This window comes from Prunus persica, chromosome G2 (genome assembly GCF_000346465.2).
Source record: "Prunus persica cultivar Lovell chromosome G2, Prunus_persica_NCBIv2, whole genome shotgun sequence".
Lineage (NCBI taxonomy): Eukaryota > Viridiplantae > Streptophyta > Magnoliopsida > Rosales > Rosaceae > Prunus > Prunus persica.
Window position 1 is genome coordinate 968091 of NC_034010.1, and position 63244 is coordinate 1031334.

The 63244-nt window shown below is 37.6% G+C and overlaps 5 protein-coding genes, 1 long non-coding RNA gene and 1 pseudogene across 9 annotated transcripts; 2 read left to right on the forward strand and 5 right to left on the reverse strand.

The window, feature by feature from the left end:
* On the forward strand, positions 2250–3952 carry LOC18786056 (anthocyanin 5-aromatic acyltransferase). Its single transcript, XM_007219438.2, has one exon. The coding sequence runs from the start codon at positions 2379–2381 to the stop codon at positions 3816–3818; it is 1440 nt and encodes a 479-aa protein (XP_007219500.1). The 5' UTR covers positions 2250–2378; the 3' UTR covers positions 3819–3952.
* Positions 5107–10660, reverse strand: LOC109947694 (putative disease resistance protein RGA3). Of its 3 annotated transcripts, none has more exons than XM_020558480.1 (4): positions 7162–10660; positions 6965–7070; positions 6775–6851; positions 5107–5460 (listed from the first exon to the last, which is right to left on the reverse strand). In XM_020558480.1, the coding sequence occupies exons 1-2, from the start codon at positions 10474–10476 to the stop codon at positions 7065–7067; spliced, it is 3321 nt and encodes a 1106-aa protein (XP_020414069.1). In that variant the 5' UTR covers positions 10477–10660; the 3' UTR covers positions 5107–5460; positions 6775–6851; positions 6965–7064. The 3 variants fall into 3 exon arrangements, with proteins under 3 accessions (XP_020414069.1, XP_020414067.1, XP_020414068.1); XM_020558478.1 differs by having other exon boundaries at positions 6961–7070; positions 7162–10659; XM_020558479.1 differs by lacking the exon at positions 5107–5460 and adding an exon at positions 6201–6693 and having other exon boundaries at positions 6961–7070; positions 7162–10659.
* LOC109947678 (cellulose synthase A catalytic subunit 3 [UDP-forming]-like) lies at positions 26987–34544 on the reverse strand. 2 transcript variants are annotated; one of them, XM_020558398.1, is made up of 6 exons: positions 30828–32382; positions 30631–30736; positions 30257–30521; positions 29453–29655; positions 28515–28865; positions 26987–27899 (listed from the first exon to the last, which is right to left on the reverse strand). In XM_020558398.1, the coding sequence occupies exons 2-6, from the start codon at positions 30724–30726 to the stop codon at positions 27315–27317; spliced, it is 1500 nt and encodes a 499-aa protein (XP_020413987.1). In that variant the 5' UTR covers positions 30727–30736; positions 30828–32382; the 3' UTR covers positions 26987–27314. The 2 variants fall into 2 exon arrangements, 1 of the variants encoding a protein (XP_020413987.1); XR_002270471.1 differs by lacking the exons at positions 26987–27899; positions 28515–28865 and having other exon boundaries at positions 29533–29655; positions 30627–30736; positions 30828–34544.
* LOC109947100 lies at positions 34356–36598 on the forward strand (annotated as a pseudogene).
* Positions 37881–38753, reverse strand: LOC109947679. Its single transcript, XR_002270472.1, has 2 exons — positions 38489–38753; positions 37881–38234 (listed from the first exon to the last, which is right to left on the reverse strand). It is a non-coding gene; the product is annotated as an uncharacterized LOC109947679 (long non-coding RNA).
* LOC109947677 (putative disease resistance protein RGA3) lies at positions 44476–49862 on the reverse strand. The gene is made up of 6 exons (XM_020558397.1): positions 46979–49862; positions 46807–46887; positions 46617–46693; positions 45567–45855; positions 45108–45486; positions 44476–44878 (listed from the first exon to the last, which is right to left on the reverse strand). Exon 1 carries the CDS (start codon positions 49629–49631, stop codon positions 46983–46985), a length of 2649 nt encoding a protein of 882 aa, XP_020413986.1. The 5' UTR covers positions 49632–49862; the 3' UTR covers positions 44476–44878; positions 45108–45486; positions 45567–45855; positions 46617–46693; positions 46807–46887; positions 46979–46982.
* On the reverse strand, positions 55025–55527 carry LOC109947103 (putative fucosyltransferase-like protein). The gene is made up of 2 exons (XM_020556553.1): positions 55148–55527; positions 55025–55076 (listed from the first exon to the last, which is right to left on the reverse strand). The coding sequence occupies exons 1-2, from the start codon at positions 55525–55527 to the stop codon at positions 55025–55027; spliced, it is 432 nt and encodes a 143-aa protein (XP_020412142.1).

A 63244-nucleotide genomic window follows, 5' to 3' on the forward strand; every position in this document is an offset into this window, starting at 1 on the left:
TTGATGCAGACTTTGAAATATCTAGATCTTCTAGTTCTAGGTGTATGTAGGTACTAAATTATTAATTTCCTGTACACAACTTTGTCCAAATGTATGCACATGCAGTTCTGAAACCTCTAACAAAGGTGAAAACAAAGAAAATGGTTTCATTTCGGAAAATCTCTTCAAAACCAAACATATATGATGCGATCCACGAGACTGGCTTCATAATTTTTGAGAGGAAAAAAAAAAACCAAGATTCTATCTTCATAAGCTAATAAGTTATACTAGGGGTGGGTGCGGTCCGATTTTTCCCTTGAATTGGAATCGAAACCAAAAATTACACACAGGCAAAACAAAAAAAACAGAAAAAACCCTTGGAAAGTGAGCACATTTTTTCAAATATAACAGTTGCTTCCTTATTTGTTTTTGTTAAAAAAACCTATAATATGTCTATAAATATCTTCAAATTTCATAAATTTTTTTCATTCACTTCATTCAACATTTCTTACAAATTTTATCACATTCTCTACTTATTCACAACATTCCACACTTAAATTTTTTTAATCAAATATTTTCCATACTTATTTTTTTGTCAAATATTTTCCACACTTGTCAGAAAAATTGTTAAATACAAATGCACTATGCTTCAAAAGCAATAATGCAAATGTACTTTTTTTGGCAACAAAAATATGCATTTATATGGGACTGAAAAGAAAGAAAGAGTAGAATGTCGGAGATCATCACAATTTTAGAAACAGAAAAAGATCTAAAGGCGGCAACTACCTTTCAAGTGATACATACATTAATATTAGGAGTGCAATTAAAGGAAGGAAAAACTACATAAAAACTATAAATTATAGGGTCATTTTCAAGTTCGGATCTAATTTTAGAGATATTTATGAGTACATACTTAAACTCCCGGAAACTCTACAATTTACTCCATCTGTTAGCCAAACCGTTAATTAATCTGTTAAATGCTGATGTGACATTTGTAGAACCTATTTTTTAATTGACGTGGACTCCACATAAGAAATAAAAGAAATAAAACAATAAAATAAAATAAAAAAGAATAAAAAACTAAAAAACCGAAAGAAATAAAAACTAATCTTCTCCGCAACCCCACCCTCTTCCTCAGAGAAAAAAGAAGTAAAGATAGCCCACCCCCCTCCGCCACTCCCTCTAATATCCCCCTCCCTTCCAGCCCAACCTCCAACCCACCCTCCCACATCATCATCCGTCATGAAAAAACTGGTGCCACCTTCGTCGATCGATTTCTCACCTCACCCAGATGTCGACGCTGTCGGGAACCCAAACCTCCCCTCACAACATCATCTAGCACCGTCGCGAACCTTTGATATGCGAAACCTAGGTGGTTGGGTCGTTGTCGACCTTGAAAACTAAGCAATGTTGTCGCGAACCCATATGCCGAATCTGCCATACGTCTCCAAAGATGCGCTGATCTCCTCCTTAGATCTATTGGCTAAGGCTCTGGTATTGGTTGGGGCTAGGAGGAGAGGACTAAGGGAGAATGTGGTGGTGGGTGGTGGTTTGGCTGGTGGGGTGGTTGTTTGGGCTGCTGGGGTGCTGATTTGGGTGGCTAGCTAAGTCATGCTAGGGGGAGGATTGGGAGGAGAGTGATGGAGAGATAATTTTTTTTTTTAATTTAAATTTTAATGATTTTAATTTATAAAAAATAAAAAATTTATTATTTTTTTTTTGGTCCACATGGAAGTCCATGTCATTAAAAAATAGGTCATTGATAAGTAAACATTCAACAAATTAACTAGCGGTTTGTGTAACGGAGAGATAATTTGTAGGTTTTTCGAGAGTTTGAATATCTATTCGTAAATGTCTCTAAAGTTGGATATGAACTTAAAATGACCTTATAGTTTGAGGGGCTTTATGTAGTTTTTCCTCAAAGGAATGCTTATCAATATGAGTTCTTCGTCTCTATAAATTCAATTTAACTGATTATTTATTTATTTAAAGAATTTTTTTTTTATTGATAAAAACGATAATATATTAAACTAACACTACGTTGATGGTAAGACTCTAACTTAGAACATGACTTTTCATAAAAAGGAACTATTCCAAATCAGTGTGCCCTTTGCCAACTGTACTGATTATAATAGCAACCAATAATGGTGGCATATTGAACTCTCCACATGCCCTCCCCCAACAACCAACCGACACTTTTAATATAATTGAGAAGTGAAAGGTGCTTCTAATTTGTATGGCCATATAAACATTCCGATCGTTTGATTTCACGTGTTTCTTTAATTAAATAAGTTGGCCCAGCACTCAGATAATTTAAACACACAATTCTGGGCTGAACGTGGAAAGAATGCAATTTAGACGTTATATTTGTGTGTTCCCCTTGTCTCTCTTTTTCATCCATGGCTAGACTCTCCAAAGTCAAAGTTCTTGAGCAATGCCAAGTCTCTCCCCCACCAAACTCCTGCTCACCTGATATTTCACAAACCTCTCTCCCTCTGACCTTCCTTGACATACCATGGCTCTTCTTCTCTCCAAGCCTACCTCTTTTCTTCTATGAATTCCCATTTCCCACTTGTCATTTCACTTCCACCGTCCTCCCAAACCTCAAGCACTCTCTCTCCCTCACTCTCCAACACTTTTACCCTTTCGCCGGAACCCTAGTGGCCCTGCCCGAACCCGGCATTCCCGAGCTCGTCTACACCCAAGGTGACTCGGTTTCGGTGACCGTTGTCGAGTCAGATGGAGACTTTGTATATCTTTCAAGCAATTTCCCAAGAGAAGTGGAAGAATTTTACACACTTGTGCCTGAACTAGCATCAAGTAGTAGTTTTGCACCTATTAGTAATGCTACTACACAAGCAGCCAAACTTCCTTTGTCAAGTGTTCAAATTACAGTGTTCCCAAATTGTGGGATTTGCATTGGACTTGCATATCATCATGTTGTTGCTGATGGGAGGACCTTCAACAATTTCATCAAGGCTTGGGCCTCATTCTCTAGGCTTGGAGATTCATCAAAAGTAGACGTACGATCAAAGCCCTCTTATGATCGTACGACTATTGTTGATCCATATGGGTTGGAGGCTATCTTCTTGAAGGAGTGGTGGAAGCGAATTTCTTCACAAGGCTTGGTTCTTCTTGGTCCTAGTTATAATAATGGACATTCAACGAACGTGGTTAGGGCCACTTTTTTGGTGGACTTGGCCCAAATGGAGGGCATCAAGAACTGGATTATTGCTTTATGCAACAAGGGAAATGAGCCACATCCGGTACATTTATCGCCATATGTCCTAACATGTGCATTTCTGTGGGTTTGCTTGGTCAAAATCCAAGAAAATGATCTTAATCACAACATTTGGTGTGGTGAAGATCCGAATTATTTTGGGTTTATTGCGGGCGGGTTAACCCGTATGGGTCATCCAGTACCGCCTACATATGTCGGTAATTGCGTTGGGTTTGGCCGGTCGATGGCGGTGAGGAAGGACTTGTTGGGAGAAAATGGAATTGTTATTGCGGCAAGGGCAATTGGAAACACTATTAAGAAGCTAGACAAGGAAATTTTGGGAGGTGCAGAGAAGTGGATATCTGAGTGGGAGGTGATGTTCGGGTCGGAGCTTCATGTTATGGTTTTCGGGTCACCTAAGGTGGATCTTTATGAGACAGATTTTGGATGGGGAAGGCCCAAAAAGATAGAGGATATTGGAATTGATGGTGCAAAAGCTATTTCACTCACTGAGAGTAGAGACATATTGGGCGGGATTGAGGTTGGCTTGGTCCTACCAAAGCCTCAAATGGAGGCTTTTAAAACTTTTCTCATCGAGGGACTCGATGCTTTTTCTTGACTTCATCTTTGTATTGTAGTTGTAGGGGTGTGTATATATTACTGAGACTTTTTTTTTTGGTTATTAGGGTGCGAGGTGAACTGTTAAAACAGGGCCAATGAATTTATATTTTCAGTGAAGAATTTACTTTTACATTAGTGCCCCCCTTTTTTTAAAACTGTCATCACATTACACATGCATTTTACGTGTCATCTATTTTGATAAAAGTGCTATTTTTTAGAAGAAAGGTGGTTCGAAATCGAATCTAGTGCCTCAAATATAAAAAATAAATGCTCTTAATCACTTGTCATCTTTATAATGGAATAAATGAAACATCATCCATGATTTGAAAGCAAATTCTAGTCACTCCAATTCCCCCATTAGGCCCATAGTACCACCGACCTCACCTGCAAGGTGGCATTACTTCTCAGCTAAGAAGAACAATGATTTACGCAGAAGGCAATTGTAGGAAGAAAATAAAGTAAACCAACGGCTTTCAAAATTGAAAATCAGAGCAAATTCTAGCCGTTAGTTTTCTGCTTTTGTGACACCACAACGTGGCCACCCCATAAATCCAGCTCTTGACCTATGTTCTCTCTCCATTTTGTGGCCCCACTCCCTTCCCCAAATATCACTTTATATTTGGGGAAGCAAGCAATCAGCCCAACTCTCTTCTTTATTTGTTCTCTCTAACTAAAACTAAAAGCTTTTCTTTTCTTCATTCAAATTAAATCTTTGATTTGCAATGGCACATTTGAGCAGCAGTGTGATGAAGATGAAGGTCTTGGTCTTTGCCTTTGCCGTGGTGGCTTTCTTTGCGGCTGTGTCTTCGGCCCAAGATTTTGATGCTGCGCCCGCTCCCGCGCCGGCTCAAGACAAAGGAGCAGCTCACTCTGTGGTGGCCTCCAGGGCTATGTTCCTCTGCCTCCCGTTTTTCGTGTCCATGGTTGCTCTCCTCAACCACTAGATTTTAATTATTATTTCCACCCATTTATTACTTGCTGGTATTAATTCTTTGGGGTTTTTCAAATGAATTTCGTGGAAGTGACTCGGTGATTCTTTTATTTTATGTATGTATTTATAATGCGTGTTTTTTCCTTTATCATTCTTTGTTGATGTGATACCATATTATAAATACAGACAAGTATTGAAGGTTCTGAAACAAATTGTAGTAGTTTTGGGAGAATTTGTAAGCACTGCTTAATACAACTAACACAGTCCCTCCAGCTGGGTGATTAAATGATTTAGATTTGATAAATTAAGGATTGAGAATAAATTTTCAAACCACTTCGGTGATAACAGAGATGGAGAATCAAAAGAACAAACAAACATTCACACACAAATCCAACACCAAAGTTTTACGTGGTTCACTCATAATTGAGCTACGTCCACGAGGTTGCTAGGGTTTTTCACTAATTGAATAAGAAGATTACAAGTACAAGAGCACTCTAAGTCTGTTCCAATCTGGTTCGGAATAGGAAACAAAACAAAACAAAACAAAAAATAAATTTAAAAACACGAAATCAGAACGGAGGAACGTTGCTCGACACTGCAGCACAAGATACCACGCTTGGGATACTGAAGCTCTCTCAACTGCTGACTTGAGCACACTTCGAACCACACTCTTCCGGCACTGCAAGTTTCCAGTACTCTTACAAGGTCCCTGTTCCACAAAAGTTATTATCAACTTAATAGAACTAAAATGAAGTTTATGCAAGTGTAGGATATAACCAAGCACAAAAAGTGATAATGCCCGCAAACCAGACAAAAGGATATAATATGTGAAACAAAAATCACATGCACATCATATAGAATGGAACATTATCTATCGGTTTGTGTATATAAGCCTATATGTGGTAGCTCAAGGGTTGAGTCAATCTTATGATCAATACCCAGGTGCAGTCAATCTTACACTACTTGCGATTGTTTCAAATTATTTGAAGGTTGGAGGCCTATTACGTAAATTACATGTTACTATCTTGTGTATGCTGCCTGTTGGGATATATTAATTGTGTTTTTAACAGATTGAAAATTTGGGAATAGTACAATTTACAGGGGAGACTTTGTTAAAATTTCGGCAAAAAGTCTCGGTCTTTAGTAAGTGGGCTCGGCATCGAAGTGATGTCGGAATTACGACGTGATTCATCCCAGGTTCCGAGGAATTCGGGACGGGTCCTGTCATAAAGTGATATATCCCAGTTACTTTCCTAAGATTACCAAATATGGGAAAAGAATCTTCAATTTCCCATCTCTTGAGAAATAACATAGAAAATGATTTCCCCTCAAATTCATTCTATGAATCAAATGGGGCCTTAGAGGCGTAAGACTTTTAGGAAGAAGATGAGTAAGAAAAACGATGTCGTTTGGCCTGGAATATGAAAACACAACATTAAAAAAAAAACATTTTTGGCATCTCTGAGGTGATTTTCTAGTGTTTTCCCCAGCAACATAGTGGCTTGAACCACAGTTACCGAAATTGAGATGGAGTGGGAGAGCTATGGAGAGAGAGAGCCATAGAGAGGGAGCCATGGAGAGAGAGAGAGAGAGAGAGAGAGCCATGGGAGCTTTGAAATTGGGTCAGAAGTGGAGAGGAATACATTGGTCCTTCAATTTAATAAACAGAGCAACTGTTGGAAAAAGCCTTCTTTTTAATAATAGATTACAAAGAACAATTCTACATATTTAATCTGCTATAAACTTTGTTATTTTTATGTTATATATATATGAGTATTTAAGAAGTAACAAATAACAAATAACAAATAAAAAATAAATATTATACTATTTGTTTGTAAGCACCATGCTCTTTTTTCACTATAATATGTATTGTCATATATTTTTAATACGCTTTGGCAGATCAATCTGAGGATTTTTATTACGTCACTCTTGGCAGATCAATCTGCATTTAATTCATAAATATCACCCATCATGAACGACATCAATTTAAAAAGCCATAAGAAAATTTGAGAGTTAGAATTACCTAAATTCATCACATGTACAACTGAGTCACTTGTATGATCAAAGTCAGGATGCCTAATCAGTTTCTTCTTTTAATCACTGCATATCCATAAAAGAAAAATAAGAAATAGAACCGAATGTTATTATCATGTGAACATACCAACAACAAAACAATGTTAGGATCAAGGGGTCATCATCTAATACATACCTACCACATTTTTGGTGACCTGCTGTTGCACAATCACAATCAAGCCATAAGAGTTTTTAGTGGGGATCCAATCTCCACTGAACCAACCCTTAAAATTCATAACATCAAATCTGAAAAAGAAGAAAATGAACAAGTTGAGGTTGGTTGCCGTTTGAATGAAAGTGTGAATGCAAAAGAAAGAAATTAGTTAGAAAAACGCACCAATTCTATGTCTGGGATGTGAGCAATCTTGGACCAGTCCTCCCCTGTTTCTTTCTGGCATCTTTGCTTTAGGATGGGGCACCTACCAATTACCAAACTTTTTAATGAGAGGAGGCAACGAAGCCCTTCCGGGAGTGATGCCAAATTAGGGCAATCCCATATCCAAAGCAACTGAAGTGATTTGAGGTTGCCCATCCCTTCTGGTAGTGACCCCAATTTCGGGCAATCCCAAATTTCCAGGTCCTGTAAGGAGATGAGGCGACCCATCCCTTGATCTGGTAGTGATGCCAATTCAGGACAATTTAAAATATGCAGTCTCTGTAAGGAGATGAGACGACCCATCCCTTGATCTGGTAGTGACCCCAATTTCGGGCAATACCGAATTCTCAGTTCCTGTAAGGAGATGAGGCGACCCATCCCTTGATCTGGTAGTGATACCAAATTAGGACAATCTTCAATTTCAAGCTTCTCAAGTAATGTGAGGTTTCCAATCCCTTCTTCTGGCATATCATCAACACCTTGAATCTTCAGAGATTTTAATTTGGAGAGAACAAAGGAGGAGGGAAGGACCTTCCAGCTGCTTCTCCCTAACCACAGTTGATCAAGATTTGGGTACAGCGGCATGAAAGTCAGGTTAGGACACTCACGTATAGATAAAGTAGAAAGACAAGGAAATGAAGAAACTGAAGTTGAAGCTGTTTCATTCCTCCACCATCCCTTGAGATTAGGGCAATCACGTAGAGAAAGACTCTCTAAGGAGGGAAAGAAGGTCGTCGATGGAGAAGCAGCTGACATCATCATCACATCACCGGCGAAGTCCTTGACCTTGTCTTCTGCAGATATGTGCTCCAAATTCCTTAACCCGTTAAGATCAAGACTCTTAAGAAAAGGTAAATGATCCAACGGTGGAAGATGTTGGCATCTGTCACAGTGAGACAATGTGAGATTAACAATATTTGTGAGAGAATGAAACCAACTCGCAAACCTCGCACCCATATAGTACTTCAGGGTTAACTCTTTTAGACTTGAATGGGGCTGCAGCGCTTCCATTGACTTTATAATTACATCACTCTCCCCCGCATCATTATTTTCTCTTTCAATGTGCATCCAAGATAAAGCCAACGAATCGAGATGTCGTTTCTCCTTCAAAAGTGCACAATCATAATTCAATTCTGACACCATATTTTGCTCGCACCTCAAATTTTTGATTTCCAACTCTCCTCTTAAATTATTCAGCTTTTCCAACTCACTGAGCCCTGCACTGTCCCTCAACATGGATTTGTTTTCACTCAAAACAAATGTATTCAAAGTACGAAGATGAGTCAATTCACCCAATCCACGAGGAATCCAAGCCAAGATGCCACAATTTGCCAAAATGAGATGCCTCAAGTTGATCAATTTCTTAATATCTCTAGGCAATTCCACAAGAAATTGACAATAATTGAGATCTAGTGTTTCCAAATTTTGAAGTTTCACTATCCAATTTGGAAGTCTCTTAATGGGATTTCCACTAAGATCAAGATATCTTAAATGTATCATTTTCCTAAGACATTTTGGCAATTTCGTAACTCTCAATTCATTCAAACTCAACATACGCAATGACTTAAAATTTGAAGCAATTGTAGCACAAAATGACTTACGGAATGGCATCCCCCACTCCTTTTGGCTTAGGAAAAGAAAAGTCCTTAGCTTATTTGATTCCAGCAAGGATGTTGGTATTTTCCATTCCGACGAATCAACATCAAAATCGAAAGATACATGAAGAAGACGTTTTGCTTCAAAATCAGTCTTATTGCGATCTATTATTGTGCTTCCCTCCCCTGCCACTTTAACAGCAAGTTCATTCATGAGATCATGCATTTTACAGCTTTTTATTGTACCAAACTCATCTTTTTCTTCTTCTTGGAAAAAAGATCTCCAAGCTAGTTCTTTATAATAATCATAACCAACATCTTCCAAGCACTCATTAGGATCTGAAGACTTAACGAACCCTTGTGCCACCCACAACCTAATTAAATTCTCTACGGGAATCTTATAATCAGGCGGGGACAAACTACAATAAGCAAAACAATGTTTCAAATGTGATGGGAGAACATCATAACTCAGCTGAAGTGTTGGTAAAATATCATTTTCTTCTTGCCTTATTGTTGAAAGCTTGTTATTCTTGAAAGCCGACCACTCAGTTTCTGGATCTCTAGTGTACAACATCCGTCCTATGGTCCTTATAGCAAGCGGAACCCCTTTACATTTTCTAGTAATCTCCTCCCCAAGGGCCTTAATGGTTGAACTCGTTGGCTCTTTTCCATCTTGGAATGCCATTTTCTTAAACAAAAACCAAGACTGCTCTTCACTTAAACCCCTTAAGTTATATGGTTTAGATGTGTCTGTTATTTTTGCAACTTTTTCACTACGAGTAGTTATTAGTATTTTACTACCCTTTCCACCACCCATCAACAAGTTTTGCAAGCCAAACCATTTTTCACGATTATCATTCCATACATCGTCCAACACAAGGAGGTATCTCTTCCTATCTATTATTTTCCTCAGTTCTTTTTGCAACTGATCAATCTCAACGCTTTTGGCTATGTCATTAGTTGCAGATTGAATGATTTTCTTAACAAGTATCTCCAACTCAAATACATTTGACACACATATCCACATTTTCAGCTCAAAATAAGTTTGGACCTCTAGATCGTTGAATAAGAGTTGGGCAAGTGCAGTTTTTCCCAATCCTCCAAATCCAACTATGGAAATGATTGATACATTCTCTTCAGAGATGGTATCAAACAAGAGTTGTTTAATTGCATTTTTATCTTCATTTCTCCCTATAATAGTTTCCGTAGGGGCAAAAGAATGAGTTACCCTTCTAAATGGTGTATCTTCACGACTCACTTCTAAGTGAAAGTTTTTACGAGATGCAATCACATTAAGTCTCTCCTTAATACTTTTAATCTTATGACCCATCTTTAGCCGAAAAGCAAGCTGGTTTGAGCTAGAGAAGAAGATGCATACCTGCTTTAACACTTGATTATTTCCAGGCATCATTTGTCTCCACCGTGCTTCAGCATAAAATTCATCTAGCACGTCATCAGCTTCATAAACAACATCTTCTAGGCTTTGAAGCCACAATTTGACTGCATGAGTCGCTTGCTTTTGCTCTGCATCAAGAAGAACAGCTTTGATTTGGTCAACTGTCTCCTGAAGGTTCAGGAGCTCATCTTTGACACCCCAAATCAATCCCATCTCTCGGAATGCACTGGAGGCCAACCTGTCAATGATCCCTTCTGCAAAGTTGAAGAGGACTCCTTCTGCCATTGCCTTGATGCAGAATAAAAGCAGAGGTGAATTAGTTACAATAACTTCAAGTGTTTGTTTCGAATGGTGATCGTGGAAAATGGATCATCATGGCTAGTTTTTATATAAGGCCCTGTAATTGGCATCTTTCAAGTAAATATTGGTTAGGCAAGGCATATGATTCTAGCCTACTATGTAAGTCTAAAGAATTTGTTGCCAGCAAGCAAAGGATTGGTAATAGAATTAGGATATCACTCGATCTCAAGTAAAGCATTTGGAGATTAGTGAAGCACATATGCCTTGCCTCCCTTAATTAGCATATGATTCTAACCTAAAACTTCCTACAAGTTTGTACCACCCATATACTATTCCCTAAAGATGCACCACATGACCATACTTATTTAAGCTTCCTTCTCATTGGAGAAATATAGAGAGACTTTACCGCGTATTGAAGTAAAGAATAAATCCTACCTAAAACTTATTTCTCTGTCTGTGGGTCGGATCTGATTCTTGCCACTGGCCTAAGATTGCTCACATCCAAATACCATGTACGTTGATATTTATACGTCTAAAAATCAAGATTCAAAGCTTGGTGCTTCCGTTTGCTAACTTGTTCTACTTAACACTTGTTGGACTTATCAGATATGCCAACCTCACTTGTTGATTTTCTTCTTTGTTGATTCATATGACATACGATCGGTTCCACCCAAAAACTAAAGACATACCATCTGGTACATCTCAACCAAAGATGATTTGGTAGGAAAATATGGCACATTATGGTAGTATGGTTACGTGGTACATCTTGTGCACGCATTATAATATGAGTGGACGACAATGTTTATTTTCCTCCCTTTTAGGGAATAGTATCAATAAATATCCACTTATATTATAGCACGTGTACAAGATGTACCACGTATCACTCTAGCTCTAGAGATAATTAATTAATTTCCAATGGCTTTTTTTTTTTTTTTTTTTTTTTTCAGAAGTAAACACGCTAAGGCACTCTATAACAAGTGTATTACTTGTTTATCCATCTTTATTCCGCACAATTAACCATAAATGAAACAACAATTTCACTATTTTGGTGATAATACTTGTTTTTTTAATACAAAACAATATCGATCAAACAAAGTAAGGAATTTTGGAGGAAGAACCATCTTTGTTGCTGAAAGAAATCACTTTAAATCTGCTGATCAACTTGAGCTTGAGGAGGTTGTTGTCCATCAGAGTTCGCGAGGGCAATTTCAGCATGTGTTTTAGCTAATTGACATTCTGTATCTTGTATTTGTTGATGTGATTGGGAAATAACCCCAACGCAGCCATAGATAGGATCCTGTATTCTACACTGAGCCTCATTACACAAGGTCTCTGCAGCTGCTGCTTCAACTCTTAGATGGGGCAGGAGTTCCTGATAATTAATCATGAAAAAAAATCACAGTTAGAGATTTAAAACGAGAAACCAATAGATAATGTTAATGAAAAATATATTTTTAAGAAAAGAAATAAAAAAGCTTCAGCTCTTCAAATAGATCTGAAGAGGAAAAAGAAAGTTTTACATTTTAAGAGAAAAAAGAAACTTAAAAAGTTACTACAATTATTGCATTAAAAATTTCAAAACATGCCCTATTCATTTCCTTCTCAAATATAATGTCAATGTGCCTTCTCTTCTCCCTCCCACATCACACTGTCACTCTATCCTTACTGATCTTTCACATTAATTAATTTTCTTTTCTTTTCCAATCTTTGGTTTTTCAGTTGATTAGCAAAAATTGAGTCCAAATCTTTAGATTGTTAAACACCATGATCATGGCATGCTTAATGAGAAGAATTTTCATATAAAAGGATGTCAGTGTAGCAGTATCCTAAACTAATCATGCATTGTCATTTGAAAAAATTATCACTCGTAGTACCTGATGGTATAAGTAAATTTTTACCGTGCTTAACTCTAGAATGAAAGAGAATTACCCTCAGAATTCTAGGAAGCAACCAAATTCAAAGTAGTTTTCTTAAAATAAAATAAAATAAGACTTACCTAGAAAATAGAGAAAACAAAAACTATTGTATTTGTCTGGATGCAAAAACATCGAAAGGATAGAAAGGTTTTGTAGGGTTGGGGGGCATGGCCATTGCTCTTTAAGTGTCGACACTACTACAAAAAGTGAAAAAGACGACCAGAAAACAACGACGGTCTAGGTGAAAACCGTCGTGGTTTTTAAAAAGACGACGGTTCTAAAAACACCGTCGTGTAATACCACCTTAGACAACTAAAAATGGAGATTCAAATGGCTGTTCAAAAACAACGACGTACCTAATTAAACAACCGACGTCTATTTGAAACAGATTTCGGCAGTGTAAAATCAAAACCAACAAAGAACGGCAGAAGTTATGAATCGACCGACGTAGAAAGTAAAGACGACGATTTCAATAAAAGCCGCCGTTTTTACTCATAAAATAACACGACGAGGTTTTCGTATAAGACGCCGTATAATTACAAACAAATCCAAGGCTTTAAAATACAAAATATCGCCGTATTAAATTAATGTACAACGACGAAAAATATAAATATATCGACGTCATTCTCGTATAGTTCTACGACGTTATCTTTAAATCGTACTATAAAATTCAACGTCGTATTTATTCATTTTATACGTCGTCTTAATAAGAATTTTTGTTAACAATTTTTTTCTTTGATTTTCTTATCCTACGTCGGTAGATCTACTTAATGACAAGAATTGAAATAACCACGACGGTTTATATAGAAAACCGCCGACATAATCAGATTTTTCTGAGATCCCAAGGGTTACGAAATCTTACCAGATGGAACTCTGTTCCACATCATAATCTTAACAGATGACACAGATTTGCAATCAGAGAGACAATTTTTTGGAAGTTGATGATGTGTGTGCGTTTGTGTATCTACAAATATTATACCTAACGTCGTTGCAAATTTGCAATCAGAGAGACAATTTTCAACAACGGTTATATTATACCTAACGACGTTTAAAAAACAAATCAACGTCGCTAAACAAATATATTACGTCGTCTTAGTCTTACTTAAGACGACGAAAAACGACGACAGTAATACAAAAACAGTCGTTGTTTTTATATTCTTATTTTATTTAAATCTGTCATCCAAAAAAGAAACTTTACATATTCCAGAACATTAATTTCCTTCATTTTAAATTTTCTCCGGAAAAAAAACTCTATTTATAACGCACTGTAATTGAAAAATAAACTGAAAGATCACGGGAAAAAAAATTCTATTCATAATTTAAAAATTCAAATCCACGTCGGTTATATTAAAACTAACGACGTTAAATGAAAATATTCCACGTCGCAAAACAAATATTGCGTCGTTTTAGTTAAAAACGACGTCATAACAAAAACCCGTCGTTGTTTCAAACTGAATTAATTTAAAATTTCTTCGGGAAAGCAAAATCTATTTATAATTTCCTCGGGTTAGTAATATTGCGTCGTGTTAGTTTACAAATTCTAGAACATTAATTTCCCTCATTTGAAATTTCCTCGGGAAAGAAAAATCTATTTATCACGCTTTGTAATTGAAAACTAAAACTGAAAGAATTCGGGAAAAAAACACTCTATTTATAATTTAAAAATAAAATCCACGTCGGTTGTAGTACACTTAACGACGTTTAACAAAATAATCTACGTCGGTAATTATAAATATACCGCCATCTTACCTTTATATAGACGACGAGAAAAGACGACGGTAGAACAGAAGACCGCCGTTGTTTCAGTTTCTTTAACAGTTTGGTCCTTTATCTTTCTGCAGGACTTGTATAGTTCAAAGCATTGACAATGTCTTCATCATATCTCCCAGCAACTACTGATTCGATTGCTCATGCTTTAGAGGCCATCTGAAGCCATTTCTATTCTCTATCGCATTCTTGAAACCCATCTTCTTCTTCTGAAGCTCTACGTAAAGGAAGAGGCTATCACAAATCTGACGGATCTTCTTAGTCAAAAAAATCAAGCAGAGGATCAGGCACATCTGATCTTCAGATTTCCCTGAGAAGCGAACTTTCCTTCGACAGCGAGTGGAGGCCAGGCTTGCATCTCTTTTGATGGAAAGCAAGGAGTATTCAGAAGCACTAAGTGTCCTATCAGGCTTGATCAAGGAAGTGAGAAGGCTAGTTGACAAGCTTCTTCTTGTCAACTAGCCTAAATGTAAGCTCAATTTCTCTTTGAGAAAGACCTCCAAATTATTGTCTTTGAGATGTGAGAGACAGTGTCTCTGAGAGAGGAAGAACTTGGAACCCTAAATGTAAACCGCGAAAATGAATGAAAGCGACAAATTTATAGAATAAATTTTTAAAACCAACGGCGGTCCTTACCAAAAAACCGCCGTTTAAATTGTAAAATCAACGTCGGTATTACTGACGTACATTACAGAACTCCACGCCGTATTATTTTTTTGAAATGGTTTTATATGTAAGCAACTTTTCGTCTACTTGACTTACACATTAGTTGTTTTTATATTCTTATTTTATTTAAATATGTCATCCAAAAAAGAAACTTTACATATTGCAGAATATTAATTTCCTTCGTTTTAAATTTCCTCCGGAAAAAAAACTCTATTTATAACGCACTGTAATTGAAAAATAAACTGAAAGGTCACGGGAAAAAAAAAATTCTATTCATAATTTAAAAATTAAAATCCACGTCTGTTATATTAAACCTAACGACGTTAAATGAAATGATTCCACGTCGAACTAAAAATATTACGTCGTTTTAGTTAAAAACGACGTAGTTAAATGTAACCGCCGTATTATTTTTTTGAAATGGTTTTATATGTAAGCAACTTTTGGACTTACACATGCACTGTTTCCAAACCCGATTAGAAATTTCAATCTCCAGAGAAACCTTTTCGTCTCTTTTCCTTGTCAGAGCATTGTCAGAGTTTCTCATCGTCTTCCTCTCGTCTTCTTCGTCGTCCTTGAACTTAAACATCGATCATCTTCCTCTTGCTTTCATTGCACGCAAAAGGTAAGCTTTCATTTTCACTATTTTGGTTACTGTTTTGCATGCTCATACGTTTTTTGTTTGAAAAATCTTTTTACCTTTTTTCTGGCCAAAATCATTTTACTTCTTTCCAAGTTTGATAAAATATACAGACAAAGAGGGAAAGTTTCCAACTTTGAAGACAACTACCTCAACTAAATAAGACGACGGTAGACCACGACGGTTCGTAAGTTGTTCTAGCGTTGTCTGAAAATTGACAAAGTTGTTTTTAAAATAATAGTCTTTTTTTATATGCTTGTTTAATTGCAGGTTTGATTTCTCTGAACAATGGTTTTTGTTTTTCCCTTATTTGATAAAATATAAAGAAAAAGAAACTAGGGTTGGTATCTAATATAGACGACAAAATATCTTATTATTTTACGTCGTGTGAATGTTAATACCACGACGGTGTATTACTATTGACGTAGTATGAACATAAATACCACGACGTTATATAAATAATAGTTTACCACGACGGTGTATTACTATTGACGTCGTGTGAACATATATACCACGACGTTATATAAATAATGGTTTTAAACATTTATTACATCTGAGATTATTTCATTGCGTCGTCTAAAATCATATCATACGTCGTATTTTTTAATACCGTCGTTTGTGTTCTTAATGTTTTCCTGAAATATTTTCACTTGCAGTTTTGTCTGTTAAAATGGTTTCTCAACAACAAACTAAGGATTCTGGCTCCAAGAAGCTTGGAATGGTAGCTCCTCAAGACAAGTCTTCGAAGGAGATGAAGTCTTCGAAGAAGATGAAGTTTGCTTCATCATCTGCTGAGACAGAACCAACCAGCCAGACAACAATCTCTGATGATTCAAAGACTGGTCGAGGTATGAGCACAATGCCTCGTGTTGTGAAGAGAAAGCTTCAGAAACTGAGGCCAATTGTTGAGTACAATAAAAGGGGGAAAGGTGTTGGCCAAGCACATATTGAGATGCAGTCGTATATTGGTGTGTTGGCACGCTCCAGGATCCCACTTGTGGACAAGAAATGGTCCCAAATCCCCAAGGATATAAAGGAGCAGATTTGGGAAGCAGTTGACATGGCTTTTGTCGTAGGCCAAGGGGGCAAGACCTCTGTTTTAGCTTCTGCTTCCAAGAAATGGAAGGATTTCAAGTCTACACTAACGAGGCATTATATCCTTCCATACACCAATGACAGGGAGAAATTAAGCCAACCCCCTGAAACATATAAATTCATAGAGAAAGCACAATGGGATGCCTTTGTAGCTTCAAGGCTATCCAAAGATTTTGAGTCTGTGCATTCTCAACATGCACAGATTAGGGAGAAACTCGAGTACAATCATCGATTGTCTCGAAAAGGATATGCTGGATTGGAGGATCAATTGGAGGAAACCATGCCTGGGGTAGAAATTGATCGATCTACCTTATGGAAGAGAGCTAGACAGGACAAACATGGTAACATCCCTGATCCAAAGGTGGCAGAGACAGCTAAATTAATTGTAAGCCTACTATCACTCTGTTTTAAATTTTTATTAAACTGTGAATTATTCTTATTACGTCGTGTGTTATATTGTTCGTCGTGTGAATGATATTACCACGTCGAAACTTTGTTAAAAACGTCGTTAACGGTCTAAATAGGAATCACTACTCTGTTTTCTTTAATTATAGCATAAGACGTCGGTTGTTTATTCATTTCGTCGTTTTAAATAAATAACCACGTCGGTATAACTACCGTCGTGATAAGTTATAATAACGTCGTTTTATATGTTATTGCGTCGTGTGAAATTATATAATACGTCGTTTGTACATAAATAACCGTCGTGTGTTTTTTGTTTATCTTTATTTTAGGATGAATTGCAGAAACAAGTCTCGGAAGGCAAAGTCAGAGTAGATGGCAGCAATGATGTGCTGACCATGGCTTTGGGCCCCGAGCATCCAGGCAGGGTGAGGGGAGTTGGTGCTGGTGTTTCCCCAAGGCAATATTTCAATTTGCCCAAACCACAGAGGGTGAGCTTTGACGACCGTTTGAAGGAGAGTTTAAGAGTTCTCCTTCAAGAAGAGACTAAAAAGATGGAGGCTAAGGCAAGGGAAGAGGCCTTAAGGATGGAGGCTAGGACAAAACAATTGGTAGAGGCTGAGAGGGAGCATTTCCTGAGTCAGCTTTCCCAATTAATTCCCAATTTTGATCCAAGCATGCTTAAACCAAGAATTAGCCAAAGCCCCAAAAATCCAATGTCTGACAAAGCTAGCTGCTCTGGAGGTGATGTGAGATCCCTACATTTGGAGGATGATACTGCCAAAATGGGGAAACATCAGCCAGATGAAGAGAAGGAAGAAGAAAAGAGAGATGAAGAGAAGGAAGAAGAAAAAAGATATGAAGAGAAGGAAGAAGAAAAAAGAGATGAAGAGAAGGAAGAAGAAAAGGAGAAAGAAGATGAAGAAAAGCATGACGACAAGGTATGTTAACATAACTTTTTTATTTGTTTTTCAAAATTTCAGACGTCGATATTTTTATTTAATCCGTCGTTTGTTTACAACTTAGACGGCGGAATTTTTTTAAGACGTAATAAAATATTTAAACGACGGTTTTTTCACCGTCGTTTAAAAGGTTTCAGACGACTCTTTATTCATAAAACCGTCGTCTTTATTAAATTACCACGACAATTTTTTCACCGTCGTTTAAATACTTTTAAAACGACGTTTTATTCCTTAAACCGTCGTCTTTATTGAATTACCACGTCATTTTTTTTATTTCTTTAAACAGGTTATTGAAGTTGGTGCTTATTCAAAAATGGAGGCGCCATCTTCTTTAAAAACCCTTTGTCGTTTTGTGGAAACGACACTCCTGCCTGAGGATAAGACAGTCCAATTTACAATTGATAAGGAGGTGTTTGGTGGTGAGCGCGATACCTTCCTCCTGCCTGAAGATATTACACAATTTGCAGGCATGGAAGAAATTGGAGCTACTGTATTGGCTGTATATATGAGGTTTGTACTTCTAAAATAATAACTCGTTGGTTTATATATTGCGTCGTCTTAACTAACTAACCACGTCGTCTTAACTAACAACCGTCGTGATAAATATATTATAACGTCCTCATCTATTTCAGTACGTCGTTTGAAATATTATAATACGTCGTTGTTTTATACATAACCGTCGTGTTTTGTGTGCTGACTTGTTTATATTATTTTATTTGTTTAGGTACTTACACGATGTTTTGAAAAAAGCCAATATGTGCAGTATGGTTGGCTTTATCGACCCTGCTACAGTTAGTGCCAACTCTGGCACAATAACTGCCAGATCACGACTGGTAGCAGCTCGACTTCAGAAGACAGACGGTGAACAGATTTTCATGATGCCTTACAATCCAGGGTTAGTCTCCTTAGGATTTTGTTTTTATGATTTTCAATAAATGACAGCTTATAAACTAACCACGTCGGTGTTTTATTTTATTTAGTCGTTTGAAACTACTAACCACGTCGGTATTTATTTATCGTCGTGATAAATATATAATGTCGTCGTTAGCTACTTTACTTCGTCGTGTGAAATACTATAATACGTCGTTTTTGTAAATAACCGTCGTTTTTATATTAATTTTGTGCAGCCGTCATTGGATTTTGCTGATTGTAAGAGCAAAGAGAGAAACCGTCTATTTTCTGGATCCTCTGCCAGGAAATCGTGTGGTCGATGAAGAGGCCAAAAACATCGTGAACAGTGCTTTAAAATTATATAATACCCACATAGCCCGAGCAGGACGTAAAAATGTAATTTGGAAAACTCTCTCAGGCACACCAAAGCAACCCAGCAATGTCGAATGCGGGTATTATGTAATGCGCTTCATGAGGGACATCATCATGGATCCTTCCTTGGGGTTTGAGAATAAGGTAAGAAGAAATTACCTTCATACATTTTACGTCGTTTTTTGTATTATCAACGACGGTCGTGTAAAATTAACGTCGTTGAATGGATATACTACGTCGGTTATGAAAAATATCGTCGTCTGTGATTGAATTTCTTTTTATTTATAAACCCTAATAGTCATTGTTTATGCAGTATGCCAAGGGAAACCAGGAAGCTTCATACCCCCAAGAAGCCATTGATGAAGTCCGGAATGAATGGGCAGAGTTTGTTTTCCAAATTATTAAACAGGGCAATTATTGAACACTTGATATTTATGTATAATGTACCAATTTTCTCTATAATATGTAATGTAAAAATTTGTTGAGGTTTTCTTAAATTAAAAAAAAAACAAACATACAAATTGCTTAACCGACGTGTAATACTTTTCCAACGACCTAATAAAGTCAATAACCGTCGTATTTTGTTGTTGCGTGTTTTAAACAAATACGACGTAAAAAAATAGTTAGACGACGTTCTTTGAACAATTGAGTCGTTAATGGTTTACAATATCTTCAATTTCTTAAGGGTTCAGGGTATAATCGACGACGTTTATGTAACGACTGCGGTTAAGTCGTAAAATATATATTTTACGTCGTATAGTTAAATAGCCGCCATGGTTTCTCATTTTAACGACGTCATTTTAACGACTTAGTAGTCTATTACAATTTACAACGTCTACAATTTATTTAACACCGACGTGGTTTGTTGTATGGTAAGAATATTTTATTATTTTTATATCAAAATATTCAAAATAAATATAAAATAAATCAGAAAATTGAAAAGTCAACTCCTATGAAGTCATTGATATATTTTCTTCCACATAAACCTTGAAAAAATTCATTTTGAATAACAAAAATTTAAAATGACCATCCAAAACAAAATTGTTTTGATGAGTCATAAAATCACTTCTAGTTTTATGGTTTAGGGTTTAGAGTCTAGGGTTTAGAGATTAGGGTTGTTATTTATTGGGGTTTATTTTTAAAGTATAATTTTTGGGTAGTCTAGGGTATATGTTAGGCTTTAAAACCATAAAACCTTTTATAAACTTAATTTTTTAAATTGTATAATTTAATTTTATGGGTTTAGTGTATTAATTTTTAACGACGGTGGTTGGGTCGTGGAATACATATTTTACGTCGTACAGTAAAACATACGACATGGTTTACGCCTTAAACGACGTTATTTTAATATGTAAGTCGGTTTATATAATTTACAACGTCTTTAATTTCTTAACACCGACGTGGTTTTTCAGTCGTCGTTATATAAAAAATTCAAAATAAATTTAAAATTAATCCGAAAAATGAACGGCCTTACGTTCTTAATCCGAAAAATGAAGTTTCCGTCGTGGAATATTAAATTTACGTCGGTACTTGTAGAACTTTCGCCTTGGTTTTTCTTTCGACGTTTTATAACGCGCGCGCTCTAAAAATTTTCGCGCGACCTAAATTTTTTTAGATTTGGCTCTTAGTCTTATACTTCGATCCCTGAAACCTAAAATTTCAGATTTCACGCGACATAACATTTCGCTCTCTCACTTCTGCTCTAATTAAAAGTTGCACTCTCCAGGCTCGTCGAATCTGTGAGCTCGTCCAACCTGTAAGTACAAACCCTATCTTCCCCTTGTAAATTCATTGAATGATATTAGGTTGTTTTGTTAAAGGGTTTTAGGTATATGCTTTGCGATCTGTTAATAATGTGCTTATAGGTATGAGTTCATGGATTTTCTGTTTAATGGGTTCATGACAAGATCAAATAAAGGTGTACTTTTGCTGGAAATCAACACAAAAAGACACATCACCAACTTCCAAATGATTTCCAGCAAAAGGACACCTTTATTTGATCTTGTCATTTTCCGCTCTGGAGAAGGTGCAAAGTGCACCAATGCTTATAGGTATGGGTTCATGGATTTTCTGTTTAATGGGTTCATGGATTACATTATCTGTTATGTTGAATTGGGAATGGATTTAATTTTGTCGTATCTTTTAATCACCCTATGTTATGTTGAATTGGGAATGGATTTATTGTTTTCATGCTTGGTTTCATGTATATGTTGGTTTCTTGCAATGGATTTATTGTTTTCATGCTTGGTTTCATGTATATGTTGGTTTCTTGCTTGGTTTCATATATATGTTGTGTTCTTAATGGGTTTTGTGTTCTTGAAAATAAACTGAGACACGACGAATTTTAAGGCGTACGACGACGATTACACGACGGTGTTTTTAAACTACCGTCGTTGTATTACTTATACACGACGGTTTTTTCATAAACCGTCGTTTGTATTACGTATAATAGACGACGTCTGTTGAAAATCCGTCGTCTATATATACCAAATACGTCTGTTTTTGATTAAAACCCGTCGTCTCTGTTGTTTATTACTTGCGATTAGATCATTGTATAATCTGCTATAGTGATGGTCATTGCCTGTATTTTCACTTTATTATAGATAATAGGTTATAGTGTCGGAGATGGATAAGTCATGGATGCACTCGGATAGAAGATCGAAGGCATATGAGTTTGGGGTGGAAGCATTTTTGAACTTTGCTGTAGAAAATCTTCTAACTACAACACATATCCGTTGTCCATGTGTTAAATGTGTTAATTTGAAGTTGTTTGGGGTTGGAATTATAAGGGATCACTTATACTTTAATGGAATTGACCAAAGCTATAAGAATTGGACATTTCACGGAGAACCTTGGGAAGCAACTACTAATGCTAGCAGAAATGTTGAAGAAGATGATGGCCATAGTAGGTACAGTTTTGTGTCTGAAGAAATTGATATGGATGATAATGATTTTGGTGATTTTGGTTCGGATCCGTATGAGTTTGCCAATGTGATTGGGGATGGAGATCAACCAGTGTACCCTGGTTGTAGAAAGTACACGAAGTTATCGGCATTAGTGAAGTTGTATAATTTGAAGGCAAAACATGGGATGAGTGATGTCTGTTTTACAGAATTATTGATACTTCAAGGCGATTTGCTTCCAGAAGGAAATACAATACCAACCTCCATGTATGAGGCTAAAAAGACTTTGTGTGCATTGGGGCTGAGTTATGAGAAAATGCACGCATGCCCCAATGATTGCATCTTGTATAGGAAGGAGTATGAGGATTCAACTAATTGTCCTACTTGTGGTATCTCAAGGTGGAAGGAAGGCAAAGATGCAATCTTGAAAGAGGGTGTGCCAGCGAAGGTGGTGTGGTATTTTCCCCCAATTCCAAGGTTTAAAAGGATGTTTCAATCACATGAGACAGCTAAGAGTTTGACTTGGTGGCATGTTGCTAGAAAATCAATTGACGGTCAGATGTCTCATCCGGCGGATTCCCCGTCTTGGAAACTTCTTGATGATAAATGGCCTGAGTTTGGTAATGAGCCGAGAAACTTGAGATTGACTCTTTCATCTGATGGATTCAATCCCCACAGTTCTCTAAGTAGCAGATATAGTTGTTGGCCGGTTATCTTAGTTACATATAATCTCCCTCCATGGCTGTGCATGAAACGAAAGTTCATGATGTTAACCTTATTGATTTCCGGTACTAATGCTAGCAGATAAGTTGGAAGAAGATGTAGTAGTTACTCTGTGTTTGCTTGAGAAGTACTTTCCCCCTTCATTCTTTGATATCATGGTTCATCTAGTAGTACATCTTGTCAGAGAAGTTCGTCTATGTGGGCCAGTATATTTTAGGTGGATGTATCCGTTTGAAAGATATATGAAAGTGCTGAAGGGGTATGTTCAGAATCGTACTCGTCCCGAAGGTTGCATTGCTGAGCGGTATATAGCTGAAGAAGCGGTAGAGTTTTGTACTCAGCATTTATCTGATGTTAGTACAGTTGGAGTGCCTTCAAGCCAAAAGATGGGAGTTTCAAAGCCATTATCAGGTTGCACAGTGAGCGTAGTTGATCAGGACCTGTTGAATCAAGCACATCTATATGTCTTGGAGAATACGGAGGAAGTCCTACCTTATATCGAGTACGTATGAGTTTTATTCTTTAAGTTTCCATTTAAAATTATTTCTTATGTTTATCTTATATATTTGGGACCGTAATGCTTGAATTTTTCGTGTCATGTAGGCAACATATGATCCACATCAAGACTGCTTATCCAAAATTTAGAAAGAGAACAAAGTGGCTGCAGGATAAGCACAATAGCACTTTCATTCAATGGCTACGCTTCAAGGTATATGTTGTTGAATAACGTATTTCTCTTTTAATTTTCTTCTTATTTATATGTTAGGATGAATTAAGATATGATTAATTTGCAAGTTCAAAGTGAACTTGAGGAAGACAATCATGGCGTATCAGAAAATTTAAGGTGGCTAGCAGCTGGTCCAAACATGTCAGTGCCATTATATAGGAGCTATCTTATTAAAGGTATTAAATTCAATATCAAGGCACAAGATGATGTGCGGACAACTCAAAATAGTGGAGTTTATTTACTTGCACATACCATGCAAGTTGCTAGTGCCAAGGATAAAAACCCAATTCTCTCAAATATGGGTTTCTATGGTGTCATTCAAGAAATTTGGGACCTTGACTACCAAAAGTTTACAATCCCAGTCTTTAGGTGTGATTGGATAGATAGTTCTGGTCTTGTAGTCGACGAACTTGGATTTACCCTTGTAGATTTGAGTAAAATTGGACATAGGAATGACCAATTTGTTTTGGCTTCTCAAGTCAAACAAATATTTTTTGTTGACGACCCGATGCATCGTGGTTGGTCGGTAGTGTTATCAATGCCTAGTAGAGAATATAATGATGTTATTGGTGATGAAGTATTAGGTGATGTGATAATTGAGTGTGAGCCATTTACTAGAGGGATGCCAAATGTTGACACATTTGATGAACTGGTAGGTGAGTTAGGCGGTCAAAATATTCGAGATGGGTGTGAAGATATATGGATTGAATGATGCTTATGTAATTGGCAGTGTATGACATTAATTTTGTAATATATTGTAATGTGATTTCTTCACTTTCTACGTTCAAATAAAACACGACGTTATTGTGAATCAGTTATTCAGCATATTTACCGACGTCTTAAAGCAACGTAACAATGAAGAACCACGACGCTATTGTGAAGCAATTATTCAGGATATCACGTCGGTGAAGGATAAAGAACCGCCATGTAATTCAAAATAACACGACTCCAATCCCATAATACCGACGTCTAAAAAACGAGATATATAATCTGAACGTTAAAAAATACGACGTCATCATACATTTTCCACGTCGCAAGTTCTTTTATAAACGAAGAGGAACGAAATTAATTCCGACGGAAATTCATTATAACCGCCGTCTAATAACAATTAAACGACGTTATTTGTAATACGGCTCCCATCATAATCTACGCCGTCTATATGTTCTGTAATACGGCTCTCATTTATTTGGAACCGACGTTGTTTAGACGTTCAACGTCGTCTATATTATTAAGTGCGTCGTGAGTAATGAATACATATAAATACAACGTCGACTATATAAATGTATACGTCGTAAATAATGACACTGACAACTATTTCCACGTCATCTTTTTTAGAAAAATCGAAGTGGAAAATTTATTTCACGACGGTTTTTTGTAAATAAGAGACGTTGTAGAACTTTAGCAGACTAAACACGTCTGTTTTTATTGTTTTCCGACGTTGTTGTATTTAACAACGTCTAATATTTATGGTCGTTGTTTGTTTCTGAAAATAGGACGTATAAATTTTTTAATACGACTCTCATATATTTGTAACTGACGTTGTTTAGTTTTTCAACGTCTACTATAGAAACACATACGTCGTAAATAATGACACTGACAACTATTTCCACGTCATCTTTTATCGAAAAATCGAAGTGGAAAATTAATTGTACGACGGTTGTGTTTATATGTGCGACGTAGTAGGTATCAATAACGTCGTCTTCTAATGTATTTAAAGACGTCATATTTTTTATTGTCGTGAAAATTATATTTAACGTCGGCGTATTTTTATTGTCGTTGTTGTATGTCTATCTTGCGGCCTTGTTCTCTTAATATGTGTCATATTTTCCCTTTTTAACGACGGTCTTTTTAGAGAATTGGTCGTCTATTATCATCCTCGATTGCTTTTTTTAGATCTTTTTGCAGTACAAAGACGTCGTTTTGTATTTTTTGATGACGTTGTATTGTTTAACAACGACGGTTATTTAGCGTCGTGGTTTATGAGGGAAAAGATGACGGTGGATTCCACGACCATTGAAAAACCAAATACACGACGGTGATTTACCGTCGTCTTTTTGCTTTTTTGTAGTAGTGCGAATGGGTAATATTAGCTGGAGCAATTTGGCAACATTACTGGCACCATAGATTCTATTAACAGAAGCAAATCTGTGAGGATCATTGGATGGAAAATAGGGAGAGAGTATGCAATCTGAAGGACATCTCCTTCTCAAATACCTGCACGCAGCACAACGACCAGACATATTCATTTTGATTCAAATCTAGAGAATGATATCAAAATCTCGTTCACATAGATTTTCTCAATCTTTTCTTTGAAGAAGATCAAATCTTATCTAGATTTTTGGTGTCTTGAGGTATTTGTATTGAGGGCTATGTCTTAGCTCCCAATGGCTACTTTTTTCTTTTTGAAATTGAAGACTTACAAGGAAATTTTCTTGACATGGTAATACTAGACTCGTAATTAGGGTTTGGTTTCTCATGTAAATTTTTTTTTTTTTTTTTTTTTTCATTTCGTAGTCTTCCATTCAGGAAACCAGTTCCTTTCTTTTATTCGTCCTGCAACTTTATATTGATTGGACCAAACCGGCAATTTGTTTATGGAAACTAACCAGAATGAGTTGACTGACTTTCATTTCTTTTTGTTAGTTTCTTAGTTTAGCCATAGCATGTTGCATGTGTAATAAGAAAAACCAAAAGTCACATAACCAATTATTTGCAGCTCTTCTTTTATCCCCGCGCGCATGATATATAATAATCCTCAAATTGGAGAAGATATTAAGCGGTGGTTGAAGAATACAAGTCCTATATCAGAAATTTGACAAAATAAAATACAATATAAAATGAATGGTTCCACTACTAATATCACTTAGCCCTTTTGTAATAAAACTTCACACTTGCTAGACTTTGTAAGTGGTTAAGTTTGGGACAATATCGGTGACAAGCAAGCAAAGGAAAAAAAAAAACAAACGCAAAGCAAGGCAAAGAACATATAAACCTTATGAACACACACTAGCAATACCGATATTGTTTCCAACTTAACCACCTACAAAGCCCAATAGGTGTGAAGTTTTATTGGTGATATTAATAATGAGACCATTCATTATAAATTGAATGAAGTTATAGACTTGGACTTAACCAAGTTGGTTGAGCGGATATACTCCCCACTCTACACCCGAGTTTAAATTCCCCTCAAGTAAGAGTCATTAGAAAGACACAAAACGGTTTCTTTCGCCATTATTAAACAAACACCAAGAGGCCCATGAAACGCTTGCATGCGCGATTGGGATCGTGAAAGTTAAACGATATTCTAGTTTAATTTCTTTCTTATATGCCCAAGAGAAAAATAATAATAACACCCAAAAAGAAAGTGATGGCTAGTTCAAATAGCTTGTGAAGCAAATTTGTTGAAGCATAACTAGAACAAAAGGTACTCAGAATACAGAACAAAGTTGCCATGAAATTCTAAAACTGTAATAAATTACTGTTCCACTGACAGTCCTCAGATCTCACATAAAAATAAGTTATGTTCAAAGTAGTATTACATGAAATTCACCCTTCTTACATTACAATAAAAAAAAAAAACATATTCTTTTTTAACCTCCTATCATCTACAGACAGTGTGTAAGCTTCATGGACAAACAGTAGACGGAAAGAACGATAAGAACAAAATATAAGACAATTAACTCCTCCCACCTCTCCAGCTTTAATTGGGCGAACAAAATAAATTTGAATTTGAATTTAACGAAAGTGACGTCGTCTTTCTGTCTAGCAGTTGATTCCACACTGCTCAACATCTGGACCGGTGACTCGTGTGGTAAAGGGATCAACCCTCACCCATAACAAAGAGAAAATTGAAGCAAGCAGAATCGACCACACGATGACAATGGTAGGAGTACGGTTCTGGCGTCCCATGAGACCTTTGAGGAAGGGATATAAATGGACGATCACCCAAAAGGCAAAGAAGAGCTTACCAAAGAGGGGACCCCATGACTGGTAACCACTGTTGATGGCATAAGATATACCCGCAACAACTCCCACCAAGTTTATGATGAGGAGAGTTGTTGGTGGGATGAGAAGGGTTGTCCATTTAAACATGTAGAGTTCAGCAAAGTCCCCGTCTTCGTCTGATGCCTTGGAGGTGACAGTGAAGTTGGTGTCAATACCAGCAAGGACTTTGAGGAGACCTTGGACGACCGCAAAAAGATGGGCTGAAACACCACCAATAACCCAAAACTGTTCATTTCTCCACCACTCGTCAATTCCGACACCACTCCACCTCATCTCTAGAATACCAGTTGCAAAGATGGAAAGAAAGAGGGAGATGAACCATATACTCGCAATGTTGCTAATCTGCAAACAGAATGAGCCAAAAAAATTAATGAAGCCGTACAACCATCTTCTAATAAATTTTCACAATACACGCAAATTGACTTGCAGAAGATATACATTCAAAGGTACATCAATATACAAACCCTATCAACTCTTAAACAAGTAGAGTTGCACTAGCACCCCTGTACTGAGAAGAGAGACTACATTGAGGCCATGTTTGATATGGAGGATTAGATGGACTAGCTTGGACTAGTAAAATGCTGCTTAGATTTCATGTGCAATCAAGGAAGAATGTGGGTGTTGTCTTCTAACTTGGAGGATTAAGGTGGACTACTCATATGAGATTGATGTCTAAAACTTATCCCCACTAATCCCCTTGAAAGTGGTGGGATTAATAGATAAGTTTAGGCATGAACCTCTTATGAATGGTCCATCCTAATCCTTCCAAGTTAGAAAACAACACCCATACTATTCGTTGATTTCACATGAAATCCAAGCATTTTACTAGTCCAAGCTAATCCTCCTTCTCAAACATGGCCTCAGAGGGTGCTCTATAAGGAAGGGCAACAAGAAAAAAAAAAATTAAACAAAGACCCAGAGAACAGTCTAGCACACAAGGAAATTATGATGACAAACCTGTGGAATGATAAACTTGTTCGTAAGAAGACAGACAGCTGGCAATGTACAGTACATCAGAAGAGGTATGGAAGTGATTGGGTAAATGGTAGTGTTGACATATGCAAATCTCTCCAGCCATTTTAGCCTACCGCTGTAACCATACCAGATAGGACAATGCCGACTAAGAAGAATTTCCACAGAACCCAAGGCCCATCGAAGCACTTGGTTCAGACGATCTGAAAGATTAATAGGAGCAGACCCTTTAAAGGCTGGGCGCTTAGGCATGCAGTATATAGACCTCCACCCACGGGCATGCATCTTGAATCCCGTGAGAATATCTTCTGTGACAGAACCATAGATCCATCCAATCTGTGGGAGACAGATAATCATCATCTTAAGAGTGAACAAAAATGAGGAAAAGAAACAGAAAATAAAAGGAAAACTATGGTCAACTGAAATTTTCACCCAATAGCAAAAGCTTTCAGGATGAGAGAATACACAACATGAGCAGACTAAGTCCATTGAAGATATCAGTAAGAACTGTATTTGGTGGCCTGCCTTTGTTAAAGTAGGCCATCATAAGTCCAATTTTTTTTTTTAAAAAAAAGAGAATGACTGCTCCTAAAAATTTATAAGAAAGTATAACCAGAAAGCGAGGAGGAAAAAGAAAGAACATCAGAACGTATATGAAAATTTATAAGAATTCGCTAGGACTATAATTTTCTTATGCGTAACAAGTCTCCACAGATACAGGCATATTTGACCCATGCCAAATTAGACCAAGGTAGTTCAATATTTACAAAACCACAGTTTTCCACGCAGCCAACATATTTATATCTAGACAATTGGATTTCAAAGGTGATACTTGTAACTACATTTGCAATTATTTCCTTGTTGCAATGGAAATAAAAGGATAGCATATAAGGTAACAGATAACATTGGCAAGAATGTCATACCTCATTTCCCCAATCAGTTTTGTCTTCATATCCACAGCTGATAACATGAATAGCTTCTTTAAGAAGAGTTTCTGGAGTCGCAGATTGAGGAACACCACCGTTCTCCATCAGTGTGGAGGCAACAAAAACGGCAGACTGACCAAACCTCTTTTCCAAGCTCATTTGAGACATCAATAATGACTTCTCATCATCAAATCCAGCACCTGATTTTGAAAATGTGCATATGAAATGTTTTGAGTCCCAAATAATAGAATTAACAACGGAAACAACAGAAAACAAGCAAATTTCAAGCATTGACCCATGATTATGCCACCTAAAAGTAGGCATGATGTATAATCAACTACCTCAATTATATTAGATGAAATTATGTACAAGCTAACACAGAGAATACACAGCAGTTGGGTTTAATGATGAGCATTTCTACATGTAAACTAAAAGGAGTACATTATTATACAGTCCAAACCACTCTTTTTGGAAGGAACAAAGTATAAAACAGTACAATTAGTTAGACATTGATATGAAAACATTATACCCAGAATGTTCATCAGATATGCTGCCATAAATGAGACATAGCATGCTACCCATAAATGATATACACATGCTACCCACAAAGATGACTCAGTCAACTTTGTAGTAAAAATTACTCAAGCACTGATTAGGTAAAAAGCTAAGAAAGAAACAGAAGACTGGCAATTAGTATCACCTTTCAGTCTGTAGTACTATACTCAATACCCCTTTACACAGCCCAAAACAGATGCGACCCATACATCTACTAATGACACAAAACAGAAATTCTTAAATTACCTTCCACCCCCTCTTCAATATCCTCTAGACTGAAAATCGGCACAGTAGGATCCACATGCTTGTTTGATTTCTTCTTGTCTGAGCCCTTTTTACTTGATTTTGAACCCTTCTTCCGTGATCCCCCACAAAGTGAAGATACAAACCCATCTTTCTTATGCTTAGGCTTAACAGGAGGTTCATAACCATACAAGGCTGTTCTATTGAAGACACATCCAGTACCCACATAAACCGGACCTTGAATGCCATCTAAACCTCTCAAGTTAATCTGAAATCCAGAAGGAAATGTATAAACATACAAATCAGGCTATGCAAACATACATACCAACAACAAAACAATGTTAGGATCAAGGGGTCATCATCTAATACATACCTACCACATTTTTGGTGACCTGCTGTTGCACAATCACAATCAAGCCATAAGAGTTTTTAGTGGGGATCCAATCTCCACTGAACCAACCCTTAAAATTCATACCCTCAAATCTGAAAAAGAAGAAAATGAACAAGTTGAGGTTGGTTGCCGTTTGAATGAAAGTGCGAATGCAAAAGAAAGAAATTAGTTAGAAAAACGCACCAATTCTAATGACTGGGATGTGAGCAATCTTGGACCAGTCCTCCCCTGTTTCTTTCTGGCATCTTTGCTTTAAGATGGGGCAACTATCAATTATCAACCTTTTTAATGAGAGGAGGCAACGAAGCCCTTCCGGGAGTGATGCCAAATTAGGGCAATCCCATATCAAAAGCAACTGAAGTGATTTGAGGTTGCCCATCCCTTCTGGTAGTGACCCCAATTTCGGGCAATACCAAATTCTCAGTTCCTGTAAGGAGATGAGGCAACAAAGCCCTTCTGGAAGTGATGCCAAATTAGGGCAATCTTCAATTGAGAGCTTCTGGAGTAATGTGAGGTTGCCAATCCCTTCTGGTAGTGATGCCAATTTAGGACAATGTGAAATATGCAGTCTCTGTAAGGAGATGAGGCGACCCATCCCTTGATCTGGCAGTGATGCCAATTTAGGACAATTTGAAATATGCAGTCTCTGTAAGGAGATGAGGCGACCCATCCCTTGATCTGGTAGTGATACCAAATTAGGACAATCTCTAATTTCAAGCTTCTCAAGTAATGTGAGGTTTCCAATCCCTTCTTCTGGCACATATTCTATATCCTCAACGCCGCTAATCATCAGATATTTTAATTTGTAAGAGGGAACAAAGGAGGAGGGAAGGACCTTCCAGCTGCTATTCCGTAACCACATTTCATCAAGATTTGGGTACAGCGGCATGGAAGTTAGGTTAGGACAACCATATATGGATAAAAAAGAAAGACAAGGAAATGAAGAAGCTGAAGCTGAAGCTGTTTCATTCCTCCACCATCCCTTGAGATTAGGGCATATTCTTAGAGAAAGCCTCTCTAAGGAGGGAAAGAAGGTCGTCGATGGAGAAGCAGCTGACATCATCATCACATCACCGGCGAAGTCCTTGACCTTGTCTTCTGCAGATATGTGCTCCAAATTCCTTAACTCGTTAAGATCAAGACTCTTAAGAAAAGGTAAATGATCGAACGGTGGAAGATGTTGGCATCTATCACACTCAGACAATGTGAGATTAACAATATTTGTGAGAGAATGAAACCAACTCGCAAACCTCGCACCCGGGTATCCGTTCACGACCAACTCTTTTAGACTCGAATGGGGCTGCAGCGCTTCCATTACATCACTCTCCTCCGCATCATTATTTTCTCTTTCAATGTGCATCCAATATAAAGCCAACGACTAGAGATGTCGTTTCTCCTTCAAAACTGCACAATCATAATTCAATTCTGACACCATATCTTGCTCGTACGTCAAATTTTTGATTTTCAACTCTCCTCTTAAATCCTTCAGCTTTCCCAACTCACTGAGCTCTGCACTGTCCCTCAACATGGATTTGTTTTCACTCAAAACAAATGTATTCAAAGTACGAACATGAGTCAATTCACCCAATCCACGAGGCATCCAAGCCAAGTTGTCACAATTTGCCAAAATGAGATGCCTCAAGTTGATCAATTTCTTAATATCTCTAGGCAATTCCACAAGAAACCGACAACAATTGAGATCTAGTGTTTCCAAATTTTGAAGTTTCACTATCCAATTTGGAAGTCTCTCAATGAGATTTCCACTAAGATCAAGATATCTTAAATGTTTCATTTTCCTAAGACATTTTGGCAATTTTGTAATTCCCAATTTATTCAAACCCAACATACGCAATGACTTAAAATTTGAAGCAATTGTAGCACAAAATGAGTTATGGAATGACTTCACATGCCGCCCTTGTCTTAGGAAAAGAAAAGTCCTTAGCTTATTTGATTCCAGCAAGGATGTTGGTATTTTCCATTTCGAAAAATCAACATCAAAATCGAAAGATACATGGAGAAGACGTTTTGCATCAAAATCAGTCTTATTGCAATCTATTATTCTGCTTCCCTCCCCTGCCACTTTAACAGCAAGTTCATTCATGAGATCATGCATTTTACAGCTTTTTATTATACCAAACCCATCTTTTTCTTCTTCTTGGAAAAAAGATCTCCAAATTAGTTCGTTATAATATTCATAACCAACATCTTCCAAGCACTCATTTGGATTTGAAGACTTAACGAACCCTTGTGCCACCCACAGCTTAATTAAATTCTCTACGGGAATCTCATAATCAGGCGGGAACAAACTACAACAAGCAAAACAATGTTTCAAACGTGATGGGAGAACATCATAACTCAGCTGAAGCGTTGGTATAATATCATCTTCTTCTTGACTTATTGTTGAAAGCTTGTTACTTTTGAAAGCCAACCACTCAGTTTCTTGATGTTTCGAGTACAACATCCGTCCTATGGTCCTCATAGCAAGAGGAACCCCCTGACATTTTCTAGTAATCTCCTCCCCAATGGCCTTAATTGTTGAACTCTCTGGCTCTTTTCCCTCTTTGAACGCCATTTTCTTAAATAAAAACCAGGACTGCTCTTCATTCAAGCCCCTTAAGTTATATAGTTCAGCTGTATCTGCTATATTTGCAACGTTTTTACTACGAGTAGTTATTAGAATTCTACTCCCTACTGCACCACCCATCAACAAGTCTTTCAAGCTAAGCCATTTGTTACGATTCTCATTCCACACATCGTCTAACACAAGGAGGTATCTCTTCCCATCGATCTTCTTCCTAAGCTCATTTTGCAACTGATCCATGTCCAGGTTATCCGCTTTTAGGATTTTCCTAACAAGTATATCCAACTGAAATGAATTAGAGACACATGTCCACATTTTCGGCTCAAAATGCTGTTGAACCTCTTCATCGTTGAATACGAGTTGGGCAAGTGCAGTTTTTCCCATTCCTCCAAATCCCGCAATGGAAATGGTGGACACATTCTCTGTATTCTCTGTAGGGATGGGATGCAACAGAAGTTGAATAATTTCTCTTTTATCTTCATCTCTCCCTATTATATTATCCTCGCGGACAAATGAGTGAGTGACCCTCTCTCTTCTTACAAATTCTACATCTTCACGATTCCTTTCTAATTGACAAAATGTTCTATTCGAGGCAATCTCATGAAGTCTCTTGTTAAGATCTTTTATCTTATGACCCATTTTCAGCCCAAAAACAAGGTGATTTGAGCTAGAGAAGAAGATGCGTACCTGCTTTGACACTTTATTATTTCCAGGCACCATTTGTCTCCACTGAGCTTCGGTGTTAAACTCATCGAGCACGTCATCAGCTTCATAAACTGCATCTTCTACGCGTTGGAGCCACTCTTTGACTGCTTCATTGCTGGCTTGCTTTTGCTCAGCATCAAGAAGAACAGGTCGGAGTTGGGAAACTACAAGCTTAAGCTTTTGGAGCTCATCGTTGACACCCCAAACCAATCCAATCTCTTCAAAAGCGCGGGAGCCTAACCTTTCAATGATTCCTTGTGCAATGTTGAAGAGGACTCCTTCTGCCATTGGAGAAAGGAAACGAGTATTCACCTGGAGAAAGGAAAAGAGTATTCTTGCCGAAAGTTGTGGTTTGTTAGAGTAATTTGCTGTGGAACAGCAAGTGGAGCAAGAGTATTAACAATTGGACAAAGGAAAGAGGAAACATGCATCAAATCACGTGGGAAAGCTTTGAATATTTGGTGTGGAACAGCCAGCGGAGCAAGTTGAAGAGGAAATGCCGAAATGTCATCTTTGACTGGTTTTGTCATTATTTGAATGGAGGAGGCCAATTGGTTGGTGACATGTGTGATAGCCGTCGGTGTTGTCTACTTTGAGAAATAAACAATTCTTTCTTTCTCCTTGTTTATTGCTTCCAAGTGACTCGGTTTTGGTTTCATGGCAATTCCAACAGATGCCAGCTATCTACTTTTTATATTAAATTACTAATACTATACAATATCATGTAAAGTAATGGTTTTCAAATCAATTATTATCTTCTATAGGCATATCAATTATTATTATTATTTTTATTTATAGTGTGTGGACGGCTTTTCATGTGAATGCAAAGACGATAGAGTTGAATACCTAAGTATATATGATTAACTCCACATGAAACGATATATGATTAGCTGCCATGCAATAATTTGTCAGCCGTCCACACACTGGCGGTCATGTAGTTGAGTGAAATATTCTTTAGTCATGCACGTCAAGCCAATTACAATTTTATTATGCAGGCAGAAGGCTGTAGCGTAAAGAGGAATCCAAAGACAATTTATTTATTTATTCAAAGCCTTCTTATGATCGTACGGCTATTGTTGATCCATATGGGTTGGAGGCCATCTTCTTGAAGGATTGGTGGAATCGAATTTCTTGACAAGGCTTGCTTCTTCTTGTTCCTAGTTAAAATAATGGACATTCAACGATCGTGGTTAGGGCCACTTTTTTGGTGGACTTGACCCAAATGGAGGGCATCAAGAATTGGATTATTGCTTTATGCAATAAGGGAAATGAGCCGCATCCGGCCGGTACATTTATCCCCATATGTTATGTCCCAACATGTGCAATTTCTGTGGGTTTGTTCGGTCAAAATCCAAGAAAATTATCTTAATCACAACATTTGGTGTAGTGAAGATCCGAATTATTTTGGGTTTATTGGGGGCGGGTTATGGATCATCCAGTACCGCCTACATATGTTGGTAATTGCGTCGGGTTTGGCCGGTCGATGGCGGTGAGGAAGGACTTGTTGGGGGAAAATTGAATTGTTCTTGCGGCAAGGGCAATTGGAAATACTATTAAGAAGCTAGACAAGGTAATTTTGGGAGGGGCAGAGAAGTGGATACAGAGTGGGAGGTGATGTTCCGGTTTTCCGGTCACTTAAGGTGGATCTGTATGAGACAGATTTTGGATGGGGAAGGCCCAAAAATGATAGAGGATATTGCAAAAGGTATTCCCCCTAATTGATTTAATAGTTAGTTTTGAAGGAATGTGATTACGGATTTTGAGGTGGGGCTCACTTATTTTTTCATTTCTGATTGCAAGTAAACGCAAGGAAAGTTGGGAATGAAAATCATTCAATTTCCTCCCATATCTATTACTGCTATGTAAACATGCCCTGAGAGTACAGGCATATTGGGTGGGATTGAGGTTGGCTTGGTCGTACCAAAGCCTCAAATGGAGGCTTTTACAACTTTTCTCATCGACGGACTCGATGCTTTTTCTTGACTTCATCTTTGTATTGTAGGTGTGTGTATATAATTATTGAGACTCTTTTTCTTTTCTTTTAATTTGTCAATTTATGGTTACTCGGGCGCGAGGTGAACTACTAAAATAGGGCCAATGAATTTAATTTAATTTTTTCTTTTCACGCAATGTTCTCTGTCAGCATGATGAATATTGTCCTGTTTTCACTATTTTCAGTGAAGAATTTATTTTTACATTAGTGCTCTGCAATGTTTTTTTTCTCTGCCAAACTCACGTTAACATGTTGAGTGTATGTTTTAACGGACTTCCTCCTTTTCTCAGTGAGCGTGTTTTATCCAGCATTTTTTTTAGAACTCCTTACTGGTTTGAGCTTTCTTTGTAGTTTCAATTGCCACAACAAAGATATATGTCGAAATATATTATTAACATAGGTTCATTTGGTCAATAGAGAATGATCTTTGGCGGTAAGCAATCGGAAGATGGTTGAACTCTTGCATATTATAACATCCAAAAGAAGTCAACGCTTCACCTGGTTTGATATCAATCTCACTTTCTTCACGGGTAATTTGGAATTGCGTGTTAATTCCAAAGTTTCTTTAATACAAACTATTGGAACTACTGTTTTTATTAAGACCAGAGACTAAGTTGGACAATATTTGGAAGTAAGGTAGTTGATTGAAACCACAAAGCTCAAACCAGGAAGAAACACACTCGCGAGAGGAGAGGAAGCCTGTCAAAAACCTCAACGATGTTAACGTGAATTTTGGAAGGGAAAAAAAAACCTCATTTAAAGTTTGATGACGTGTCATGTGTTAAGTGGTTATACTGTTTGAGTGATTTAAATTTAACGAAATACGGGACCTAAATGTAGAGCCTCATGGTCCCATACTATATATGTGTTTTACGTGTTATCTATTTTAATAGAAGTGATATTTTTGAGGAGGTTGAGTTCAAAATCGAATTTTGGATTTTGGATGCAGAAATAAATGCTATTAATCACCTTTCATCTATATAATTGAGTAAATAAAACACCATCGCATGATTTGAGAGCAAATTCGACTCCATTTCCCCCATTAGGCCAATAGTACCACCGAGCTCACCTGCATAGTCTCACTTGTCAGCTAAGAAGAACAAAGATTTACGCAGAAGGCAATTGTGGGAAGAAAATATCTGAGTGGGTGAACCGACGGCTTTCAAAATTGAAAATCAAAGCAAATTCTAGCAGTTGGTTTTCTGCTTTTGTGACACCACAACGGCCACCCCCCATAAATCTAGCTCTTGACCCATGTTCTCTCTCCACTGTGTGGGCCCCACTCCCCTTCCCCAAATATCACTATATATTTGGGGAAGCAAGCAATTAGCCCAACTCTCTTCTTTATTTGTTCTCTCTAGCTAAAACTAAAAGATTTTCTTTTCTTCATTCAAATTAAATCTTCGATTTGCAATGACACATTTGAGCAGCATTGTGATGAAGATGAAGGTCTTGGTCTTTGCCTTTGCCGTGGTGGCTTTCTTTGCGGCTGTGTCTTCAACCCAAGATTTTGATGCTGCGCCAGCTCCTGCGCCGGCTCAAGACAAAGGAGCAGCTCACTCTGTGGTGGCCTCAAGGGCTATGATCCTCTGCCTCCCGTTTTTCATGTCCATGGTTGCTCTCCTCAACAACTAGATTTTAATTATTATTTCCACCCATTTATTACTTGCTAGTATTAATTCTTTGGGTTTTTTCAAATGAATTTCATGGAAGTGACTCGGTGATTCTTTTATTTTATGTATGTATTTATAATGCGTGTATATTCCTTTATCGTTCCTTTTTGATTTGATACCATAAATTGTAGTTTTGGGAGAATTTGTAAGCACTGCTTAAAACAACAAACACAGTCCCTCCAGTTGGGTGATTGTGAGCCATCCGGGTGATTAAATGATTTAGATTTGATAAATGAAGGATTAAGAATAAATTTTCAAACCACTTCGGTGATAACAAAGATGGAGAATCAAAAGAACAAACAAACATTCACACACAAATCCAACACCAAAGTTTTACGTGGTTCACTCATAATTGAGCTACGTCCACGAGGTTGCTAGGGTTTTTCACTAATTGAATAAGAAGATTACAAGTACAAGAGCACTCTAAGTCTGTTCCAATCTGGTTCGGAATAGGAAACAAAACAAAACAAAACAAAAAATAAATTGAAAAACACGAAATCAGAACGGAGGAACGTTGCTCGACACTGCAGCAAAAGATACCACACTTAGGATAATGAAGCTCTCTCAACTGCTGACTTGAGCACACTTTGAACCACACTCTTCCGGCACTGCAAGTTTCCAGTACTCTTACAAGGTCCCTGTTCCACAAAAGTTATTATCAACTTAATAGAACTAAAATGAAGTTTATGCAAGTGTAGGATATAACCAAGCACAAAAAGTGATAATGCCCGCAAACCAGACACATGGATATAAAATGTGAAACAAAAATCACATGCACATCGTATAGAATGGAACATTATCTATCTGTTTGGGTATATAAGCCTAAATGTAGTAGCTCAAGGGTCGAGTCAATCTTATGATCAATACCCAGGTGCAGTAACAGGGAACATACATTTGAATGATGGCTATTGGCTTTCTTCACTCCATCTGTTTCTTCAGAAAAACGATGTCGTTTGGCCTGGAATATAAAAACACAACATAAAAAAAAATAAAAAAACATTTTTGGCATCTCTGAGGTGATTTTCTAGTACTTATATTATTGGGAGTTACTGAAATCGAGATAGAGTGGGAGAGCCATGGAGAGAAAGACCCATAGAGAGAGAGAGAGAGAGAGCTGAAATTGGGTCCTTCAATTTAGTAAAGGGGGCAACTGTTGGAAAAAGCCTTCTTTTTAATAATATATTGCAAAGAACAAATCTACATATTTAATCTGCTATAAACTACGTTATTTTTATGTTTTATATACGGGTGGTGATTTTTCCACTCCCCTTTTATCCACTTACACTTCCTTTTGTTTTTTAATATTTTTTACCATAAGATAAAAGGGAGTGTAAGTGAACAAAAGAGAAGTGATAACGTGCAATTTTAAAAAAAAATAGAGTGTAAATGGATAAAAGGAAAGTAGGAAAATCAGTACCTTTATATATATGAGTAACAAATAACAAATAAAAAATAAATATTATACTATTTGTTTGTAAGCATCATGCTATTTTTTTCACTATAATATGTATTTTCTTATATTTTTTTTATCACGCTTTGACAGATCCATAATTGGAAGCTCATGGAGTAATATGAAGGGAATCCAAAAGATGAATAATGAACGGAATTAACGTCATTCTTGGCAGATCAATTTGAATTTAATTCATAAACATCAGCCATCATGAACGACATTAATTTCAAGAGCCATAAGAAAATTTGAGAGTTAGAATTGCCTAAATTCATCACATGTACAACTGAGTCACTTGTATGATCAAAGCCAGGATGCCTAATCAGTTTCTTCTTTTAATCACTGCTTATCCATGAAAGAAAAACACGAAACGATACATAAATGTTATTGTCATGGGAACATACCAACAACAAAACAATGTTAGGATCAAGGGCTCATCATCTAATACATACATACCACTTTGTTGGTGACTTGCTGTTGCACAATCAAAATCAAGCCATAAGAGTTTTTAGTGGGGACCCAAATTTCCATTGATAAGAATAGTATTCATGATCATCTGAAAAAGAAGAAAATGAACAAGCTGAGGTTGGTTGCTTTTTGAATGAAAGTGTCAATGCAAAAGAAAGAAATTAGTTAAAAAAAACGCACCAGGCTATGCATAAATGCGAATGTGTGGGTTGAAAAAGAAGAAAATGAAAAAGCTGAGAATGGTTGCCTTTTGAATGAAAGTGTGAACGCAAAATAAAGAAATTAGTTAGAAAAACGCACCAGGCTATGAATAAGCGTGGGATGTGAGCAATCTTGGACCAGTCCTCACTTGTTTCTTTCTGGCATCTTTGCTTTAAGATGGGACATTTCCAAATGTGCAAATGTTTTAATGAGGCGAGGCAACGAAGCCCTTCTGGGAATGATGCCAATTTAGGACAATTTGAAATATGTAGTCTCCTTAAGGAGATGAGGCTTCGAAACCCTTCTGGGAGTGATACCAAATTAGGACAGTCGCTAATTATGAGGTACTGGAGTAATGTGAAGTTGCCGATCCCTTCTGGTAGTGATGCCAAATTAGGACAATCCTTAATTAGGAGGGCCCGGAGTAATGTGAGGTTGCCGATCACTTCTGGTAGTGATACCAAATTAGGACAATCCTTAATTAGGAGGTCTTGGAGTAATGTGAGGTTGCCTATCCCTTCTGGTAGTGATGTCAAATTAGGGCAATGATGAAATACAAGCTCCTGGAGTAGTGTGAGGTTGCCAATCCATTCTTCTGGCATATATTCTATATCATCAACACCTTTAATCTTCAGAGATTTTAATTTGGAGAGAACAAAGGAGGAGGGAAGGACCTTCCAGCTGCTTCTCTCTAACCACAGTTGATCAAGATTTGGGTACAGCGGCATGAAAGTCAGGTTAGGACAATCACATATAGATAAAGTAGAAAGACAAGGAAATGAAGAAACTGAAGTTGAAGCTGTTTCATTCCTCCACCATCCCTTGAGATTAGGGCAACCAATTAGATAAAGACTCTCTAAGGAGGGAAAGAAGGTCGTCGATGGAGAAGCAGCTGACATCATCATCGTCTCATCACTGGCAAAGTCTTTAACCATGTCTTCTGCTGATATGTGCTCCAAATTCCTTAACCCGGAAAGATTAAGACTCTTAAGAAAAGGTAAATGATCCAACGGTGGAAGATTTTGGCATCTATCACAGTGAGACAATCTGAGCTTAACAATATTTGTGAGAGAATGAAACCAACTCGCAAACCTCGCACCCATATAGCACTCCAGGGTTAACTCTTTTAGACTTGAATGGGGCTCCAGCGCTTCCATTGACTTAATAATTACATCACTCTCCTCCTCAACTGCATCACTATTTTCTCTTTCGATTTGCATCCAATGTAAAGTCAACAAATAGAGATGTCGTTTCTCCTTCAAAACTGCACCATCACAATTCAATTCTGACACCATATCTTTCTTGTACCTCAAATTTTTGATCTTCAACTTTCCTCTTAAATCATTCAGCTTTCCCAACTCATTGAGCCTTGCACTATCCCTCAACATGGAATTGTTTTTGCTCAAAACAAATGTACTCAAAGTACGAAGATGAGTCAATTCACCCAATCCACGAGGAATCCAAGCCAAATTATCACAATCTTGCAAAATGAGATGCCTCAAGTTGATCAATTTCTTAGTATCTCTAGGCAGTTCCACAAGAGAGTCGCATCCTGAGAGATCTAGTGTTTCCAAATTTTGAAGTTTGACTATCCAATCTGGAAGTCTCCCAATGAGATTAAAGCTAAGATCAAGATATCTCAAATGTATCATTTTTCTAAGACATTTTGGCAATTTTTTAATTTTTAGTTGGTTCAAACTCAACATACGCAATGACTTAAAATTTGAAGCAATTGTAGCACAAAATGACTTATGGAATGATTTTCCCCACCGCTCTTGTCTTAAGAAAAGAAGAGTCCTTAGCTTATTTGATTCCAACAAGGATTTTTGTACTTTTAATTTCCACAAATCAACATTAAAATCGAAAGATACATGAAGAAGAAGTTTTGCATCAATATCAGTCTTATTGCGATCTATTATTGTGCTTCCCTCCCCTGCCACTTTTACAGCAAGTTCATTCATGAGATCATGCATTTTACAGCTTTTTATTATACCAAACTCATCATTTTGTTCTTCTTGGAAAAAAGATCTCCAAACTAGTTCGTTATAATATTCATAACCAACATCTTCCAAGCACTCATTAGGATTTGTAGACTTAACGAACCCTTGTGCCACCCATAGCTTAATTAAATTCTCTACGGGAATCTCATAATCAGGCGGGAACAAACTACAATAAGCAAAACAATGTTTCAAATGTGATGGGAGAACATCATAACTCAGCTGAAGTGTTGGTAAAATATCATTTTCTTCTTGCCTTATTGTTGAAAGCTTGTTATTCTTGAAAGCCGACCACTCAGTTTCTGGATCTCTAGTGTACAACATCCGTCCTATGGTCCTTATAGCAAGCGGAACCCCTTTACATTTTCTAGCAATCTCCTCGCCAGTCACCTTAATGGTTGAACTTGTTGGCTCTTTCCCATCTTGAAATGCCATTTTCTTAAATAAAGACCAAGACTGTTCTTCATTCAATCCCCTTAACTTATATGGTTTAGTTGTGTTTGTTATCTTTGCAACTGTATCGATACGAGTAGTTATTAGTATTTTACTACCTCTTGCACCACCCATCAATAAGTCTTTCAAGGCTAGCCATTTTTCACGATTATCATTCCAGACATCGTCTAACACAAGGAGGTATCTCTTCCCATCGATCTTCTTCCTAAGATCATTTTGCAACTGATCCATGTCGAACATGTCAGTTTTTAGGATTTTCTTAACAAGTATATCCAACTGAAATGAATTAGAGACACATGTCCACATTTTCGGCTCAAAATGCTTTTGAACCTCTTCATCGTTGAATACGAGTTGGGCAAGTGCAGTTTTTCCCATTCCTCCAAATCCCACAATGGAAATAGTGGACACATTCTCTGTATTCTCCGTATTCTCTGTAGGGATGGGATGCAACAGAAGTTGAATAATTGCTCTTTTGTCTTCATCTCTCCCTATTATATTATCCTCACGGACAAATGAGTGGGTGACCCTCTCTCTTATTACAAATCGTGCATCCTCGTGGTTTACTTGTAATTGACCAAATGTCGTATTCGAGGCAATCTCATGAAGTCTCTTGTTAAGATGTTTTATTTTATGACCGATTTTCAGCCCAAAAACAAGCTGATTTGAGCTAGAGAAGAAGATGCGTACCTGCTTTGACACTTTATTATTTCCAGGCACCATTTGTCTCCACTGAGCTTCAGTATAAAACTCATCGAGCACATCATCAGCTTCATAAACTGCATCTTCTACGCTTAGGAGCCACTCTTTGACTGCTTCATTGTTGGCTTGCTTTTGCTCAGCATCAAGAAGAACAGCTCGGAGTTGGGAAACTACAAGCTTAAGCTTTCGGAGCTCAACGTTGACACCCGAAACCAATCCCATCTCTTCAAAAGCCCGGGAGCCTAACCTTTCAATGATCCCTTGTGCAATGTTGAAGAGGACTCCTTCTGCCATTGCAGTGATTCAGAACAAAAACACAGAGGCGGTGAGGTGAATTAAAGTAGAGACTTGAGGTGTTTTATGTCAACAACAACAATTCTTTCTTTCTCCTTGATTATTGTTTCCAAGTGGATGGGTGCTTTACGTGAACAACAATAATGACTCTTGCTGCGGTTTTGGTTTCATGTCTGTGTATTATGTGCTTTACATGGCAATTCCAATAGATGCCAGCCATTGCCAGCTATCTACTTTCATGTGAAATGAAAGACGATAGAGTTGAATACCTAGGTATATATGATTAACTTTTCTCATCGATGGACTCGATGCTTTTTCTTGACTTCATCTTTGTATTGTAGGTGTGTGTGTATAATTATTGACATTTTTTTTTTCTTTTCTTTTGATTTGTCAATTTGTGGTTATTCTTATTGGGGCGCCAGGTGAACTATTAAAATGGGGCCAATGAATTTAGTTTAATTTTTTTCTTTTCACGCAATGTTCTCTGTCAGCATGATGAATATTGTCTTGTTTTCACTAATTTCAGTGAAGAATTTATTTTTAAATTAGTGCTCTGCAATTTTTTTTTCCCCTAAAAACTCACGTTAAAGTGTTTGTTTTAACGGGTTTCCTCCTTTTCTCAGTGAGCGTGTTTCATCCAGCATTTTTTTTAGAACTCCTTACTGGTTTGAGCTTTCTTTGTAGTTTCCATTGCCACCAACAAAGATATATGTCGAAATATATTATTAACATAGGTTCATTTGGTCAATAGAGAATGATCTTTGGCGGTAAGCAATCGGAAGATGGTTGAACTCTTGCATATTATAACATCCAAAAGAAGTCAACGCTTCACCTGGTTTGATATCAATCTCACTTTCTTCACGGGTAATTTGGAATTGCGTGTTAATTCCAAAGTTTCTTTAATACAAACTATTGGAACTACTGTTTTTATTAAGACCAGAGACTAAGTTGGACAATATTTGGAAGTAAGGTAGTTGATTGAAACCACAAAGCTCAAACCAGGAAGAAAAAAAAAGTAAAAAAAGAAAAAAGAAGAAGAGAAGAGCACGTTGGATGAAACACACTCGCGAGAGGAGGAAGCCTGTCAAAAACCTCAACGATGTTAACGTGAATTTTGGAAGGAAAAAACAAAACCTCATTTAAAGTTTGATCATGTGTTAAGTGGTTATATTGTTTGAGTGATTTAAATTTAACGAAATGCGAGACCTAAATGATGAGCCTCATGGTCCCATATTACATATATGTTTTATGCGTTATCTATTTTAATAGAGGTGCTAGTTTTAAGGAGGTTGGGTTTGAAATTGAATTTAGGATCTCAGATACAGAGATAAATACTCTTAATCACCTGTCATCTATATAATTGAATAAATAAAACATCATCGCATGATTTGAGAGCAAATTCTACTCCATTTAGGTGGTTCACTCATAATTGAGCTACGTCCACGAGGTTGCTAGGGTTTTTCACTAATTGAATAAGAAGATTACAAGTACAAGAGCACTCTAAGTCTTTTCCAATCTGGTTCGAAATAGGAAACAAAACAAAAAATAACAAAAAATAACAAAAAATAAATTTAAAAACACGAAATCAGAACGGAGGAACGTTGCTTGACACTGCAGCACAAGATACCACACTTGGGATACTGAAGCTCTCTCAACTGCTGAAGTGCCCCACAAGACTGGAGCACACTTCGAACCACACTCTTCCAGCACTCTTACAAGGTCCCTGTACCACAAAAGCTATTATCAACTTAATAGAACTAGAATGAAGTTTATGCAAGTGTAGGATATAACCAAGCACAGAAAATGATAATGCAAGAAAACCAGACACAAGAATATAATATGTGAAACAAAAATCACTTGCACATCGTATAGAATGGAACATTATCTATCTGTTTGTGTATATAAGCCTAAATGTAGTAGCTCAAGGGTCGAGTCAATCTTATGATCAATACCCAGGTGCATTAACAGGGAACACATATTTGAATGATGGCTATTGGCTTTCTTCACTCCATCTATTTCTTCTTCTCTCCACTGCATGTGTATGGAAGTAACTAGTAAACAAATGTTAGTACCATATGAACAATTTTTTTGAGAATTGAATAATTGAAAAATGTTTGTTTGATCCGTGGAAATGTATAACAATTACATATGATGAAGTAGTTACCTATTATTCTTTTCCTAGTTCTTCCGAAGCCATAACGCCATCTAAGCTTAAAGAACACTTGGTCATGCTTGTTTCAGTATTTTATTTATGCTCGTGAATATGGTTCAAGTGAACTTCAATTCTCCTCATGCACACCGCTCAAGGGAACTTCGATTCTCACACGGGACCTGTAAAGACAAGGAAGAAGGGAGAGTTAGCTGGGAATTGATTTCTTTAGAAAAGGACTAAGAAACATAGATGTACAAACCCGAAAAATCTGCCCTCTTTGTTTTTGCTTTTCTGTGTGAAGGAATAATATCCAATTTCGAACTGGCTTAAAACGGTGAGGCGGCGCATCCTTTCGGGCAGTGATGGTAAACTCTGAATTGAAAGCCATCGAGGTTATGTGAGGTTGTCTGTCTCTTCTGGAAGATAATGCCAAACTAAAGGAATACTCAATTTCCAATTGATACAGAATAGAACCTAGTGTTACTGTTTGACATCTTCAATTCCAAGATGACAAAGCACTACTCTCTCTACCCAGCCATCTCGCTACACTGCATGTTCAAGAACCAATGAAAACTCTCATTTAAGCATTCAAAGTATAAACCAGCACAGGAAATGATAATGCATGCAAAGAAGACAGAAGGATATGATGTGGTAAATGAGTATCGAAGACCACATTCAACAGAAAGAGTATGTCCTACCAACAATGTACATAACCAAAGAAACAAAGAACACAATTAACTTCATTCTGAATTTCATTCAAAAATATCAGCCATCAGCTTTGTGAAGAAGCAACATGACTGCTTTTCATAGCATTAAATGGCCAACAAATCTTACAGAAATGGCAATGACTGTCGTCGATGATGGTAAAAACTAAGAAGGTGGGTACGACAAGTTTCTCAGACGGTGAGGTTAACACCAATTAACGTTACTTCTTTCTGTTCTAGTTGCTGCCCAGATGTCATTATCTCATTCATCCGTACTACCACGTGGCAACACATGGTACTACGGTATTATTGTATAATTTCTCCAGGAGTGGAGAGGAAGACATTATGTTTTATATATATGAGTATTTAATAAGTAACAAATTAAAAATTAAAAATATACTATTTGTTTGTAAGTGTCATGCTATTTTTTTTAAACTATAATATGTATTTTCATATATTTTTAATTACGCTTTGGCAGATCCATAATTGAAAGCTCATGGAGTAATGTGAGGTTGCCGATCAATCTGAATTTAATTCATTAATATAAGCCATCACAAACGACATCAATTTCAAAACCTATAAGGAAATTTGAGAGTTACAATTACCTAAATTCATCACATGTACAATTGAGTCACTTGTATGAACAAAATCAGGATGCCTAATCAGTCTCTTCTTTTAATCACTGCATATCCATGAAAGAAAAATAAGAAACAAAACCGAATGTTATTATCATGTCAACATACCAACAACAAAACAATGTTAGGATCAAGGGCTCATCATCTAGTACATACATACCACTTTGTTGGTGACCTGCTGTTGCACAATCACAAGAGTTTTTAGTGCACTGACCCAACCCTTAAAGATCATAAAATGGACCTGAAAAAGAAGAAAATGAACAAGCTGAGGTTGGTTGCCATTTGAATGAAAATGTGAATGCAAAAGAAAGAAATTAGTTAGAAAAACGCACCAGGCTATAGACCAATGTGAACGTCTGGAATGTGAGCAATCTTGGACCAGTCTTCACCTGTTTCTCTCTGGCATCTTTGCTTTAAGATAGGGCAACGCTTAATTCTCAAATTTTTTAATGAGGCGAGCCAACGAAGCCCTTCTGGGAGTGATGCCAAATTAGGGCAATCCCATATCAAAAGAAACTGAAGTGATTTGAGGTTGCCCATCCCTTCTGGTAGTGACGCCAATTTCGGGCAATGCCAAATAGTGAGATTAACAATATTTGGGAGAGAATGAAACCAACTCGCAAACCCCGCACCCATATAGTACTTCAGGGTTAACTCTTTTAGACTTGAATGGGGCTGCAGCGCTTCCATTGACTTAATAATTACATCACTCTCCTCCTCAACCACATCACTATTTTCTCTTTCGATGTGCATCCAATATAAAGTCAATGAATAGAGATGTCGTTTCTCCTTCAAAACTGCACCATCATAATTCAATTCTGACACCATATCTTTCTTGTACCTCAAATTTTTGATCTCCAACTCTCCTCTTAAATCCTTCAACTTCCCCAACTCACTGAGCCCTGCACAGTCCCTCAACATGGATTTTTTTTCACTCAAAACAAATCTACTCAAAGTACAAAGACGAGTCAATTCACCCAATCCACGAGGAATCCGAGCCAATTTATAACATCTTTTCAAAATGAGATGTCTTAAGTTGATCAATTTCTTGATATCTCTAGGCAATTCCACAAGAGACTCACATCTTGAGAGATCTAATGTTTCCAAATTTTGAAGTTTGACTATCCAATTGGGAAGTCTCTCCATTTCTTTGTTATCACTAAGATCAAGATATCTTAAATGTATCATTTTCCTAAGACATTTTGGCAATTTTGTAATGTCCAATCCATTCAAACTCAACATACGCAATGACTTAAAATTTGAAGCAATTGTAGCACAAAATGAAGTACGGAATGACATCCCCCACTCCTTTTGGCTTAGGAAAAGAAAAGTCCTTAGCTTATTTGATTCCAGCAAGGATGTTGGTATTTTCCATTTCAACAAATCAACTTCAAAATTGAAAGATACATGAAGAAGACGTTTTGCATCAAAATCAGTCTGATTGACATCTATTATTCTGCTTCCCTCCCCTGCCACTTTAACAGCAAGTTCATTCATGAGATCATGCATTTTACAGCTTTTAATTATACCAAACTCATCTTTTTCTTCTTCTTGGAAAAAAGATCTCCAAACTAGTTCATTATAATATTCATAACCAACATCTTCCAAGCACTCATTAGGATTTGAAGACTTAACGAACCCTTGTGCCACCCACAACTTTATTAAATTCTCTACAGGAATCTCATAATCAGGCGGGAACAAACTACAATAAGCAAAACAATGTTTCAAATGTGATGGAAGAACATCATAACTCAGCTGAAGTGTTGGTAAAATATCATTTTCTTCTTGCCTTATTGTTGAAAGCTTGTTATTCTTGAAAGCCGACCACTCAGTTTCTGGATCTCTAGTGTACATCATCCGTCCTATGGTCCTTATAGCAAGTGGAACCCCCTTACATTTTCTAGCAATCTCCTTCCCAAGGGCCTTAATGGTTGAACTCGTTGGCTCTTTTCCATCTTGGAATGCCATTTTCTTAAACAAATACCAAGACCGCTCTTCACTTAAACCCCTTAACTTATATGGTTTAGATGTGTCTGTTATTTTTGCAATTGTTTCACTACGAGTAGTTATTAGTATTTTACTACCTTTTCCACCACCCATCAACAAGTTTTGCAAGCCAAACCATTTTTCACGATTATCATTCCATACATCGTCCAACACAAGGAGGTATCTCTTCCCATCTATTATTTTCCTCAGTTCTTTTTGCAACTGATCAATCTCAAGGCTTTTGGCTATGTCATTAGTTGCAGATTGAATGATTTTCTTAACAAGTATATCCAACTCAAATACATTTGACACACATATCCACATTTTCAGCTCAAAATGCTTCTCAACCATCTCATCGTTTAAAACTAGTTGGGCAAGTGTAGTTTTTCCCAATCCTCCAAATCCAACTATGGAAATCGATGAGACATTCTTTGTAGGGATGGGATCCAAATCCAACAAAAGTTGAATAATTGCTCTTTTATCTTCATCTCTCCCTATTATATTATCCTCGCGGACAAATGAGTGGGTGACCCTCTCTCTTATTACAAATCGTGCATCTTCGTGGTTCACTTTTAATTGACCGAATGTTCTATTCGAGGTAATCTCATGAAGTCTCTTGTCAAGATCTTTTATCATATGACCAATTTTCAGCCCAAAAACAAGCTGGTTTGAGCTAGAGAAGAAGTTGCGTACCTGCTTTGACACTATATTATTTCCGGGCACCATTTGTCTCCACTGAGCTTCAGTATAAAACTCATCGAGCACATCATCAGCTTCATAAACTGCATCTTCTACGCTTTGGAGCCATACTTTGACTTCATTATTGTTGGCTTGTTTTTGCTCAGCATCAAGAAGAACAGCTTGGAGTTGGGCAACTTTCTCCTTCAGCTTTTGGAGGTCATCTTTGACACCCCAAAGCAATGCAATCTCTTGGAAAGCAAGGGAGCCTAACCTTCCAATGATCCCTTCTGCAACGTTGAAGAGTACTCCTTCTGCCATTGGAGAGAGGAAAAGAGTATTCACTTGGAGATAGGAAAAGAGTATTCTTGCGGAAAGTTGTGGTTTGTTGATAAGAGTTATGTGGTGTGGAACAGGAAGTGGAGCAAGAGTATTAACAATTGGACAAAGGAAAGAGGAAACATCAAATCACGTGGGAAACAGCAAGTGGAGCAAGTTGAAGAAATGTTTGACTCAAATATGCTTTGAATATTTGGTGTGAAACAGCAAGTGGAGCAAGTTGAAGAAATGTTTGACTCAAATATGCTTTCGTGTTGTAAACTAAATAGATTATGGAGAGAATTGAGATGGAGAGAAGGCATAGAAGCCTAATGTTTTCATTGAATGTTTTCTCTATATATTACAATGAAGGGAGGAAGTCCACTTATAGGCAAAGTTTCTTGGCTTCCCGTGAATGTGTAATGATGCCTTCCCACAACACTTTCATCATGATGTTCTTCAATCAATTAGGTAGTGGGCTCTACCATTTTGGGATCCATCCTTGACTTTACAACACTCCCCTTGGAGACCACAAATGGTATGGAATATGCCTCGTTAAAAACCTTGCCAGTAAAAATCCAATGGGACAAAAACTGGTCGAAGGGAAAAAGAGTACATAACCATGTGTAACATAAAAATTCTGTGTATATTAACACGCGTGCGACACTGCTTCTGTGAGTCAATCTTGAGCGACACTGCCTCGTTAAAACCTTACCAGGAAAAACCCAGTGGGATAAAAACCTGGATGAAGGAAAAAGAGTACAGTGTATGAAGGTCTTTATTAAAACCACGCTCCCCTTTATGAACATCTCTCCCTGAAAACTTTATGACTAGCTTTTGTCCAGTAAGCGACCATAAAAGTTTTCATAGTATCATCCCAAAGTGGTGGTGATGGAGCTGAGCTCTATCTGGTCTAGTATACTTCCGGAAAAACATTTAAGGACCAACGGATAAGACTTTCTTAGTATAAGCAAGAATCTCGTTGGCATAATGCTCGATTTTTAAGTCGAGACAAATATTTCGTGAATTCTGCAGAAGCTTTAATGTGTTGCAAACACATTATAATCAATGTACTCACTGAGGTAATTTATGCATATTAATATTGAGTACAGATTTTGTGCTTCAAGCACATGTCCTTTAGGGACTTGCTTTATGCAATGTCAATCCTCTCAACGTATTTTGTTTAAAAGGGATTAAACTTTATGACACATTATATAGCTTTAACTCAGCTATTTATACATCTTTAGGAAATCGCTTTTGGTGCATTTAATAACCCTTAAAGATAATATGTTGGTCTCCGTAATTGTGCAGTAAGGGGGGGCACAATTGAATCTGTAAATATGGAAAAGTCCCAACATTCCTTGTTTCTGCCAGAAACATTGTGTCATACAAAGTAGGTATATTCCCTTTTATTCCGAACACCCAAGTATAACTTTCAGTATTAACAAATTTTTTGGGGTTCGTATTGTGGGTTTGTTCTTTCACATTCATTCTCATCTATAATGGAATTACCTCGTTCCATTTTGGCCAATGATATTGTCGACATTTAATAATTGAACGTGGTTCCAATCAACACAGCCCATTGATGATTTGAGTAGCTACTCTAAAACCAAAAATTGTCATTCATCAATTCATGATCCCATCATTCTCATTTGCACGTGCATGCATCAATTATAAGCATTTCTTTGCTTTTGGATACCCAAGCCACTTCATGCGGCTTTTATTATGTGAGAATGTGGATTATAACCTCCAATGGAGCGTTATTTTACAGTAGGGCGTGGATAATCTCTATTTAGGGAGTTGGAACATTTAGAACCCATATATCTGTCATGATGCAGGCATGCCACAGATTAATACATACATGTCAATTAATTTATGGGACTTTAACCCATATAATTTGCTACGCATTAGGCGTGCACAATATCAATATTGACATGTCAAAGGATTGTCCTTTCGGGACTTCAATCCACATCATTTGCTACGCAACAGGCGTGCATCATATTGATCACTGCTATACCCATAATCTGTTCTTATGAGACTTTAATCTGTACAGTGTATTATCAATGTATCCAACTTGCAATCTGTAAAATTTGCGTTAATAATTCATGGATACATACAAGCCATTCTTTTGGAACGGACTTATCTCCCCATTTGGTTACCTTTCAAGATAAAATATCAAATAAGTATATAAGCATAAAATAACACAAGTATTGCTTACATCTTTAGGTGGGAGAAACTTTTCTCAAGTATCATTCAAGCTCGTATCGGCCCAGTAAGTATAATGTAGCGCTTGATGATCTAGTTATATCCTGCAAGAGCAAAATCACAACTCTTTTGCCTCTGTCAAAACAAATAACCCTCATAGTTAGGATCACTTCATGGATTCATTCTTCAGATGTTCATTATAAAGAAATAAAATCTCTTATGAACAGAGAGTTATAAAAAGAAAGAAAAGATACAAAAATCGTGATATTGATTGCAAGGTAAGGTAAGCAATCAAGGAAGGAAGCTGGTGGGAGCAAACAACAAGCTCTCATTTCTCCTAGTCTAGAAGGACCTCAGGAGATTAGAGCATAAGGTCGCCTGCACAGTTCCCTGATGTAGCGGAAACGTGATCAGGGATAGTCTCGCTTCATGAATGGATGATCAGAGATAGTCTTGCTTCTCGGGCATATTAAGTGCTCACTGATAAGAAAAACAAGTAGATATCGCATCACTAGGTATGGAGAAAACTGGATGTCTTCTGCAAAGAAAATTTCGTTAGTAACACATTTATACACAAATAAGAGGAATAGGTAGAACCGGTGAATTTCAAATTAACCATAGGAAAATTGCGAGATTCTCGGGGTACTTTTGAAAAAGTAGCTCCGTGAAATCCGCAAAGCAAGATCGGCTTTGACGAAAATAATACTTGAAAACGCCGAAAGTGCCGACAAACATTAATGGAGGCCGCGTGAAGTTTTGGAATCTGGGAAAGAAAAAGAGAATATAGGGATCCGGGAAGATATTGGGATCCATAAAAACTGTAGCCATATTTCCTCCTATAGATATGGCTTTTGCAAAACTTGATTGGAGCAACTGCGTTTCAACTTAACTTCCTTCATTTTCTGAAACTTTAGTTTGCTTAAGACTTTCTTCGAAACCTTCTTAAAAATGGCTTCCTCTTCTTCCTGCCCAAATTATTTCAATTTAAATGATGCCCCCACAGCAACCAGTGACGCCAAAGTTTGGCGTCCATCCTTTGTATTCCAAAATCGTCATCTCACAGTTAATGATTCTGTGATGATGAATGATGCTACTGCTGTCATAGTAGCTAGGAATTTCATTACTCCAATGGATGAAATGCTGTTAACAGGGAGGTCTGAGGAAGAGGCTATTGATGACTCAATGGCTTATAGCATTCAGAGTGCTGCTTCTGTTTCTAACATGGCTGATCGTTTGCGTGCTAGAGCAAACGAGGTTCAGAAGTTAACAACTGAAAATTCGTCTCTCCAAAAAATGCTTCATGAGTCTCAACAGGAGGTTGAGAAACTTAAAGGAGAGAATAATGCCTTGTTGAAACTGGTGAGTTCGTACTCTGTTGATACACTGAGAAGGCTAGCCATGCTGCAGGTCTCCAATGAAAGAATTTTGGGAGACCATGAGAGGCTCATGGCTAAGCTTAAGAGGCGTCGTCCTCTTCCTTCAGAGGCTTCCAGAACATGATGTATTTTTATAGATTTTACAGGGCCTGCACCTTCATTGCAGGTGGAAAAAATCTATCTGTTGTATGTTCCTGTTATAATAATTGCGCACATTCTTAAACTTGCACCTGTGGTTTTTACGTCTTTTCAAAATGACGGTTTGGAACCTTGTGCCTTATAGGTTCAAATAACCACATCGACTCTCCCAAATTTCATATTTCAACGTATGGAACTTTTGGCTTGGGCTAAACACAAGCTCAGAATTTATTTGCCCTTTTCAAATGAACATGAGATATGGATTGAGTAAAAACCACGCTAATATCTCATATATTTGGGTTCATGAGCTTCCGGCCCAGATATAACAAAATATGTGGGGAGCCTCAATTCATCATTCTCTTATGCCAAAGAAATATGTGGCGTACCACAATTTGCAATAATACCTCAAGGGTTGTCCATTTAATTGTTGGAACTTCAGGTTCTCAACACTGTTAGATTTTGAACCTCAAGCCAAAATCACATATTCTCATGGTATAGACATTTTTACAATTTTCTGTACATATTTCTGGACTTCAAGCCCTTACATAATTGTCTATATTTTGAGGAACTTCTGGCATCTCATTTAATTGCTCATCCATCAGTTTAAGGAACTGCAAGTTCCTTTTTGAATAGTGATGGTTTACCCAAAATGGTTAATATTTATGTATACATCACTATTCATATATCCGGTACTATTCATCAAGTCATGAATACGTATCTATTCATGTGTACAGTACATTTGCCAGTACAGTTATCATCCATGTGTACGGCATTATGAACTAATACGGTACTGTTACATCATTAAGGAACCCCAGGTCCTTATTTACATGTCAGGGATCAAGGACCCTCAAGTCCAATCACATGTTTACAAATATAGTACCGGAGAGACTGCCAGCTCTCATATTAATATCATCATCAAGGATCTTCAAGTCCTGATGTAATTGTATGATGAGGATCAAGGAACTTCTGGTCCTGATCTACATACTGTAAAAACTCATCATACAGCACAATTAATCCATAAAATAAACTGCTGGTAAATAAATTACTGGTATGGACGATAAACCCGCACCATACTTTAAATAAATGTAAATGTGAGGTATTCATTAAATTGCTTGCTGTATGGACGTTAATCCCGCACCATACCTTAAATAAAATTAAATGTGCGGTAAATTAAATTCGTAAAGTAAACGTGCTTGTATGGGCACTAATTCTGCTCCATACTTTTAAATAAAAGTAAAGGCATGGACGATAAACCCGCGCCACCCTTTTAAATAAATACTGTCGTATGGGTAATAAACCTACACCATACAGTAAATAAAATAAATGTGCGGTAAAGCAAATTCATAAAGTATGAGGGTTAATTCCACATCATACTTTAAGTGAAAGTAAATTTACAATAAAGTAAACGTGGTTGTATGGGCATTAATTCTGCCCCATACATTTCAATAAAAGTAAAGGCGTGGACGATAAACCCGCACCACCCTTTTAAATAAATACTGTTGTATGGGTAATAAACCTACACCATACAGTAAATAATGTACAGTAAAGTAATTTCATAAAGTATGAGGGTTAATTCCACATCATACTTTAAGTAAAAGTAAATTTGCGGTAAAGTAAAGGCAATTATTGGTGGGTTCTTATCAACACCACGATCAAATAGTATAATAGATAATATTATTATCGTTTGTGGAAGGCATCATGCTTGTCTCTCAAATCAAATGCTTTCCACCTGTAATTTGCACATTTAGTATCTCAGTTAAATTACTGGATTAGGACGAAACCAAACGAAACGTTACTTACCCCGCTATGACTCGGACTGGGAGTTGATAAAATTTCACCGCTTCTTCAGTCTCCTCTCTATTCTCTCTCCTTCTCAGTCCAGTGAAACCAAAAATGGCTCTACAACTGTGGGAAACACTGAAAGAGGCAATCGTATCATACACAGGGATTTTGGGTTCTTTCTCAAAGTCCCTGGAATACTCTGCAGCATCCTCTCTCTCCAACCACTCCTCGCAACTCAGCAAGCCCAAATCATCACTCCCCACCGCCAGTTCATGAATCAACGGAGCCGGGGAGAACAAGTCGGCCCACGAATCGACTAAAGCTGTGTTCTTTACGATGTCAAGCTTACCCAAGAAGGCGATCTCTGCTGTGACCACAAGGGCCACAAAGAAAGGCATCAGATTGCATCAGATCGGCGATGATCTTGGTGCGGGGGAGGAAGGCGGCGGCGTGCTGGAGGTCGAGCATCTCACCGCGGAGCTTTCTGGTTTGGCGTTGACGAGGACGAGCTCGTCGGCCAGGTCCTGGGTGAGGATGGTCTGAGCGATGGCCATGCCCACGTTGCCAGCGCCGATGACGGAGATCTTGGTATGGCGCTTGGTGGAGGAAGGTGAGGCGGCGCCGGAGATGGGCTTGAAGAAGGCCTGGGTTAGGTCTAGGCCGCTGGGGCCTAGTGAGCCTGAAGTGCTTTTGTGCATGGTGATGAATTGAGTTCAGTGAGTTGTGGGTTTATGGCGGTTTGTTTGTTGCAGAGAGTGACACAGAAGCTATATTGATGCACAGAAGAGCATGAGCTACTCAATCAAACCCAAGAAAGAAAAGCAATGAAGCAGAGTGTTTTGATCGAATTTCCCAGCTGGTATTTTAGAGATAATCGTGCTGATAACGTGTTGTAAACTAAATAGATTATGGAGAGAATTGAGATGGAGAGAAGGCATAGAAGCCTAATGTTTTCATTGAATGTTTTCTCTATATATTACAATGAAGGGAGGAAGTCCACTTATAGGCAAAGTTTCTTGGCTTCCCGTGAATGTGTAATGATGCCTTCCCACAACACTTTCATCATGATGTTCTTCAATCAATTAGGTAGTGGGCTCTACCATTTTGGGATCCATCCTTGACTTTACAACATTTCGGTGGTTTTTGTTGGCGTGACTTGTGGATATTGACTTATTTTCCTTACACACTAAGAATTCCTATTATAATTGTAATTGATTTACTTTAATTCTTGATTTCCTACTGCAAATAGATTTAGGAATTTATTATTTACTTGCCCATTCAGGTTTCGTTGTATTATAAATAATATGACCTCCTACAAGGAGAAGAATATACAGAAAATTCTCACAAACAAATATTCTCTCATAATTTTCATATTTTAGCATGGTATCAGAGCGGCGATCTTGGAATTGCTGACTCTAGTTTCAAACCCCCGCCGCTGCTATAGGGGTTGATGATTTTTTCAACCCTCATGGAGGTAGCACCACCAATTCCTTCTCTCATTCTCCACCAACCATCATTGAGTTGAGTGCCCAGATGGCTCCGCTCCTACAGTTGCAGACTTTGACCCCGAACCCGATCCAGAATCAGGATCCATTTTTGATGACCCCGACCCCGACCCTGACTATGACGACGACGACCACCCCGACCTCGACTCCGAAGACGACCCCGACCCCCACTCCGATGATGACCCCAAACCCGAATTTGTCTCTGATTTAGACCCTGATCCCAATTTCGACTCCGACTTCGGCCCCGACTCAGGCTCAGATTCCGATCCCAATTCCTACTCAACCTGTATCCTATGCATCTTCCGCTGCACAAATTATGACTTCTAGACTAACGACCCCGACACGTGGACTAGATTGCGCATATTGTGGTGATCCAAGACACACTTGTGAGACTTGTTTTAAATCGCATGGCTACCCCAATTGGTGGGCTACTCTTATAAATCGAGGACAATGCAATATGACCAGTAATGGTACTGGTTATGGATTCCATACTTCCGATAAGATTGATTCCAGGAGCTGGATAATTGATTCCGGTTCAACTGATCATATGACGTTTGATCTTGATGATTTTCTGAATACTACACAACCTCGACGAACCTGTATTGCAAATGCCAATGGTGTTACTTATCTTGTGACAGGGGCTGGCACTGTTGCACTCTCATCCTCTCTCACACTGTCTAATACTTTACTTGTTTCATCTTTATCCACTAAATTATTGTCAGTTAGTCAGCTTACTGAACAATTGAATTGTTGTGTACTCATTTACCCGAGTTTTTGTTTGCTTCAGGATATTCACACTAAAGAGATTCTTGGTCGTGGTACTAAGAGAGGGGGGCTATATTATGTCGATGACTTCAGTCCCGGCATGGCTAACAGCGTGACACATCCCTTTGATAGCAAACAAAAGCAAATCTGGTTGTGGCACCGTCGATTGGAACATCATTCTTTTAGTTATATGAAGCATCTTATACAAGATTTATTCTTAGGTTTCAAGGACTCTGACTTCACATGTGATACTTGTATTTTGGCCAAGAGTCACCGTGTGCCCTACCCGTTGAGTACGAACAAGTGTACTACTCCATTTACGTTAATTCACTCTGATGTCTGGGGACCTTCTCCTATCACTGCTCCTTCTGGTGTTCGATGGTTTGTCACATTCATCGATGATTGTACACGGATGACATGGCTTTATTTGCTGAAGAATAAAAACGAAGTGTTTTCCTGTTTTCAGTCCTTCCACAAACAGATGAAAACTCAATTTAATGCTCAAATCCAGATTCTTTGCTCCGACAATTGTGGAGAATTTGTCAATCATGACTTTCAGATTTACTTCCAACAACATGGAATTATCCATGAGACGACTTGTCCTCAGACACCACAACAAAATGGTGTTGCTGAACGAAAGAATCGACATCTTCTTGAAACCGCCCGCGCACTTCTGATTGGCGCTCATGTTCCTCACCATCACTGAGATGATGCTATTGTCACCGCAGTTCATCTGATCAACCGCATGCCTTCTAGTGTACTGACTTTTAAAACTACCTTACAGGTGCTTGCACAACACAGACCTCTGCCTTCTGTTTTGGTACTCACACCCCGAATCTTTGGATGTGTGGCTTTCGTTCATCTCCACAAAAATCAACGTAGCAAACTTGATCCATGTGCGCTTCGTTGTGTTTTTGTGGGTTATGCCACTCATCAGAAAGGCTACCGCTGTTATCACCCTCCTACCCAACGAACCTATGTCACTTTGGATGTGACCTTTCTGGAATCTGAGCTGTTCTTCCATGACCCATCATCCAATTCTACACTTCAGGGGGAGATACGAAGTGAAGAGCAGAATTGGAGCAACTTGGAAAATCAAGAAATTCTCCTTTGTACAGAAATGATTGATCATTCCGAGTCTGGAGCACGAGATTACTCTCTGTCGAAAAGCGACCAATCGCCTATTCATAGCGATCAATTGCCTGACCCACCTGATCCATGCGAAGATATTTCTAATCCGAGTCTCACACCTACAGACAATACAGAACAACAAGATGAAGACCCCCCCTCTAACTCAACAGTACCAACAGACCAATCTCCTGAGAATATCCTTGAGGTAACTACTCCTACTAGACTTGTACATTTAGATGATAAAAACTATTGGATATTAATTACCTTTCAGGCAAAATCGTGGGAAGCCACCAAACCGTTATTCACCTGATATTGGCAAAACATCCAAGTATCCAATTGCAAATCATGTATCCACTGATAAGCTGTCTGAACCACTCAAGGCTTTTGTGCATCAGTTGTCTGCTATCCATATTCCAACCAAGGTCTCTGAAGCATTGAAAGATCCTAAGTGGGTCCAAGCTATAAAAGAGGAGATGAAAGCCCTTGAGAAAAATCAGACTTGGACATTGGAGACTATACCCAGAGGAAAAAAGACTATCGGATGTAGATGGGTGTTTACTATAAAACACAATGCAGATGGATCTATCGAGCGATAGAAGGCAAGACTTGTGGCAAAAGAGTACACACAGACCTATGTTATAGACTATGAAGAAACCTTTGCTCCCGTTGCAAAGTTAAACACCGTCAGAGTCTTATTGTCCCTTGCAGCTAATTTGGATTGGCCACTACACCAGTTTGATGTAAAGAATGCTTTTCTACATGGCGAACTCACGGAGAAGGTGTACATGGACATTCCTCCTGGATATAATACTACTCAGACTGGAACAGTTTGCAAGTTACGAAAAGCATTGTATGGATTGAAACAGTCACCACGTGCATGGTTTGGACGGTTCACCATGGCAATGAAGAACAATGGTTTCAAACAGTGCAACTCAGATCATACTCTGTTCTTGAAACATCGAAAAGGAAAGGTAACAGCATTAATAATTTATGTTGATGATATGATTATTACTGGGAATGATAAACATGAAATATCACAGCTACAAGACTATCTGGCTACGGAGTTTGAGATGAAGGATCTAGGTGGACTCAAGTATTTCTTGGGAATTGAGGTGGCTCGATCGCAGTAAGGCATATTTCTCTCTCAAAGGAAATATGTCTTAGACTTGTTGACAGACACAGGAATGCTAGATTGTAAACCTGCGGACACTCCTATTGTTCAGAATCATCATCTTGGAGAATATCCGGATCAAGTTCCAACTAACAAAGAAAGATACCAAAGGTTAGTGGGAAGATTGATCTATTTGTCACATACTCGACCAGACATTGCTTATGCGGTGAGCATTGTCAGTCAATTTATGCACTCTCCAAGTGAAGACCATATGAATGCAGTTCTTCGGATACTTAGATATTTGAAGTCTGCACCTGGAAAAGGACTTATGTTCTCAAAGCATGGTCATCTAAATATTGATGGTTATTCAGATGCAGATTGGGCAGGTAATGTAACAGATAGAAAATCCACATCGGGTTACTTCACATTCGTGGGAGGTAATTTGGTGACATGGAGAAGCAAGAAACAGAATGTAGTAGCTTTATCCAGTGCAGAAGCCGAGTTCAGAGGCATGACTAAAGAGATTTGTGAACTTCTTTGGTTAAGAAAGTTGCTTACTGAACTTGGGTATAAACCTACATCCACAATGAATCTCTTTTGTGACAACAAGGCTGCTATAGCCATTGCACAGAATCCGGTTCAGCATGATCGTACTAAACATGTTGAGGTGGATCGACACTTCATCAAACAAAAGCTTGAGGCTAAAGTGTTTCAGTTTCCTTTTGTGAAATCCGAGGATCAATTGGCGGATATTTTGACAAAGGAGATTTCCAGTAAAGCATTCCACAATTCACTAGATCAGTTGGGCATTGGCGACATCTATGCACCAACGTGAGGGGGAGTGTTGGCGTGACTTGTGGATACTGACTTACTTTCCTTACACACCAAGAATTCCTATTATAATTGTAATTGATTTACTTTAATTCCTGATTTCTTACTGCAAATAGATTTAGGAATTTATTATTTACTTGTCCATTCAGGTTTCGTTGTATTATAAATATAACCTCCTACAAGGAGAAGAATATACAGAAAATTCCCACAAACAAATATTCTCTCATAGTTTTCATATTTTAGCAGTTTTGACATTATTTTAATGAAGGAGTCCAATTGGATAGCCGTTGGTGTTGTTCTGTTTGAGAAATAAGCAATTCTTTCTTTCTCCTTGTTTATTGTTTCCAAGTGACTCTTGCTGCGGTTTTGGTTTCATGTCTGTGTTTTACATGGCAATTCCAATAGATGCCAGCTATCTACTTTTTATATTAAATTACTAATACTATACAATATCATGTAAGCCAGTTATGTTAAGCATACTTTTACATTATAATTAAGATATCAACGACGACATAATGTGTGCAATTAATATTTTATTGGATTAATGGTGGTGGATTACCAGAGAAGGCCATCATGTAACTCTTTCCCTCTCCCAGACCAACAGCATGGGTTGGTTTCTGTCGAATAGGGAGTGAGAGACCTACACATTCTTCTACACAAACCCACCCAACTCCCAAAAAATATGGGCAAATAACACTTTTCCTCAATAATCTCAAAATGCCAGCTGGGAAAACAGTACTTTTCCATGCTGGCATCATCTTCCACGTGTCAGACAGTGACTCCTCAATTCCCCTGCCACATTGGCTCTCTATTTTGGCTTTGGTAGGGCACATGAAATTTCTAGTAAGATTTACCTGGTCGTATACATGCTTCAATAGAAAACAATTTTTAAATGCAAACGTATGCTTCATTATAAACAACTCAAAATGCAAGATGGTGATGAAAACATGCATTTAAAAAAATTATATGTGGTAGTTTAAATGTAAGGATCATGGCATTATTTGACTTATGGTTATTTGAATCCAAAATTATTTATCAAGTTGTAATTGTCATTAACTACTCTAATTATATTTTCATAAACAATTATTGGGTGGTTATAACAAATAAATCTGCACTACCAACCGTAGTTTGTCTTCACAAGTTAACCTGAATTATGTCATTTCTAAAGTGGGAGTAGGTAGTAGCTGGCTGTCTTCTGCGAGTTATTAGTTTCATCTTTGGTTTTCCTGCTTCTTTACCAAAAAAATAAAAATAAATAAAAAAATGAGGCAGCGTAATAATGGTTCGCGATCAAACGAAATATGGAAACAAGTCAATTTCAACACTTCCTTTTACTCATAGGAAATAACCATTTTTCAATGTCTAGCTTTACCTGTTAGAAATAAGAATGTCCTAATGCTCCATTTTACCTGTTAGAAATAAACTAGCTCCAACACTTCCTTTTACTCGTTAGAAAAAAAAAAAGCTTTCACCTTCTATAAATTGGGAGGCATTGGAGCAGGTGGCTTGATTAGAAATTCTGCAGGGAATTGGATTAAGGGCTTTTCTGTCAATCTGGGTGTTGGTTCTACTGATGGGTGTCTCTTCTTGCTGGTTCCATTGCTTCCACTCATTCTCTTTTTAGCTTGATAAATTGTTGCAAGTTGAAGATGCAGTAAGATTGGTTTTGTTCTCTCAAACATGCGTTTCGTGTACAAAACTGTGCTGCTGATGTTTTGGCTCACATGAGTCATGATCTGGTTCTTGGCTTTCATAGGTTGCGCCTCCTTCTGTTTGTGATAGCCTTGTTGCTGATGTTTGCAGCCTGGCTAGGCCTAGAATAGTGGTTGTTTAGTTCTTTTTGTTCTGGCCATTTTGGCCCCTATCTCACCCACACAAAAAAGAGAGAGAGAGAGAGAGAGAGAGAGAGAGAGAGAGAGAGAGAGAGAGAATATAATATGTGAAACAAAAAGCAGATGCACATCAAATAGAAGGGAATATTAACCATCTGTTTGCGTATATAAACCTAAATGTAGTAGCTCAAGGGTCGAGTCGATTTTATGATCACAACCCAGGTGCATTAACAGGAAACGTACATTGGAATGATGGTTATTGGCTTTTCTTCACTCTATCTGCTGCTTCTTTTCTCCACAGCATATGTATGAAAGTAATTAGAAAGAATAAAAAGGAAGTAAAATAAGAAATAAGAAAAAAAAAAAAAAAGTAAACCAATGTTAGTATCATATGAAGTTCAATTCTCACAGGGGAACTTGAATTCTCCTTATGCATACGGTTCAAATGAAGTTCAATTCTCCTCATGCATACGGGTCAGGGGACCTGAAAAGAAAGGGAAGAAGGGAGAGTTAGCTGGGAAATGATTTCTTTAGAAAAGAACTAAGAAACAGAGATAAACAAACCCGAAAAATCCTTCCTCTTTGTGTTTCCTTTTCTGTGTAAAAGAATATTCAATTTTCAATTGGTACAGAGTAGAACTTAATGTCACTGTCTGACATCTTCAATTCGAAGATGACAAAGCACCACTTTCTCCACACAGACAGCCATCTCATGTTCAGAAAAATTACTGCACTACTTGGGTGCTTACAGTTATTGGGTCAAGTTCTACTTTGATACCAGCAATTTTTGGGTACAAAGTAATCCCTTAAACTGTCCATTCTGTTTGGAAAATGAGCACATGAGGAACACACGCAACAGTTGAGACTTTTTAGATGCAAAAAACACCACAAATGTGCCCTTGACATGCTCATTTCATCGAATCGCAGTCGATAAAATTAA

What these genes read in the sequence shown, in the direction of transcription:
- LOC109947678 (XM_020558398.1), bottom strand. Translation starts at nt 30,726, where the DNA reads ATGAATTTTAAGGGTTGGTTCAGTGGAGATTGGATCCCCACTAAAAAC. An exon ending in AAACTGATTGGGGAAATGAG is followed by an intron (nt 28,866 to 29,452) that starts GTATGACATTCT and finishes TGTCTCCCACAG; the next exon opens with ATTGGATGGATCTATGGTTC. An exon ending in ACAAGTTTATCATTCCACAG is followed by an intron (nt 27,900 to 28,514) that starts GTTTGTCATCAT and finishes TTCTGTTTGCAG; the next exon opens with ATTAGCAACATTGCGAGTAT.
- LOC109947694 (XM_020558480.1), bottom strand. Translation starts at nt 10,476, where the DNA reads ATGGCAGAAGGAGTCCTCTTCAACTTTGCAGAAGGGATCATTGACAGG.
- LOC109947677 (XM_020558397.1), bottom strand. Translation starts at nt 49,631, where the DNA reads ATGGCAGAAGGAGTACTCTTCAACGTTGCAGAAGGGATCATTGGAAGG.
- LOC18786056 (XM_007219438.2), top strand. Translation starts at nt 2,379, where the DNA reads ATGGCTAGACTCTCCAAAGTCAAAGTTCTTGAGCAATGCCAAGTCTCT.
- LOC109947103 (XM_020556553.1), bottom strand. Translation starts at nt 55,527, where the DNA reads ATGCCTTTCTTTGTGGCCCTTGTGGTCACAGCAGAGATCGCCTTCTTG. An exon ending in CCAGTCCGAGTCATAGCGGG is followed by an intron (nt 55,077 to 55,147) that starts GTAAGTAACGTT and finishes TGCAAATTACAG; the next exon opens with GTGGAAAGCATTTGATTTGA.